Source organism: Leopardus geoffroyi, chromosome C2, assembly GCF_018350155.1.
Source record: "Leopardus geoffroyi isolate Oge1 chromosome C2, O.geoffroyi_Oge1_pat1.0, whole genome shotgun sequence".
Lineage (NCBI taxonomy): Eukaryota > Metazoa > Chordata > Mammalia > Carnivora > Felidae > Leopardus > Leopardus geoffroyi.
In genome coordinates, this window is record NC_059333.1 from 42,975,327 (window position 1) to 43,047,415 (window position 72,089).

Sequence of the window (72,089 nt, forward strand, 5' to 3'; positions counted from 1 at the left end):
ACTCCTCATAGTGTCAGGTTTCTCTATTTGCTTACTGTCCAGAGGAACATTTTAATGAAATTGCTCCTCATACAATTTTGGTTGCTTCAGGAAATCAGATCATGGTCTCAATCTCACAGTGTGGCTTTGACACAAATTTTGGGCTCCTTTCTTGACAGTGCTTCCATGTTGTACAGATAATTGAGAGTTGACTAAAATATGCACATTTTCCTTTAGGGCAATCAATAGAATATGGCTGTAAAGAAAATTAAATTGCTTTTTCCTTGAGGTTTGAAGAAATTGAATTTACAAAACTTTAATATACAGTATCAAATTCTTTGGGAAAAAAATAAGAGCACAACACTGATTACATCATTTCATTTCATTTATTTCTCATTGTATAAAGTCTAAACAACTTAGCTTGGTATTCAAGGCTTCTCAGCCCTAGCCCCAACATTATTGTCAGCTTTAAATCCAACTTCTTACATATGTATGCTATGCAAGGCCAAATTGGACTATAAATTATTTCCTGGACATTCACTATGTCTTCAATTCTTCATCTCTATAGGCATTGTCTGACCACCCTACCAAAAATTATTATTTTTTTTATTTCCTTGCCATCCTTTTCCTTCATGACACTGCTTTCTTTTTTTCCCCTTATAGCACTGACATTATATTACATATTTGCTTATTTCTGTCTTGTTGCACGTATAACATTGCTCAATCAATATTTGTTGAATGAATGAATAATTTCCTAAACCATCAAGTAACTTCAATTCTCCATGTTGACAAAAAAAGAAGGCAACTTACTTTTCAGAAGCTTTAGAGTGGTATGGTGGGTCAGTTTGACTTAGCAGGCTTAACAGTTTAAGCAAAGTTTTTTGTTTTTTGTTTAAATTTTTTATTTAATTTTATGTAGAAATTTCGGTGTTCATTAGGGAAACCTACCACCAGTTTTAACAGATTGACTGTCATCAATTCTAAGAAGTTCTAGTCTCTTGTGCCTAACAACGAATTTTGGTCACTTAACTGCCATGCTCTCAAAGAAAGCCAGATGTGACTTGAATGGAAATGAAACTTTCTTATCTGATATTATTTACATTGTGTTTTTATTTTGCCCATTGGTGGTGACCTGTGATGACCAAGTAGCATTATGTACCAGTGGGAACTTGCAGAAGATCTGTTGACATAGCTGCCAAGAGACATTATTATCTGTTTGGGATTTCAGGGGTTTCCTCAGCCACTGCATTGAGCCGCTTAGAAATGAGCATTATCTTTTCTAAATTAAAAAAAAAAGTTAAATCCTATAAAAAGTTAAAAGAATAGTATAATGGGCACACATATATCTTTCCCTTATAAGTTCTAATTTTTATCATTTTTGTTACATTTGCTTTAAAAATTCTGTCAACATAGGGGAGCCTGGGTGGCTCAGTCTGTTAAGTGTCCGACTTCAGCTCAGGTCACGATCTCACAGTTTGTGAGTTCGAGCCCCACATCGGGCTCTGTGCTGACAGCTCAGAGCCTGGAACCTGCTTCAGATTTAGTATCTCCCTCTCTCTTTGCCCCTCCCCTGTTCACACACTGTCTCTGTTTCTCAAAAAAAAAAAAAAAAAAAAAAGAAAGAAAAAGAAAAAAAATCTATCAATGTATCCATTTTATCTTTGTCTTTTTTGCTGAGATATTTGAAATTAAGTTGCAAACATAATGATGTTTTAGTCTAAATGCTTCAACATGTATTTCATAAGAACAAGGACTTCTTTTTAAAAAAATTTTTTAAATGTTTATTTATTTTTGAGAGAGACAGAGACAGAATGTGAGTGAGTTAGGGGCAGAGAGAGAGGGAGACACAGAACCCAAAGCAGGCTCCAGGCTACGAGCTGTCAGCACAGAGACTGACACAGGGCTCGAACTCATGATCTGTGAGATCACGACCTGAGCCAAAGGCTGGATACTCAACCAACTGAGTCACCCAGGTGCCCTATAAGAACAAGGACTTCTTTTTATATGAACACAATATTATTTTCATATCTAGGACTTTGCATATGAGCACAATAATATCTAATAAACAGTTTCATTAAAATTTCTCCATTTGTCCCATGTGTGTTCCTAATAAGTTGTGTTAATGTGGCTTTTATTATTTATTTATTTATTTATTTATTTATTTATTTATTTATTTATTTCTATTCGAGGATCACAAGTTGCATTAAATTGTCTTGTCTCCTTTAATCTATATCCATTCCTTTGCCTCTTCTTTTCTTTTCTCTGTTTTTATTTTATTTTATTTTATTTATTTTACAAACTTGACAAGTTTGTCAAATCCAAGGCAATTGTTTTGTGCAATATTCTACAGTATGAACTTGTTTTCTCACCACTACTTTCAGGTTAAATTTTTTTTGCACATAGCCATAGGTGGTTTGCATACTTCCCCTTGCATCTTATCAAAAGATACATAATGCTAATTTGAGGCATTACTGGTGATGCTTACTTTGATCCCTTGGTTAAGACACTTTCACTATTGTAAAAATACCTTTATTTGTCCTTTGTATCAATAAATCATATGTTAGGTGAAACTTTGAGAATGTGGCAATCTGTTCACCCTGTGGTTTTTAGCATCATTTGGTGATTCTTGCCTAAATCAATTCCTACACTGTTGTTTGCAAAGTGATGATTTTATTTTTATCATTCCTTCTACACATAATAGCTAACATTCTTTTGTGACAAAGAGTTTTTTTCCTCTCCCTCCCCCATACATTTTTATTGACCCTTTTTTAATGCAATGTTATAATTTATTTCCTTTAAAAAAAATGTTCCAATTGTCCCAAATTTGACCAGTTGGATCTTTGAAGCTAGTTCTTATGTTTTTTTTGTTATGTCCCCAGTAATCATTGAGTACTTTCTTGCTTTCTGACACTGTAAGAACATTTAAATTCACCAGTGGTTTTTCTCGCCATTTTTCCAAGGAACTCTGGTTCCTTTATGTGGAGAATGGTATTTAGAAACCAAGGTCTTTGCACTAGATGAACACAATGTTCGTGTGGACATTGGATATGAGCATTTTCACTTCTATTATATGTAGTTCACTTCCATTCTTCTTACTCTTGTTCCCACTTATGTAATTTTGGATTTCATGCAATAATAGCATTTTCTTCTCTTGCATTTTATTCAGCTAAGTCTTTAATTTCAGCTGCTGCTACCTAAAATTCTACATGATTCCTAAAGATTGGCAGACGATGAGATTCTTTCTGTCTGCATCTGACAGTGTGAAAGTACTAGAAGTCCACAATTCATTCAAGTCTTTCTCAGTCACCTCTGTTTGTCTTTCATCTGATTTACAGATGTGCTAAAGTTCCCAAAATAAATAGGGATATTCAGTGAACCACAATATCTGGAAGATAAAGCAAGTGCTTACCTGTTGGCATTGCCATCTGCTCTGTTTTGGATTGGTAAGTACTTATTCAATCCCCCCAAACAGCATGCATGTCTCAAAAACCCACAGTGACTGGCTTCAGTTCCATCTGGTTGATTCTTGTTATTTCATTACAACTGTTCAGATTTATAAACCCAGCAATTAAAAAAAAAAAAAAAAACTAGACATGTTAATACCTATGTTGCCCTTAACCACCATGCCTCAAAAAAAGTGCAATACTTTTTACAAGACATTGTTTCATTGAAGGCACTATCATTATTTTAATGGAACATGTTATACGCGCATATGATTTTAAATGGTTTCTTTCTTTTTGGATTTGTCAGGCCTTCATTTACAAGTAGAAGATTAACTATACTTTATATTAATTGTTCCAAATGTGATGATGGTGAAAAACAACAATACAAATTCCAGCCTTTTTTCCCTCTACCAATGTTTCTATGCAAAGATTAAGAGTGTCTGTGACTAGTTCTAGAGTGATAATTTCAATTGGCTCAGGTCCATTAACTGCAGGGAAAAACACCTGGCAACGAGGTTGGTAGCAGCCCGTTCTTGTTAACCTTTCAGCCTTCACAATAACTACCAGCAGGCACCAAGTCAGAGCCTCTAATAAACTGGCATTAAAGCTGCTGACAGCTAACAACTTTTTATGGGTTTCCAGAACTAAGTGAAAGAAAATGTTCTGATTAATTAGAATCAACGAATTTTTAAGTTCCTTAATCCTAGAATTGGATAATTTTTAGACATGTAAAATAGAATAAAAATCAATGTGTCCTCTCAGAAGACATTTTCCTATAAATAAAATGGATTTTCTAAGTATATTATTTTAGCTACTTTAATCCAGCTTAATTTTCAGCTACTGTGCTCTTTTATTTTCGTAAAGGGGAAAAGAGCTAAGAAATGGGAAACAGTACCAACTCTAGAGGTAGTTTTAACTAGATTCTTCTCACTTGTATAATTTCTGCTAGTGAGTTATAGAAGCTTTTTAACCCCCAATAAATGTAGGAGGCCTCAGTCCTGCAGAGGAAACACTTTAAGAAGAATATTTACAAGCTTCACAGACACCCTTCTTTCTGCCTCGCCTATAAGAGAATCAAACAATTTGCTGGTGGACTAAATCTATAAAGAGTATCTGTTCACTGCTGGTTATGTGGAAGCTAAGATGGACTTGAGGAGTCACAGGAGCAATCCAGAGTGGGAGACTCAACTATGGTCTTGCAAAAACCTAGTCAGGAAACCATTTTCTTTCTATGTTAGGTAGCCAAGGGTCAGGTGCTGGACGCAGCTCTATTAGAAGGCATGGATCGAGATTGGTGTCGGAAGCCAATTCATGGTACTGACTTTAGGCAAAGACAATTGAGAACCATCATTGCGCTAGAGCATGAAGTTTCTTAGAGGCTAGTCCCAGCTAACCATGGTAACAGGAAGTAGTGAAGTTCTACCTACAACAGTGGCCTGGCTTTTGTGGACGGGGGAGAATAAAATTAAGACTGGAGAGAGTTTGCTGACACAGTGAGTGGAGACCTGTATTAGAAAAACTACCCAGTCCTTCATCTCCTGTGTGCCTTCTTTACACCTCATAACAGCACTTTACCTTACTTTACTTCTGGTCATCAAATGTGTTGGGGGTTTTCCCCACACAAAGCAATTCTGTAACACCAGCTGAGTGTCTAACAATTTAACTTAATTCTGACACTGTCTACCTGGAGATAGCATCAGATCCCACAGGTTAAAGGCTCAGTCTCACAAGATAGCTTCCCACTTCAGATAACAACTTAAGTAGTAGGTCCCCAGGTTATTCACAACTTCTGTCCAACTTGGCTACAAATTGGAAGTTCCCATGAGTCCCTCCCCTTGGATTTGATTATTTTCTAGAGATGCTCACAGAACTCAGGGAAATATGTATTTAGGTTTACCAGTTTATTAAAGGATATGATAAAGGATACAGAAGAAAAGCCAGATGAAGAGATATGTAAGATGAGGTCTGGGAGGGTCCCAAGTACAGGAGTTTCTGTACCCATACGGTTGAGGTGCATCATTCTCTTCATACGTGTTCACTAACCTGAAAGTTCTTTGAACCCTGTACTATTGGGATTTTTATGGAGGCTTCCTCATGTAAGCATGACACATCATTAACTCCATTCCTCTCCCATGTATTGAGAAGTGAGAGTGGTTGTGTGTGTGTGTGTGTGTGTGTGTGTGTGTGTGTGTGAGACGCTACTGAAAATTCCAAAGTTCTAATCATGGCTTCGTCTTTCTGGTGATCAGCTCCCATCCAGGACCCTACTCAGAGTAGACTCATTAAAAACAACAATAACAACAACGATGCACCAAGTGCTATTGTCATTAACGAATTTACAAGAGTCTTAGGAGCCCTGTGCCAGGAACCACGGGTAGAGACCAGTATATATATTTGCTATTATCTCCCAAGACCTTAGTAGAGTGAGGTGAAAACTTCACCCAACTTTCAATCTTATCACCCAATCTTGGACAACCTGGTGAAAATGGTTCCCTTGGCTATTTGTGTGTAGGAGGTAAGATTATGGAGAAACAAATTCAACTAAGCTCCTACCTTCTTAGCATGGAAGGGACTTTGAAATAAAAACAACTTTTTTTTCAAGGATGCAAATATTTACTAGTAGAAAAAAATAAGTAGGATAATACTTTGAGATATTAACTGTAGTTCTTTCTAGTCCATGACCTTTTTTTTTTTTTTCCTATCCTAGAGAAGGCAGCTATAATATCCCACATTAATGTTTCAGGGAATGGGTATGACCAATATCATAAATTAAAAGGGAAAAGCATAAACAACTTCTGAAAGGATCTCTGAAACTCTTTGTTAGGAGAAAGGCCTTTTAGACTTTCCAAAGCAGAAGGTTTTGTTTTTTTAGATTGTTTTTTTTTAATGTTTCTTTATTCTTGAGAAAGAGAGAGTACAGAGCATGAGCAGGGAAGGGGGAGAGAGAGAGAGAGAGAGAGAGAGAGAGATTATCTTAAGTGTGCTTCAGACTCTGAGCTGTCAGCATAGAACCTGATGCGGGGCTTGAACTCACAAACCATGAGATCATGACTTGAGCCAAAGTCGGACACTTAACCGACTGAGCCACTCAGGTGCCCCTCCAAAGCTTAAGGTTTAAAACAAACAAACAAACAAACAAACAAACAAACAAACAAAGGAATTGTAAGAAAACATGATAGCCAGTATCAGTATTTTCCATGTTCATCAATTCAATAAAATCTAACTGGACTGAGAAGGAAGAGATAATCAGAGGATAAGCAAGAACATTTATGTATGGTGGGCCCCTGTGTTCTGTCCCTCTCCCCATGCTTGAAAAATGTGTAGGCATAGATCCAAGATCTGAGAGCGAGGTCCATTTCCTCTTTCTCAGTGAGTACTCAAACAAGTCCCATGATCCAGTCCTCCACATTGTTCCCAGAATCATGTGGAAGCAAAAAAAAAAAAAAAAAAAAAACAGGCTAGAGTGTCAGGTCTAAGATAAGCCTTAGAAGCCACAGAATTTCTCACAACCCATACCAGTGAGGGAGGGCATCTGATGACTTGCTGTGCCTCCTGGAGACTGCATAAGTAATAGAAAGCCAGATCTGGAGAGTTCATAAAGGAGGGAACATGAGAAAATGCAGAGACAACCTGCCTGGGTCAGTGTCTGAGAATTAGATGGGAACATATGGATCTCAGAGGGTGCAGACAGGAAGAGCTCCTGAAGAAGGAGCCCAATCTCATCCCCTCATTCTTGATACCAAGTCATTACATAAGAACCCTAGATTGGGGCACCTGGGTGACTCAGTCAGTTAAGTTACTGACTCTTGGTTTCACCTTAGGTCATGATCTCATAGTTCATGAGTTCGAGCCTCAGCATCCCTGCTTGGGATCCTCTCTCTCCCTCTCTGCCCCTCCCCTGATGGCTCTCTCTCTCTCTCTCTGAAAAAACAAACAAACAAGCAAACTAAAACAAAAATCAAAACAAACAAACCCTAGATTTATGACAAAACCCCTAGAATAAAGGAAATTGTTTTGACCTGATTAAGAATTTATTTTTATCACCTGATCAAATGGGGACCCAAGATACAAAATTAAGTTGAAGTATTGAAAAATAAACAAATTTACATTTCTTGTGCACCTGAATTTTGTGGATTAAGATTCATACTGATTACATTTTATATTTACATTATTTGTGCATTGCCTTTAATGAATTCTATTAGCATGTGAGTTCCCGAAGGATAATGGTTACATCTCATTCATACTTCTGATCTCCAGACAACTTGAAATATTTGTTCAGTAGTATTGAATGCCTTAATCCAAAACATTCTTAGTAGAAAATTTTCTTGGTTAGCTAACTCATTCAGCCACTATTTTCAAGCCTGGTGTTCAGGTATGTTTACTCACTCAGTGGGTCATCAAACATAAACAGCTACAGTTCAACATCACTAATCCAAAGAATGCATCTGGTTAGCACATCTAACCAGAATGTGCTAACAAGTCGAACGCATAGCTCTCCAATCTCAACATCTGATATATCTCTACTTCTTAAAGTACTGTCTTCACTTAGTTCCCAACATATGTGACTTATCTAGCCTTCTTCCTACCTTTTTGTCCATTCCTACTCAATTTCTTTTGCTGGTTTCTCCTCTCTTGATCTTATGCAATCTCCAGGCTATAAATTCTGTGTACTGGTGACTTACACAATTATATAGCTGGCTCACATTTCTTTCCTTAGCTTCAACTGCCCCCTTAACCTTTGCATCTAGATGTCTAAGAGGCTCCTAAAGTTTAACCTGTCTAAAACTGAGCTTCTGATATATGCCCCCAAGCAAGCTCCCCTAGCATTTTGCTGCCATATCGGTAAGTGACAGTTTTCTATTTCCAGCGTCTCAAACCAAAACACCTGGTGCCATGCCTGATCACTCCTGTACTTTTGAATCTCATTCCAAGTCTATAGGGAAATCTATTTGATTCTACCTTTAAATATATCCAGAATCTGATCATTATCATCATATCTATTGCTATCATGTAAGACCAAGGCACCATCTCCTCATGCCTGGATTATGTGTCCAATCTTGTCCTCCTGTAGACTATTTATCAGCACGGTGGCCAGAGTGATCCTATTAAAGTATCATCAGATTAGGTAAACTCTCTGCCCCCAAATTTTCCATGGCTGTCTAATAGAGCAAAACCCAAAAAAGCCTCACTGGCTCCACATGCATGAACTCTCAACCTTCAGTTTTCCCTTTTAGGACTTCAGCAACTATGGCTTCCTTGTTGTTTCTCAAACATATCAGGCATACATTCAAGAAGTCCTCTGACTTTGTACTCTCATATCTTGTAATATCCTTTCTTATTATATTTACATGGTTAGCTCCCTCACTTCCTTCATATTTTTATTCAAAAGTCATCTTTTAATAATACTTTCCTGGACACTTGATCTAAAATTTTAATGCTTAACTTTGCATTTCATAGGGCTTTCCCTGTTTTATAATTCCTTCTTAGAATACATCATTTATTCACATAATATATATTTACTTATTTATCTTGTTTGTTGTCTGCCTCCTGCTTGACAGTGTTTTGTTCACTACATAATATCTGGCCTTACAGTAGTGCTTGGCATATGGCAAGTATGCAATAAATAGTTGTTGAATAATTATTTACTAGATAATGAGTATTTACTAAGCCATCTCCAGATTCTTTTTTAGTTATATTAATTCATGGTCACATTAAAAAAAAACTATTTCACTAACAAAATTTTTCAACATGGGTTTTATTTTACAGTATTAAAAATGCTTCTGTATCACACGTTTGCATACGATAAAGTATTACTTTTCTTCTAGTAAATATACTTCCTAGCACAATGCTATCTGGAAAAAGCTCTGTTAGTAATTAACATGAAGGTTATTTTGCCTCATTATAAATTGGTTCTTTATCCTAGAATGGTTTCTGGACCAAATCATAAAATAAGCATTTTGCTTTTGAATGAAAGCTGTGTCTTTGTAGACAATCTTCTGTCTTCTGTTTGCTTTCTTTCTTTTTTTATTTTGACTTATCTTGTTCTTGTTTGCCAGAATTTTTAAACCTCTTCATTTCTATCCATGGCAACCTACATATTAAGGGTGAAATATTTTTAATACTTCCTAAATTAATTTCCTTATTAATAAACTGATTTTTCTCAGGAGGCTGTCCACTATTTTGGCATCAGGGAAGGGGAGAAGGACAATACTCTTTCTGAAAGAAGAATATGATGTTGGAGATAAAAGTAATGGAATTTTAATCTACCTTCTGATGCTTTGAAGCCCCACGCAGAATAAGGAGAAAGTTTGCTACAAATTTGTTTACAAATGTAAACAGGAAAACTAAGGGCAGAGGAGCTGTAGCCTTACTCAGCACTTAGTACTTCTACAGGAATCTAATGTTCCAGGGCTGTTCTGGAAAACATGTGGTAGCTCAGTACAGTCAGAAGAGTGGGAGGTTCAGTTTGGAGGAGGAAGGATATTGACATACGCATGTTCCCTTCAGTTTCAGAGTGTGTAGACACTGGTATAAAGACTACAAAAGAACCTAGTATGGTGTGAGAGCAATCTGAGTCCAAGAATAATGCAAAGGTGGCTCTGAGGGATTTGCAGAATCAGGGACCAGAGAGGAAGAAGTGCCAGCTCAGTGGGTTAAGAGGTCAAAGCAAACTGAGAAATTTAGGATCAGAAGAGTACAGCTATATAATGAATAGGTAAACTCTTAGTGATCACTAGATAATACACCCAAAGCTTAGCCTGAGGCTTGGAGCCTCCCTGTCCCAGAGCCCAAGGTCACTTAAGCTGTCTCCACTAGTATACAATACATTAGAGGTCAGCAAATTGTAACCCACAGGCCAACATAGCTTGCTGCCTGTTTTTGTATGTCCTATAAGCTGAGAATGATTCTTACCTTTTTAAATAGTTGGAAAAAAACCCAAAATATTTTACAGCAGCACTTGAATAATATATGAAAATCAAATTTCATATAAAGCATTCATAAATAAAGTTTTACTGGAACACAGCCATAGTCATTCATTTATGTCTTGACTATGGTTACTTTCCTCCCGGCAGAGTTGAATAGTTGCAATAGTGACTGTACGGGCAATAAAGCCTCAAATATACTGTCTGGTCATTTACAGATAAAGTTTGCCCACTCTTGCAATATACCATCTTGGAAGGTAGCCAAGGAGAAAGAGAAGAATCTGACAAACTGAGCTATAACCTGAAAGGGACTGAAATAATCATCAAGAGACCATTGAATCGTTGAATCCATTACATTTAATTGAGACAAAAATTAGGATTAGCTAGAAATTCTAGGAGATGCCTTTTTCCACATGTTCCACATGGCTCAGTGGGACATCTTTAGTTATGAGGTATCTCAGAAAGAGAGGGTGGTCTCTTGGCCCTGAACAGACTCAGTGCAGATTTAGTCATACCTCATATGATGGTATCCTACAGCAAGTATGAAACACATAAACATTTTATTAGACTCCAAGCTTATGAAACCTTTGGATGAAACTGTGAAATTGTTTTTGTTTTGTGTTTTCATTATCTTTCCTCCCTTGTAAGTCTGTTGGTAGCCCTATTTCCATGCTTACTAAGGTACCACCTTCACTCAGGCTGTATTCTTGATGTCTTGTGTTATTCCCGGCTCTCCTCTCCTACTCTTCACAAGACAATGGAAGCATCTTGTTTGTTTTTAAGATTTACATTACTCCAATTTTAAGCGGAAGAACTGGAAATGGATAAGAACTGATGTTGATTAAACACACACCTGAATCTATAAGCCAGGTGGAAAGGAATATGGAAGTAATCACCAGTCCTTAAACTTAATCTTGAACTTAACATTACTATTGATTAGGGATCATCATTTCTCTTATTAATTACATTACAGTGATACCATTAATAAACTTTACCTATTTGTTATGTATTTTCAGTGTTAAGTAGAGTCTTTTTATTTTACTTAATCCCTACATTTACACCATTCTCAAGTCTGTGTAACTTCACACCCTATACTTGTAAATTGAGAGTAAGTTAAAACTCCTCACCACTACTTAACCCTGCTTTATATGTTTAAAATGCATTTTTTTTTGTAAATGACTTAGTTCTCTCTCTCTTTCTTTTTAATAATTGTTGTTTTCTGTACATAGATCCTTAAAGGCTTCAGCAGCCTATTTTTTTTTCTCTCTAACCCTCAAGGTTAAATGGCCCAGTTCAGCTATGCCAGCATTCTTCTTGGTAAAAGAGATAACAACTCATTGTTCAGAGTTAACCTTGAAGTTATATGATGTTAAATCAGTTTTACTTAGGGATGTTTTTTCACTCACTGCCCCCCCCCCCGCCCCCCAAGGTCCCTTTTATTCTGTCATACAATTTGCTGTTGAACTAAATGATGCATTTAAATAAAATGACCAAAGATAATGACTGTGACAAGGGAGAGACCAGAACAATTGCTGTTGTAATGTCATTCTGATCTGAATGACCCTGTTAGGTTGGAGTCATGATGCAAAGGGTGTCAAGTCATGGTAACTTGCCACTTTTTCCCAGCCAAATAATGGTAGTTTCTGGTAGGCTGGTAGTTAAAGAAAAGTTGTCCAAGGGGTAAAGTATTTGTTATAAGTCAGGCTCAAAAATGATCACAACACTAATCATCATAAGTAGAATGTAAGAAAAATGTAGTCAATTTGATCGTCAAACTGAATGACATTCAAGTCTGTTTCTTCCTGGAACTTATATAGCATGGTAAAATAATTAGGAAGAACAGTTGTGGTTACTAAATTGGCTTGGCTGTAGTGTATTGTGAAATGGAAAGATAATTGACAAGAAGTCTTTCAAATGCAACTAGGTTTATGAACTTAGGGGATGGATTTTTGTGGTGGAAAAAAGCAATTGCAGAGCTTTCAGACGACATGATAGTCTAACAGAATAATATCTTTTCTTCCCTTCCTCCCTTCTCTTCTTCCCTTCTTTATTTCCTTCTTTCCTCTCCTTTCCCTCCCTCCCTCCTTTCCTTCCTTTCTTCTTTCCTTCTTTCCTCCCCATCTCCCCCCACACCCCCCTCCCGTTCACTAAGGTGAGAATATCCTAGAGGCTATTGTTATTTGGCTAACTGGCATAAAGGGAGATTTTATAATTTTACTTTTACCTTTAAGGTTTTGGTCATATGAATTTAGCACTATGTATACTTGATTTTTCATGCATCACTGACCAGATATTTTTGCTTTATAACACAATAGAAAAAGGCCAGAAAGTTTTGTTTCTTAAAAATTTGTTGAGGGATACTCTATACATTTTCTTAATTTATTTCTAAGCAGAAAGCTTATAATCTTTCTCCTAAAGTTGTCTTTTTATGCCATTTAATATGCAATCTGATCTTAATACATGAATATGGAGTCTATTGAGACTAGAGTTTGATTTGTGATTTTTATATGGCCTTGGAATTTTTTCCCCCAAGAGCAATATCATTGTTTTATAATCAGAAGCCAAATTTAAAGTACATGATCTATCAAAACTCATCAAATAACTAGCTTGCATGCTCTTATGTCAATTATATGCCCTCTTCTCAATAATGGAATATGCAATTTTCTGTTATTTATCTGAACTATAAATCCTACATTCTGTAGGGGAGAAGAAAATAGTTTTCCCTCTACTCTCCGAGGTTCTCAGCTTGGGTCCCAGTAACAAGGCAGATTGACAAGAGAAAACAAACAGGAGTGTATTCACATGTATGCCTCATGTAAAGGAGTAACTCTTAGACGTGGCTTTGAATTTAGACTTCAATACTATCTTCAGCTATATACAAAGGGAGAAGGGTATGAGGAAGGCCCCCTTGCAGGGAGGTAACCGGGAAAAGTATGGTACACAAGAGTAAGGTTTGTTATTCAGATTTAAGTTCATTCCTTCTCCATTAGTAGGAGTTTCTAGTGAGTCATTGTTTCTTTTTGGCACATACACCCTTACAAATGGAGACTTTCTTTATAATTGTAAATTTCTTTTAGGAAAGGGTAACTACTGTATTGTCAGAGCTTCTCTTGTGTCTGGTGTTTCTCAAAATAAGCAGCTCAAAATAATCCTTATGTCAAAGAGGCATATTTTGGGGTGGCATATTCTTGCACCCTTCACTCCTTTTTAGTTTTGGTATTTATGACTCTTATCTTTATAATGAAAGGGAAAAGTTTTGAAGTATTTTCAACGGAAGTTAAAAGCAGTTATAAGAAGAAATATGTAGGACATGTAGGATATCCTACGTCTATGTAGGATATTTGAAAAAGTGGACTTGATTATTTAATAGTAACTAGTGAATTGCAACTAAATGTCAAAAAAAAAAAAAAAGACAAAACAAGAAAACCTCCAACTCTTTCTCTATTTGGTGACTTCTTCCATTGCATTTGAGGGTATTTCCGGTCTTCCTTAAGGTACTAAAGTAAAATTCAGCATAACTCTTCCTCCTAATTTTGGTACTACCGATTGTCTCTACTTTCTGAAATGTTCTCACTTCTTCCTTACAGCACACTGTTCTTGATTCTCATCCCATCTCTAAGTTCTTCTGTGTCTTCATCTTCCCCTTCAATGAGTATTTTTTCAAGTGTGATTCTTCACTCATCTGCATGTATAATAATCATTATAATAGGATTCCTACTAAAAATGCAGATTTTTGATCCTAGTTCTGGCCTCCTAAAGAGAAATCTCCTAGTGATGGAGCCTGAGGCTTATAGTTTCTCTGGGTGTGCCTTAAGCACAATAAAGTTCGAGATCTGCTACCTTAAATGATGGGCTATTTCACAGTTTTTTTTTTACATTTTGCCTCAGTCACACTAGAATTCTCCCTACTGTCCAAAAATGCTCTTAACCTATTCTGACCTCCATGCTGTGTCCATTCCAATCTTACTCCTGAGTCTCGGAATTCTGTCTGTCATTGGAGGGCACATAAAATCCTCGTTTCCCTTGAACTTGGTCTTCATCCTGTATTTCCTTCTTCAGTGATTGGTCACTTATGTCTGGACAGCTGCCAAAGCCAGAAACTGAGAGGTAACTCTAATTTTTGTCTTTTCCCCTCAATTCATTCACTAATAGTCTCCTATTTATTCTGCCTTTTGAATCTTGGTACATTGTATCCAATTATCTCTAGTACCATTTTCACTATCTTTATTGGACCCCATTGTCTCTCATAAAAATGTACGATAGTAATTTTCTGTTTTCCCTACACCCTAATAAAGTTCATGCATTCCCTTAGATTTTATTCTAATTTTGCTACTTTTCTGATTAAAAGCTTTCAATAGCCCCCATTTTTAGTGTAAAATATCACCTCCTTAGTGTGACTTACAATGCCCTTCATGATTTGATCATTGTTTTTCTCCCATTTATTTTCTTATCATTTCTAGCCTTCTGCTTCATAATTTGATCATACAAAATTTCTTACAGTTTCTTCAAGATTCTATGCTCTTTCTTGTCTCTGGGCATTTATAGAGTAGTCCTTCTTCCTGGGTACCTATTCCCCACCCTATTCACTCTGATAGTTTCTACTTAACATTGAGGTCGCAATTCTTTTGGAATGCCTTTCTCTCCACCTTTTGGGTTTTGGTACTGTATCACAACGGTGTCCCAAACAAGAAGGAAGAAGGAGTGGTACCAACCAACACTACCCTAAAATTTTATTTTGCTTGTAGTATTCTACAGAATTGAGTCAAATAGTCACCTGTAGCTGCAAGGGAGTCTACGTATGAAAGTATCTTCCAAGGGAGTGAGATACTAAGATTAGTTCAGACATCATGATTCATCACTCAGATTAGATACATTGCTGTTAGGAACAAGGTTAGGATTCTGTTATCAGGAAAGAAGGTGGAATGCCTAAGGGGAAGAGATCAGGCTTTGTGTTTATCAGGCTTTCCCTTAAAGATTTACACCCTAGGGAACTGCTCAACTGGCATCCTCCTTAATCCAGCCCTAGTTATCTCCACCTTCTCCCCAGAACTTCAGGGCTGTTTCCACAGTAAGAAGCAAACACCTGCAAGGCTCTCCCAGTCAAGGTTAATGTCTAGGCATCTTGTGCTTGCTGCCTCTTAAGGGAGCCTTTTGCTACTTTGCATGCTACTTGTTTCCAGAGCTGAAGGAACACTGCTTAAAAGGATTAATTTGGCTGGTGCTCCAGAGAATTTGGAAGGTAAACAACTGTTTCTTTTTTGTCAATATGGCAATTAAGAACAGAGAGATTAAAGAAAGAAAAGTAAATGCAGCATTTATTTCTACAGTAGAGTGATAGGCTAGTGAGTCACTGAATCGGCAATGAGTACTGGAATAGTTTTGGATTAATAAATTCAGTTCAGGGACAAAGGTTTGTCTCCTTCAACCCTTTCTATCCCCCAAGTACCCAAACACAGCATGGATGGAAGCTTGCCAATTTAGAATTGGGGATTTATGTTCATTTGTGTTTAAATTTTTTTTTTTATGCCAGAGACACATATCTGCATGAACATTCAGTTTCAAGTGAACGCAAATTTTTCCACTGCCAGGAGTGTTATTTTTATTTTGTATAAATATATAGTTATGTTATTAGAGTAAATGATCTGATAGCAGCATTACTAGTTGATATGAGATCATAGTCTCACAACGTGAATACTAGTTCCAGATCTATTACCAATTTTTCTATCAGTGAGCTTGGCAAACCACTTAATCTTTCTGAGGCTGTCCCCTTATATTTTATTTTTAAAATGATTATTTATTTTTATTAATGTATATTTGTTTTTGAGAGAGAGAGAGTGGGGGGGGGAGGGGCAGAGAGAGAGTGAGACACAGAATCCAAAGCAGGCTCCAGGCTCTGAGCTGTCAGCACAGAGCCCAATGCCAGGTTCGAATTCACAAGTGGTGAGATCATGACCTGAGTTGAAGTCAGGTTGCTTAACCAACTGAGCCACCCAGGCACCCCTGTTCCCTTATATTTTAGAGAGTGGCCTCCTTCCCCACCTCCTTCACCTTATTCCTAAATTAGTGCCTGCCGCAGGACAGGTACTGAGTAAATTCTCATTAAAGAGAATATAGATTTAAAAATCAAATGAAGTATGGGGCACCTGAGTGGCTCAGTCAGCTAAGCATCTGACTCTTGGTTTCAGCTCAGGCATTGATCGCATGGTTTCCTGAGTTTGAGCCCCACGTCGGGCTCTGCGCAAGGTGGAGCCTGCTTAGCCTCTGTCTCTCTCTCCCTCTCTCTCTGCCCCTCACCAACTCACATAATCTCTCTATCTCTTTCAAAAATGAATAAACTTAAAAAAATAAAAATAAATAATTAAATGAAGTATGTGTATGGAAGAATTGTGAATGGCTATATAAATGTAACTTTTATTTTCTTCCATGATATGAATACATCTTGTTTCAAATTTTACTGTCAGAAATTAATGGGTAAATGAAAACCACGTTATAGAAACATCACATTTACAATATTTTTAAGATGCCATTTAGCAGTCTATGGAGATCGACCTTATCTATAAACCTTCAGAGTTATTTATAGGAGTGAATTTTATTTATAAACAGTTGGAGTCATTTAAAAGGCAACTTTAAATCTGATGTGTTTTTTTTTTTTTTTAATTCCACTGGGTAAAGAAACAGATGGAATAGCTTTTGATGTCCAGTGGTTTTCCCTGTCAGTCATTAACAACTAAATTAATCAGAAGCCAAACTTGCTAAAGGGTAGCCACGTAGAAGGGAACACACTTATTGGAATATAATTTCAGGAAAAGATCATGATGGGGTTTCCCTTAACTGTTTGAATTCCTGGAAGACTTGAGATAATAATGTAGCTTTGAGACTTGGTGGGGAGTATTGCTGACAGGAAAGCACCATTGCATTTGCTGTCTTTCCCGCTGAGAATTTCAGAACAGCCACCTACAAATACTTATCTAATGCTTCTGTCCCAGTTACTTTACATGGCAAAACCTGTAGGGGGCAGTGAGCCCAATAAGGAAAAAGGGACCTTTTTCAGGGGACATCGTGTTTCAGAAATTCCTCCGAAAAAAAAATCAGGAGTCGGGAGAAAACCTGGTTAAGTTAATTAGACAAGGAGGTCCTTGGGCTGAGGTGGCTTTAATGCCTTAGTTGCTTACATAAGCAAAGCAGGCTCTAAGCTGTCATGCCTCACGGTTTAGAAATCAAAACTTAAGGACAGCCAGTCACAAACAGCCAACTAAGGCAACCCAAATAAAGCAACCGCTTAAGCTGTTGGTCAAATAATTTTTGTTCGTTGGTTTGTTTTTTGCCTTCCTCTTGCTTCTTCTCTATGAAAGTCTTTCATTCGCTCCCGTCGATGGAGCATTCTAACCACTCTGTCTGGCACTGCCTGATTTCAATGAAGTTTTGCCCAAACAAACTCTCAGATTTTAATATGTCTCGGCTTATCTTTTAACAATTTTAAATGCAAGTGTTATTGTCACGGTTACTATTGCTTCTCTCTCTGCTCTTTCACAGTAGCGATAGCCAAATGTAATTGGTGATAGGTATAAATATAATACAACGAGGACTCAAAATTATTATGAAAACGTCTGATCTTAACCAAATAGTGAGCTAATGACCACAAAATAGAGTCGACATTGCCACAAATGTAAACAACGGTAATGTCCCTGTCCAGACACAATAATTCTTATAGAGAAATGAGAATAGACAACACTTTGAAATACCACCCACTTCATTTTCCTTCTCGGTCATGGTCTTTTTACTCTGTAGTCTTCAGGATTAAGTGAGACATGAATGTGAGGGCTGTTGCCCTGGGGGGTGGGGGGAGGGGGAAAGAATAAAAAGGAACTCTGAAAGAGAGTCAAATTCTTGACTTTATGGCTCATAAGTAGGCTTTTGTAATTTTATATTAGATACTAGCATTAAAGCCGAAGAATGTTTGAAAAGCGAAAGCATAGATGCTGTTCAGACAAAAGAGGTTTGTAATGAAATAGCAGAAGTTAGATTTTAACGTGTATCAAGGAGACTGGAACGCTCAAACATGGAACGCTGGCCCAAAACCAAAAGGTTGAGAAGAATGAACAGCGAACCATTTTTCTCTATCATAAAGAAGGTAAAGTACAACTAGCTGAACTGAAGGAGATAATTGAATTGGATGTGAATGGGGTTTAGATACTAATGGGATACTGAAAAGGGGCCATTGCCAAACACCCCTGAGACGATGATGGTAATTCTCATAGACTTGCAAGTCTGAGACGATGATGGTAATTCTCATAGACTTGCAAGTACTGGCTTTGGTTTTTGTTTTTATTATGTGATGCCAAAAAAAAAAAAAAAAAAAAAAATCACCCATAATCCCATCACCCTGATAACCTATATTCCATGCTTCTTCTGTTAGTCATTTTAATCTATGCACATTTATGTAGACTGATGTCTGTATCTATATCTGTACTCGTGCCTGTCCTCGCAACTCTATTTGCATCTCTGTCTACATCTGTAGCCATAGCTGTGCCTACATCTGTTTCTGAAAGTAGAATGCCCTGGGAAATTCTGGGAATGTGGTAACAATTGGAATGGAAATTGAAAAAAAAAACAAAAAAAACTCATAGTCAGTGTTTATAACAAAACTGGGTCACAAGCAATTCCTTTGAACCTCCACATTTAAGCAGCTGGAAACAAATTAACAGCACAAAACCTGCGTGGCTCAATAACGTCTTCCCTGGAAAAAGCTACGTGGCAGCAACAGAGCAGCTGGAAGACCTAAGCATAGGAACCCACAAAGGCGCCAACACTTGGAAAGTTTAAGGAGCTGGAGTTGACTAGTCCCCAACTCTTGACACCGATTATGCAGAATTTCCTTCAGGAAAGGGTCCTATACTAGGGAGAAACTGCCAGTAGTAGAATCAATATTGGTCAGGATGGGGACATTGACAAGAAAGAAAAAAGGATGTCTATGTAAAAGTGAGAGAGGGAAACAGAACTAGAAGATCTCGGAAAGAAAACCACCATTTATTTATTTATTTATTTATTTATTTATTTTTTGTCAACTCTATATGCAAATGCTGGAAGAAGGAGCTTGGTAGGTTAGAAAATGCCATTTAAACCAAGGTCCCTTCTAAGAGTTCAGGAAAATAACTTCACACAAAAATGAGCAACAAGAAAGTGTTGTAGCTAAATCCCATTGCAAATGATGAAGATACAAAGAAAATAAGGATGAAAGCATGCCAGAATGATAGGACTGTTAAAACAGATCGAAGTTATAACATGCTATTTCAAAATAAGTTTGAAGACGTAAGTGTGTGTGAGTGTGTGTGCGTTTTATATTTAAATATAAGCTCCACTGAAAAGCAACATCACCAACCAGCAGCAATGCATATTGCTGGTGACCAAATTATGTTTTATTTTATTTAAAATTTTTTAATGTTTATTTATTTTTGAGAGACAGAGTGTGAGTGGGGGAGGGGCAGAGCGAGAGGGAGACATAAAATCCAAAGCAGGCTCCAGGCCCTGAGCTCCGAGCTGTCAGCACAGAGCCCGACATGGGGCTTGAACTCACGGACCGCGAGATCATGACCTGAGCCAAAGTCCCACGCTCAACCGACTGAGCCACCCAGGGCCCCCCACCTCCCCTTATGATTTTCTTAATAAAATTGTTTTCTTTAGCTTATTTTACTGTAAGAATATGGTATATAACATGCAAAATATGTGTTATAGACTGTTCGTATTTTTAGGGATGCTTTTTGTCAACAACAGTAGCCTATTAGCAGTCAAGTTTTGGAGGAGTCACAATTTATATGCAGATTTTTGACTATGCAGGGGTCAGTACCCCTAGCTGCCACGTTTGTTCAAGGGTCAACTGTACGGGACCATTTGAATTTCAGTAATCCGAAGAAATACATGTATTGAAGTCCATTTGTTTAAATACATAGGTGTGTTAGGGACCGTGTTGTGTAAATGGAGGTCTTGGTCCTTGGATTCCCCATGGGAAGATTTGCAGGGGAATCCATGCTCAGAACAAAGACAGCCAGAAGGAAAGTAGCAAGCACAAAGCAGTTTATTAAAGAGAAAATACATGCTCAAAGTGGGAGAGAGAGCAAATTCCATGAGGTGGAACTGGCCTTAGGTTGGTTTGGCCTTAGGTTTGGGATTGGGTATTAGTGGGTGTCTCTGGGCTGGGAGGAGTGGTGATGAACAGTGAGGTGGTCTCCAATGGAGGCTGCTTCCAATCACTGGGGGTCTCTTCCCACAGGTTGGGAGGGGGAATTTTTGACCCTCTAGAGTTTATACCTACCCTCCTGGTAGCCTTTCTCTAGGCTTCAGGCTATCCCTGCAATGCAAATGTATTATAATGAGTGTAGGGGTCACCCTGGGCAGGGGTAGAATGTTCTGCATCTGTAGCTCTTGGTCTATCAGGTCGAAGATCTTGGAAGCCGCAAGGTCAGGATGTTGAGCTCCTGGGCTTATAATGTGTAGGGTGTTTGTTTATTTTCACTGCCCTTACTTTCAGCCCATGTCTCTATCATTCCCCTTCAAGGACTTGGGACTCTGCCTGGGGCTGTTCCTTCCACTGCTCACATCTAGCTTCTACCTAACAGGTTTATAAGAATATAAATATTAATTAGTTGCTTTTTTTAGAGATGGAAGGGATCAATACTTATCTTGAGAAATGGTATATAAAGAGAAAAGGGTAAGGCATTTATGTTGCTTTCTTATATGAACTGCACCACACTGGCTGACCAAATGGTAGAAAAGTCACTAAGGCCAATCAGCTATTTCAAATTTTTCTATAAATGGAACAAGTACTGTGTTTAACTAAAGCTATGAGGTTAACCAGCAATGCATTCATTTATTATTTATTCTGATGAACTAGTCCAATTAGTTGTTTTTATGTGCTTCTGCTATTAAGAATTAAGAAGCTAAGGAAAAAGCCAGCTTTGGTTTAACATTTTTCCGTATATTACAGAACAAATTTGAGAATAGATGGTAAATTCCTCTCTTTAAGCCACCTTTGACGTATGCTCAAAGTGAGTTTTGTAACCTGCTCTGGGACGAGAGATTTCTAAAATGCAGGCCCTGATATTGAGGTTTTCTATGGCTTGTGGTAGTTCTGGAATTGGACAAACATCCATTTTTCTGGCAGAGATTCAAATGACTCCTTTTTTTAAAAAAAAATGTTTATTTATTTATTTTGAGAGAGAGAGAGAGAGACAGAGAGAGCAAGAGTGGGGGGAGGGCAGAGAGAGAGGGAGAGAGTCTCAAACCAGCTCTGCTCTGTCAGCACACAGCCAGAGGCAGAGCTCCAGGAGAGAAAGAGAGGGAGGAGGGGGGAATGAGAGAGACAGAGAGGGAGAGAGAGAGAGAGGGAGAGAGAGAGAGAATCCCAAGCGGCTCTGCCTTGTCAGGGTGCAGCCGGAGGCAGGGTTCCCCATGGGGCTCCGTCTCACCAACCATGGGATCATGACCTGAGCCCAAATCAAAAGTGACTTCTAAGTACCTGAGCAGTGAATTAATCCAGCCTCTTTGGAATGAGAGAATCTCCCTGAAGGACCTAGCTGTGTGTGTCTATTTTTAAAAAGAATTAAGTGTTAGTTTTTAACAATGGCAGAGCTCTGAAAATCTCATGTTAATATTTGTAGGATATTCCCTAGTAAAAGATTTCAGGTTTTGCCTAACATTTTTCTTAAAGCAACATTGTTTTTGAGAACAATGTCGCTATTCCAATCTGTCACTCCCTGTGACAAAGGAACGTGACTGACTATCCAAGGTTGCATTTCCTGTCTCTTATCATATATCTGGAGACTCTCTCCAATACGGGATTTTGAACTTCATACACCATTTTGCTATGTATGTGAGACCTATAGTTTGTCATGTTGTTCTTCACCTTACTGCTTTCACTCCCTTCATCAATCAGAGCCACCTTTTCTTAAGCAAGTTAACTAGTCAAAAGATATTTCAGGAATATATTGAGTATATATCAAGTTGGTAGGGTGCCTTCTAGATTTCTTCAGCCCCTGCAGTACATAACAGGAAAAAGAAGTGAAACCAGAGAAGTTGCGACTTTCCTAGGTTCACAAAGGAAGTTCACAGCTGATCTTTTTTGTAACTCTATTCAGCATGCGGGTCAATTTACATTGTTACTCATGTAACAACAATGAATAAAACCCTCCCTGGTTTGTTAATGACTTCAAAAAGACTGAGTTACCAATGCGGATCCTCTAAAGTTATATGCAGAAAATATGTATTACTCTTTGTAGAACTGATATTTTCTTCCTGGATACAATACCAAATAAATTGAAACATGTTAATGTTGTTACATTGATACTCGTACTGGGATACATTCAGGTTTGCCTTGCCTTACTGATATTTTGTGGTTCTTTAGAAATACTGGGAAAAACAGATGATGCCAATATATAAGAGAGCTTTCATTACATTGATAGTGAGTGTTTGATTATCAACATTGATTTCAGTCATAATAAAGTAGCATCCTTTCTCCTGACGCCTTGGCAGCTTGCATGCTGACTGATTCTTGGAAAGGCAGACTTGCCTTGGCCCAGTGGCATATTCCAGTCTGGCTTCCCCACATGGCCTGTGGGAACTTCTGCTCTGTCTCTTTCTTCTGTCTCTTAAAATTAGCAATCTCCAAGTTTGTTTCCTTGATTCTTTTACTTTCTATCCCATACTCTTTGTTTCTTCAAATATTTCCACAGCTTCAACCATAATCTCTGCTTACATAATTTATACCACTTTCATTTTTTCCCCAAACTCCTGGAGACTACATTTCTAACTACCTGGTAAATGGGCTCATTTTGACGCTGGCTGGTTTAATATGTCCAAATGGGAAAACTCTTTATCTCCTCACATCCTAAACCAACTTTCCCTTCTTATTTTCCTTTTTCTGTTAATGTCACATCTTTCTCCCAGTTATTCAGGCTCAAAGCCTAGTAATAATTTTTTTCTTGCCATATATTATTCCCTAATCCTAGAAATTCAAGAAGTTGTCAAGAATTGCAATTTGGCTTCTGAAAATTTTCTCATCCATCCTCATTTTTGCATTTCTTTCCTACAATACTAATTCCTCTCTTTTATTAACTCTTTCCAGACCTTTGCAAGAATGGTGGTCTCCCTACTTCTGGAAGTCTTTGTACATTACTCTGCAAACATATATTATGCTAATTTGCCTAAGCTTAGCTGTGGCTCACATGCATGCTCAAAGGCTGCCCATAGTCCCTACTGGCTAATGTTGGTTTTTGTCAAAGCATAATAATTTCTTTAGGAAATGGCTCCAAATTATTTTGCTATTTGTTTTTTTCTTTCACTTAGCTATGGGAGCCTACATTTGCTTCTCAAATTTAATGTGCATACAGATCAAATGCGGTTTATGCCCTCTTCTTGAAAAGGATTATTTGCTTTTTCTGTTGTTGTTGTTCTCTTTGTTCACCATCTGCAATGCCTGTCTCCCCATCTCCCTCTATTATAATCCTGTTTCAACTGCCAAGCACATCCCCAAAGCCAACTGCCCCGTGGCATCTTATTTGCATGTATTTTGTATGTTCTCCTTTCAAATTCTCAAACATTTGTATGTGTATTTTGCATAACACTCAAACTGTATTCACATGATGGTTTCCATTCACATGATGGTTTCTCAGAAAGAATGTAAGAATTTTGAAGACGGACTCTGCTTTATTTTGCTTTAAATCCCCTGTAGGACTTGCACAACACATCACGGGCAGTAGGTGTTCAGTAACTGTTTATAGGTGGAATTATGCTGCATGGTTGAGCCACATTGGTAGAAAAAACCACTCGTAAAGAAACTTGAGTTCATAATTAATGTTTGTGATATTTCCTGTAAACTGAAAAAGCTTAGGTTCCATTTAGCGGTGGCCTTTTCAGAAGTGTTTGTATAGGGGCGCCTGGGTGGCTCAGTCGGTTAAGCGGCCGACTTCGGCCCAGGTCATGATCTCGCGGTCCGTGAGTTCCAGCCCCGTGTCGGGCTCTGTGCTGACGGCTCAGAGCCTGGAGCCTGTTTCAGATTCTGTGTCTCCCTCTCTCTGACCCTCCCCTGTTCATGCTCTGTCTCTCCCTGTCTCAAAAATAAAAAATTAAAAAAAATGTTAAAAAAAATTAAAAAAAAAATAAGTGTTTGTATAAATTCCAAATATCAAACTCTGCCCTATTGTTAAAATAACAGCAGATTTCAAATCAACTTGATGCTTGAGATTAAAAAAAGAAAATGCTAAGTAGTAATGAATGTAAAAAGATTAAAGTTTTTTTTTTCTTTTTTAACAGGAAAACCTGTATTGGTAAAAAATAAGTAGAAATGGGGTGATCCCAGGGCTGAACTGGATTCTTTTACCAAGTTATTCAACATATTGTTTGAGAAATGCTGTGCTTCTCAGTGGTTTTCTTAATTTGTTACCACTCAGGCAGAGGGAGAATTGTGTCTATTGTTAAGTGAGAATTGCTGGAGCATTAGACTTGCAGGAAAAATGCCCCTGGGGTGCTCATTCAGCCATTCACATTTTCTGTGCTGTTGTTATGGGCCAAGCAATGTGTTATAGATGCAGAATTGAAAATCATACTATTCTTTTTTTTTTTTTTCAACATTTATTTATTTTTGGGACAGAGAGAGACAGAGCATGAACGGGGGAGGGGCAGAGAGAGAGGGAGACACAGAATCGGAAACAGGCTCCAGGCTCTGAGCCATCAGCCCAGAGCCTGATGCGGGGCTCGAACTCACGGACCGCAGATCGTGACCTGGCTAAAGCCGAATGCTTAACCGACTGTGCCACCCAGGTGCCCCGAAAATCATACTATTCTTAAAACTTAGTGGGGAGATGGAAAAATAATCACTAATAAAACAACGTGACAAGTTGCTAACTGAGGAAGCTATGGAATCTAAAAGACTAAGTAGGATTTGCTTGATAGATCAGGCAGGGGAGGGTGTCACATTCAGCAAAGTTCCTCAGCCTTTTTTTCCTTATTTTTTCATGATTTCCACCCTCTTCCTCCCCAGCCTTTTTGGCTCTTGGTTCCAAAATGCTAGCCCTGTACCACCATGAAATGTTATACTATAGATATATTGCGTGTCCCGTTATGTCCTGTGACATTCTGGAAAGCCACTAACCATTGTATAGCTAACATTTTATTTGTCCCCATAGAGCCACGTTTCATCACCATAGGGCGATGTCACCCCCACTGAGAACACCTGACATATGGAGAGTCTAAATCCTGATGACTAAATTGAGTGCCCTAGGATCAACTTTGCCAATCTTCTTAGTGTCCTACTGCCCTTGTATGGTTGTCCCAACTTGGCTCTTAGTTGTTTTCAACTGATTAGGGCTTAAATATTACAACCAGCTGGCTTTGGAGGTAACCTCTTTGCATTTAGTAGGTTGAGATTCTGCTTTATGTAACAGAGAAGTAAAAATGAACAGTGGTTTATGCAAGATAGTTTATTTCTCACTTTCCTTCATGTAGAGAAAGGCCAGAGACAGGTGCACCAGGGCTGGTAGTACGACTCTGCTCTACATTGACCTGAAGGATCTACACTGTGGCCTTTGTCCAAGTTGGCTTCCACAACCCAGATGGCAGGATGAAGGAACATAGAAGTTGGGGAAGGCCATGTGACAGATACCTGTTAAGGTAGGATTGAGGAAGCTGCCACATAGCGCTCTGAGGCGTAGCACATTGGCCAGGACTTAGGTTCACCCCCACACCTTGCTACAAAGGAGACAGGGACATGCTGTCTTTATTCAGGTGGCCTTGTGCCTCGCTAAAATTTTCTATGAAAAAGAAGAGGATGGGAAGTGGGGGAATGCTAGGGTTTTTGTCACTCCTTGACAGGAATTTTTGCTTTGAATAAATTATTTTTGCTAGATAAATAAAATTTGTAGTATTGATTGGCTTAAAATATAATGCATTGAAATGGCTTACAGTGAAAGATCTAACCAATCAAACTCTTTTAAATATTTTTTGTCCCATATAGTTCTTATCGAGGCATGATTTTTACATTTGGTAGACAAATGCAGTTATTTAATTTTCATTAGGTGTTATAAATAAGCATTTTTCTATGTTGTTATACAGTCCTCATAATTTTATTTTTTTATTTTTTTTTATTAAAAAAATTTTTTTTTTAACGTTTATTTATTTTTTGAGACAGAGAGAGACAGAGCATGAACAGGGGAGGGGCAGAGAGAGAGGGAGACACAGAATCTGAAACAGGCTCCAGGCTCTGAGCTGTCAGCACAGAGCCCGACACGGGGCTTGAACTTACGGACCGTGAGATCATGACCTGGGCTGAAGTCAGACGCATAACCGACCAAGCCACCCAGGCGCCCCAGTCCTCATAATTTTAACGGCTTTGTTGTTATAATGAATATTTTCATGCATATTACCTTTTCCTCATTTCTTCCCTTACTATTTTCCCCATGTCCTTTATCTTCTCGTCAACAGATAATTGGGTTAAAGGGTACAATTATTTTATGTCTTGGAAAAATCATTTTTCCAGAACAAATCTGCCAATTGGTTATGTTTTATCAGTTATGTATGAGAACACCTGCTTGATTAACAAATTTCCTCATTTTATTGGTTTAAAAAGACACATTACTCTTATTTCTTTGTGTTCTTTTGATAACTAGCAGAATTAAAGATTTTTATATAGATTTTTTACTTTGCTAACTTTGATTCAAATTGTTCGTATTCCTTTTTACATTTTAGCGTTATTTTTCATGCCAATTTACATAAGCCTTTTATATAGTACAGATATTGTTTTTTTATATATAAAATCTGCTGCAAATATTTGTATGGATCTGTTTCCCTTCTTATAAAGTCATTTCTATTATCATTATAAATATATTATATATAATATATATAAATATATACAAATATATATATAATGAGTCTGTCAATCTTTTACAGAGTCCCTTTATCAGCAGTTATCATATATCGTTTTTAATTCATTTTTTATCACATATCATTTTAAAATATCTTCTCCCTTTACATTTATGATGTAACACTTACAATACATAAATATATATGTGCATGCATATATGTATATAAGTGTAACCTTAATTATTATTCTATTTCTGTTTTTGCAGTAATCTCCACTGATTTAATGATGTTTAAAATTATGTTTTTCAATGATGAATAGTGTTAGCTCTTAGTTTACCTATAATATCCTTTTAAATAATGCCCATTTTTAAGGATATTTATTCATTTATTTAAATGTTTATTTATTTGCGGGGGGAGGGGCAGAGAGAGAGGGAGAGAGGATCCAAAGCAGGCTCTGTGCTGAGAGTGGAGAGCCCAATATGGGGCTTGAACTCACGACCTGAGCCAAAGTCGGACACTTAAGCCACTAAGCCACGCCACCCAGGTCCCCCAAAGACATTTATTTTTTAATGGAGTGTCATTAAGGAGAATACAATCCCACTCGTAATCCTGGCTTTGGATACAGAGGCCAAACTTTGAGAGTTGGGAATGAGTACAGGGGAGTAGCCCCCTCTACCACCCTCCACTCCAACGGCAGTACCCGTATAGAACACGCTGAGAATATTTCTGCTCACTGGTGCTGGAGGGACGCTCAGGCTCAAATATGCATTCAGTATTCTGAGGCTAGGTTTTAGGTTACCTGAGTAACTCTCACCAGTCACCTTTTTGGAGAAGTGATACATAAGAAATAAAGTTTTGCTCCAAATTTACTTCTCAAACAAACTTTACCTTCCTTGTGTTGGCACATGACCTGGAAAACACTGGTAACTTTTCAATCCCTGTTTTAGAACCTAAAAGATCAAAGAGTAAGAAAAGAGAGGAGGGATATTTATAGAGAATCTGACCTGGAAAGATGTGTGGCAGAGAGAGGGGAAGGAGAATTAGGAGAAAATTACTGAAATGATTCAGATACATGGGCAGCTCTCTTTTGGTTACTTTCACACTTAAATGCATATGAGCATTTAATGTTTGTTCCTTTGAGTTATGCTAATCTATTTAACATCTCATGGCCTACACCAAATTAAAATACCATCGTCTGACTTAAAATTACAGACCTACTGCTCTGTTTAGAGTCCTGTTACAGGGAAGTTTGCCCTCTTTGTTATAAGAACAAATATAAAACAATAGGCAGGGGCCAATTTATATGAATTTGTTTACTTTAGGCAATCATAGCTTTAGATACATTTCTCTGAAATTGCACATTGAAGTTTTATTCACTAACACACTCAGCTTGCAGCTTACATCAAATAATTCTTGAGTTCCACAATTCTGTTTATAAATATGTAGGCTCAATGGAAGGAATAATGTTGTATTGGTTTTAAACTATTTATCCTGTTTTCTTATATAATTTTTGCAGGAAAATTAAGTAGACGGGAGGGTTGATTACTTTGGCTATTTGATTCCCACGTCTACCCGTGAGGAAGAACAACCAAAGATCTGATTTATTATAAAATTTTTATTTTTTCTTTTCTCATATTCTCTGTCAAAATGAATTCTTTAGAAAAATAAAAATTTTAAAGGATAGTGAAAATGTATGTCAAACATCAATGAAAAGCAAATGTTAGGGTGGACACCTCTTAGCCAAGGAAACATTTGTTTAAATAAGTTTCCCTGTCTGATTAGTTTCCTCTTGAACACCACGAAAATAAACACACACACAAAATCAACCTTCAGGGTTTTCTGTTTGCTGTGATTGTGTGGTTCAGTCCATTAGAAAACTAGCAGTACACAGGGCTTCCCACACTCCACTCGAGGAATCACAATTTCACAGTTTGGTTCCCAGCACTGCCTTGCAGGGCTGCAATCATAATGAGTTTCTGGCTCTGGACACGCAGGCAGAAGTCTCTTATGTTAGCCTCTCAAAGAGGAAGGAGAGAAACACTAGAGGAAACAGCAATGATATCACTGTATAATAACACAAAAGCTATAGAATTTTTCCCAATGCTCTTATGTACGTTACTGATATAATGTGTCCCTTTTCCCCTTCAAATGACAATTTTTTTTTTTCCAGAATAAAAATGGTACAGATTTGTACAAGCTAAACCATAGTAAGAAGCCTGGGCAACTGAGGTATTGTGCCTTATTTATTTAGAACATTATTTAACTGGGGTCTTAAAAAAATAAAAAATAAAAAAAAAAATAAATGACCAAATCCAAGAATTTAATCAGCTATGAAATCTCTGATATAAAAATGTTTTATGGATAGAGTATTTATTTTTTAAAAAAATCTGTCTTACTAAAAATATTATTATGAAAATAAACCAGTTTATAGGACATAATCTCCTCATATGCAGGGCAATAGGGCATATTAAATTTATGTTTTGTGGCACTTTTCTAAAAAAACAAGGCCACTGAACAACCAGAAGAGTCTGAAGTTATTTTAGCATGTGCTACTCCAGTGCTCTGGAGACATATGACATCAGACTCCTCCCTAGCACTCCTTCCTACCCGAGGCCGTGTGACCTATGAGAAATCACACTGGCTCGGAAGTCAGCTCAAGTTGGGGACACATTACAGCCTCTTGTTCCTTCTGTGTCCCTGGATAAGTTTCCTAATCGGTCTCTCCCTATTGTAAACTTTTAAAAAAATGAGACAAATCCTTACCTTGCAAGGTCGTTGTGAAGGTCTGTGATCATGTATTTAAAGAATTCACTGTAGGGGTGCCTGGGTGGCGCAGTCGGTTAAGCGTCCGACTTCAGCCAGGTCACGATCTCGCGGTCCGTGAGTTCGAGCCCCGCGTCGGGCTCTGGGCTGATGGCTCGGAGCCTGGAGCCTGTTTCCGATTCTGTGTCTCCCTCTCTCTGACCCTCCCCCGTTCATGCTCTGTCTCTCTCTGTCCCAAAAAATAAATAAACGTTGAAAAAAAATTTTTTTTAAAGAATTCACTGTAATGACTGTAACATCATGGGGATTTAATACCTAGTGGGCAGTAGCTATTATTCTGCTGCCTTCCTCCTCTGCCCTACGTTGTTTTCCTGGATCCTGTGTGGCAAACAGAAGTCAATTGCTGATACTTGCGTTTCCACCCTTATCCTTTTGCCACACCCTGGAGGACACTGTAGATGGATAATGGCACTGCACGTATTTCACTGTGTTTGGATAGTCCTAGAATCTAATTATCTCACTAATGTGCTGAGGGAGATACTGTTTTGTTGTTGTTGTTGCTGTTGTTGTTGTCTGGTAGGTGTTACAAATTTTAGGACACATTACATGCAAGAAAAGATAGATTTGTTTCATCATTTCTCAGTTTTTCCATTTAAATTGTATTATAGTTTAATTTTGTACAATACTGGAAAAATAAAGTAAGGGGGAATTAATTTTGTCCTACCCATGTTTTGAAGGCTGATACTGAGTAGAATCAGGTTTTATTGTGAGCAGGTACCTAATTCTCACCTGGTTAGTCTCCACTCATTTCATAAAGAGATCTAGAATCCAAAGGGCAGAGTCCCCAATATCTTGTTCTTCCTTTCCTGTGCTGAGAAAGTCCAGAACCAAGTGTGCTTTTGCATATACCTCTTAGGGAATGAGAAGAAATAGTGCCTTAAGCACTAAACCTGTACTGTTTCAAAAGGGGTCAACAGTTAGTGTCAACCCAAAGCAAAAGTTCCTAAGGATAATTTCATTAAGACAGGTGGAAAAGCTGTAACAAAGACTTGCAATAATTGCCTTCATTTTCCTTTTTTATGTATATATATATATATATATATATATATATATATATATACACACACACACACACACACACACACACACATATATATATATATATATATATATATATATATATATATATATATTAGTGTTATTGAGGGCCATGATTTAGATCTCTGTGTAGACTAATGAGACCTCTCTGCAGCTATGCACTTCGCCTAACTCTGAGTTAGGAGGGTCCCAACAGTTTTCAATGGTGTTGCTTTTTCAATGAATATTAAATGTTTAGTTATTTTTATAGATTTTTTTAAGAATGAGAATTACTTCCATAAAAGATATAAAACAATTTATGTATGTATGTCTTTAGACATGAGAACCCACATATTAAGTGAATAGTGAACAAAGCTTCCTTTCAGAAAGAAAAATATTTAAATTTGGGGTGATCTTTTGGTTGATGTGTATTATGCAGGAATCTGAGATGGCCCTCAAATGTCCCCTCTCCTGGAGTAAAAGTCCTGTATTATCCCTTCCTCCTGGACCTGTGAATAGATTGAATGTCACTCCTGTGATTAGGTTACATTATCTGATAAAGGTGAAGGGGCTTTTCAGATGGAATTAAGGCTGCAAATCACATGACTTTGAGTTAATCACAGGGAATTATCCTAAGCGGTCCTGATCTAATCAGGTGAACCATCAAAAGAGACAGGCCCTTCCCAATGTTGGAGAGATCTGAAGTAGCAAATATTCTCTCCTCAGCCTTCAAGAAGCAAATTGCCATCTTATAGAAGGACAACATGAAAGGGACAAGTGGCTTGTTAGACCAACACCTGGCTGATGGCCTGCAATAGAGCAGGGGCCTCAGTCTCACAGCTTCAAGGAACTGAATTCTACTAAGAACCAGTGAGTTCAGAGGAGGACCCTGAACCTCAGATGAGAGCACCAGCCCCAGCTAACAGCTTGATTCTGCTCTGTTTACTCCCTGAGATGATCCAGTTAACCAGTGTCCGGGCTCCTGAAAACTGTGAGATGAGAAATGTGTATAGTTTCAAACTACTGACTTTGTAGTGATTTTTTACATTGCAATAGAAAACTAATACACTGGGCTAAGAAAAAAATGGAATCCATCATTTTCTTCTTTACGTAAAGTTTAAAAAGTCCCCACCCCCTTAAAGTTATTTCACCTTGAGGGTGTTCCGATTCCACCCTGTATCTTCAAAGTCATCGTGTACTCATATCTCTAATGAACATTTAAGGATGTGAGGGCGATCTGGCTACGATATCTGTCACCCCATCGATCGCTAGGGTTGATTCAGCTGATCTGGCTGGTTAGGCGGGTGTCCCCTTCCTCCCTCACCGCTCCAGGTGCGTCCCTCCCGAAGCTGCGCACTCGTCGAAGAGGACGACCTTTCCTGAAAGAGGACGACCGTTCTTCCGTCAAGGGTATACGAGTAGCTGCGCTCTCCCGCTAGAACCTCCAAACAAGCTCTAATGAACATTTAACCATGCTAGGTCTCTCCGTCTTTTAGACAATCTTATATCTATTCCATGTCTCTCTTCAAATATCTCTAAAGCTCATGCTTGCTTTGGCAGCACATATACTAAATATGTCTGAAGCTTTATATAAAAGAGTTGTCTGTAATTGTTTTCTGAAATTTACCTTCTGTCATCTGTTGCAAACTAGCTTGCCCCCATTAATCCACAGATACATTATTGCCAGGTTTGTTCATAATTCTTGGTAATGAGTCTTGCTACCTTCTTTTATCAGCCTAAATGGTATCCCTGAACAATCTCATCTATGCCCTTTATTTCAATTGCTATATATATGCTGATAATGAGTCTCTAGACCAGACCTTTCTTCTTTGCTTCAAACCTGTGTGTCCAGTTGTCTACAGGATGCCTCCATTTGGATGGCTTAGGTATCTTTAGTGCAATATACATAAAGTTCAGTTCATAGCTCATGTCCCAGACTTGGTCTTTTCCTACTGATCCTATTTTAGTGAATAACATTTCCCTGGTTACTCAATTTAAGGGACTTGTTATTATCTTGGATCTGTGGTTAGGCTTTTCCCTTTCCCTTATCTCCACATTTATTCATTTACCACATTTTACTAGTCTTACTATATCTTACTTATATTCACTTCTAATCGTTTATAAGACATCAGTATCTCTTTTCATATTCTGCAACACCCTCGAGGTGAATCTCTCTTTTCAATCTGATTGATCTCTTTCTCTGCATTGCACCTGATGTAATCTTACAATGCACACATGTGACTGTGTCGCCTCCATGCTTAGAACTTGAATGACCTCTTTTCCTCTGGGCAAAATCCCAAACTCTTTAGCAGAGCACCCAATCCTTTCATCATCCTTCTATCCTTATTTCACAACTCCCTCCCTCACTGCTGTCTCAATCTTTTCTGCTGTCCAGTTCCTTGCCTCCAGGTCTTCTCACTGCCATCTCCTCTGCTGAGAAACTCTTCCAAGTTCTCCTCACTTCTTTAAGTTGGTCCATTAACTCCTTACTATCAGGTTGAAGAAGTCTTCCCTGATCTGTCATACCTGCATTAGGCTCTTGTCGTTTGTATATCATAGCACTGTGTCCTGAGATTTCAAACTCTGTTACAGTTGAATGCCTTTTCTACTCTTTCAGACTATAACTTCCTCCTTTCTTTAGGATAGGCTTGCTTCCTTATCATGGTTAATTCTAACATGGTGCCTAACACAGTATAAGTATTTTAGGAAAAGGCTATTGATCATCCAAACTATAGCAAACGTTTATCATATCATTAAAATGTACAGTATTGCCTAGATCAGTGAATTTCTTGTTTCAATAATAAATAGCCCATATATAAACTATATTACAAATTTTTACTTATATAATGTTTTCTAAAGATGTAATTACATAAGCAAATTTAGATAAAAGAACTTTTTGAGGAAGGTTTCCTTTATAGTCTGTTTATATATCAACTCAGTTCCTATGTCTTTTGTCTTGTTAAAGCAAGGTTAGTACTTTTATTCAACATAGTACTGGAAATCCTGGCCATAGCAATCAGACAAGAAAAAGAAATGAGTCATCTATATTGGTAAAGAAGAAGTTATATTATCACTGTTTGTAGGTGACTTGATGCTATACATAGAAAATCCTAAAGATTCCACCAAAAAACTACTAGAACTGATAAATGAATTTGGTAGAGTTGCAGGATACAAAGTTAATACCCAGAAATTGTAGTGTTTCTATATAGCAAAAACTAAGTAGCAGAAAGAGAAATTAAGAAAATAACACCATTTATAATTGCGGCAAAAGGAGTAAAATACCTAGGAATAAACTTAACCAAAGAGGAGAAAGACATATGCTCTGAAGACTATAAAATACTGATGAAAGAAATTGAAGATGATGCAAACATATGGAAAGATATTACATGCTTATGAATTAGAAGAATTAATATTGTTAAAATGTTTGTAATACCTAAAGGGATCTACAGATTAATGCAATCTCTATCAAAATACCAACAACATTTTTTACAGAACTAAAACAAATAATACTAAAATATTTATGGAATCACAAAAGACCTCAAAAAGCCAAAGCAATCTTGAGAAAGAAAAACAAAGCTGGAAGTATCATAATTCCAGATTTCAGGATATACTGCAATACTGTAGTAATCAAAACATTATAATACTAGCACAAAAATAGAGATATAGATTGATGGAACAGAATAGGGAGTCCAGAAATAAGCCTATACTTATATGGTCAATTAATCTATGACAAAGGAAACAAGAATGTACAATGAAGATAAGATAGTCTCTTTAATAAATGGTGTTGGGAAAACTGGACAGCTACAAGTAGAAGAATGGAAATGGATCACCTTTTAACACCACACACAAACCAAAAAAACTAAATAAAAAATTTCAAAATGAAGTAAAGACCTTAATGTGAAATTTGAAAGTATAAAAATCCTAGAATAGAACACAGTAAATTCTCTGATGTGAGCCATTGTAACATTTTTCTAGACAAGGGAAAGGAAAGTAAAAATAAACTATTGGGATTACATCAAAATAAAATCTTTTGCATAGCAAAGGAAACCTTCAGCAAAACAAAAAGGCATCCTACTGGATGGGAGAAGGCATCTCAAATTATATATCCAATACAGGGTTAATATAAAAAAAAATATATATATTTATATATAAATATTTATATATATGTTTATATATATAAATATTTATATATATATATATATATTTTTTTTTTACTTTCACAACTTTCACAACTCATCACCAAAAAGCCCAAACAATTCAATTAAAAAATTGGCAGAGGATCTGAATAGATATTTTTCCAAAAATCTTTTCCAAAAAAGATATACATATGCCAACAGACACATGAAAAGATGCTTAGCATCACTAATCATCAGGGAAATGCAAATCAAAACCACAATGAGATATTACCTTATACCTGTTAGAAAGGCTAAAATCAAAAAGACAAGAAATGACAAGTGTTGGAGAAGATGTAGAGAGAAAGAAACCCTCGTATGCTGTTGGTAGGAATGTAAATTGCTTCAGCCACTGTGAGAAACAGTATGGAGGTTTTTCAAAATATTAAAAATGGAAATACCATATGATCCAATTATTCCACTACTGGGTGTTTACCCAAATAAAGTGTATACACTAATTTGAAAGGATATATGCACTGCTATGTTTATTGCCAGCATTATTTATGCCAGCTAAGATATGGAAGCAACCTAAGTGTCCACTGATACATGAATGGATAAGGAAGATGTGATATACATATATCTATAGTAATATCACTATATATTACTAATATATCTATATATCACTATGTTATCACTATATCACTATATATAATATATTATGTGATTTATAGTGATATAGTGATTTTACTCAACCATAAAGAAGAATGAGAACATGCCATTTGAGACAGCATGAATGAAAGTGGAGGATATAATTCTAAGTGAATTAAGTCCATCAGAGAAAGACAAATATCATATGATTTCACTCACATGTGGAATCTAAAAAAAATGAATAAACAAAAAGCAGACTCAGACCTATAAATACAGAGAAAAAAATGTTGGTTGCCGGGGGAGAGGGTTGGGGGGTTGGGCAAAATGGGTGAAGGGTAGTGGGAAATACAAGCCTCCAGTTATGGAATGAGTAAGTCAGGGGAATGAATGACACAGCATAAGGAATATGGTCAATGATATTGTAATAGTGATATATGGTGACAGATGTATTGTACTGAACATAGTATAATGTATAAACTTGTGGATCAATATGTTGTATACTTGACATTAATGAAACATTGTCAACTATACTCAAATAAAAAAAGTAAATAAAAGAAGCAAGGTTAGTGAAGTAAATCTAATAGCATGCACATTTGTTTATTTTTATTTTTTATTTATTTTTAAATTCTTTTTAATATTTATTTATTTTTGAAAGAGAGAGAGAGAGTCAGAATGTGAGTGGGGGAGGGGCATTGAGCTAGGTAAGATACAGAATCCAGAGCAGGCTCCAGGTTCTGAACTGTCAGCCTAGAGCCTGATGTGGGGCTCGAACTCATGTACCGCAAGATCATGACCTGAACCAAAGTCAGTCAGTTAACCAACTGAGCCACCCAGGCCCCCTGCGCATTTCTTTATTTTGTTGTAATATTTATGATTTAAAAATATAAACCAATGATTTTAATAAAACAATAAATATAGAAATAACTTCTGTTATGATATTGCTTGTTTTTCAATTTATTTATGTGCTTCATAATGTAATCCATCCATATTATCTTAAAAAGACTACATATATACTAGTAGATAGGAGATATTTGAAATAATTATCTAGATTTTTTTTTTTAAGTTTGTTTGTTTGTTTATGTAATCTCACACCCAACGTGGGGCTCCAACTCATAACCCGAAGGTCAAGACTTTCATGCTCTTCCAACTGAGCCAGCCAGGCATCCCTAGATTGTTAGAGTAAAACAAGTAACAATCTGAGGCAAATCTTTTAAAATTTGAATTAAAATAGCAAAATTTCTATTTATACTTTTTACTTTTCAATTTTACATATGTTTTTGGAAAAACTAGTTTGGAAATATTTTCTTAGTTATTTAATCTTGAAACTAGTTATGTAATCTTGAAAACCTAAGCCAGTTTTAGTTCCCTCTCCTATACCTCCTGCTTATCTCTGTACCTAAATTTATATCCAACCCATTACCGAGTTCAATAGTTTCCATCTCCTCAATATCTACTGATGTGATCCCTCCTTGGTTTTCTCTTCCTCTGTCTTAATAGAGCTCTTTCATAGTAGCTTCCTAATTACTCTTCTCCTCACTCAAATGCATCATATAGAAAGACTAGTTATGCCATTTATTTAATATAATGCAAATATTTTCCATTGTTGAATCAGGGAAAATTTTCTCAAGCTTGCTAGCCAAGTGCCTGTATGACATGGCACCATACTATTTCATTAGCTAGCCCTCCCCTTCTTTCTTATACAAACCCAACAGGAAACCACACTCGCATAGTCCAGCCAAAAACATATCCTATGCCTTCCAACCTTTATATTTTTGTTCTAGTGTCTGGTAATTGTTCTCAATTTTCTTGTTAGTCTTTCTAAAATCTTACACAACTGTCTTATGAAAATGCATCTACTCCACAAAGCAGTCCTTGATTTCCCAACCTGATGACATCAGTCCTTTGAACCACACTAATGTTCTCTATCCTCTAACATCACTTACGTCCTGAGTATTAATATAGGTATTTGTAGTGTTATTTTATTAACCTCTTTCTCTACACACCCCAGGGACTAGATCACAATCATCCTGAGAGTACACCTTTCTTTTTATAATTTCATCCCCCACAGAGCCTAATTTGGCATCTTATAACTATGTTTACTATTTCTGTTTTTGTGGAAAAAGAATTGAATTTTCATTTGTTGACATGCATTAAAAGAAAGCATTCCATGTATAAAATGAAGTAGAATGTTGAAATAAGGAGGCAAAGTAAAGAGCTGTCTAGTTAGGATCAAGTATAGTAAGAAAATTTAGTGCTCAACCTTTTAATTTACAGTAGTTCTATTTTAGTTAGCTTCATTTTTCTCTTTTAACCTTTCTTCATTTTTGCTATATATGTCTTCATGTAGATATAGCAATAACTATGTCTCTTCCCTGATGTCAAAGAATTCTTCCTCTATTTGATTTTCCCTAGGGTTAGGCAGAGCGATTTAGAATAAACTAAATTTGACTTGAATCCTTACACAGTTCTGAAAATGTCAAAGTTGTAAATTGCGTACCTTTGTGCAGGATTTGTGAAATCTTGACTCACTTCCAGATTCTGCTTTGAGCAACAAAACACACCATGCTTAAAATCGAGCCATTTGAAGAATACGGAAAGTAATGTCTAAAAGAAATATTACTCAACGTATCACTTCCTCTTAGAAATATCTTAATATGCTCAATATAACCATCTAAGCTGAGGGAATGAATGGAATTGATATTAGTGAGTTCGCTAAGCGGAGAAGGGTGGCAGGTCTGAATGGAGGGTAAATGCTATATTATCTCTACATGTTTGTGCGGGACTTTCAGCAGCTGCACTTTCAGAAAGCCATTTCATTAATAGCTTTTTTTTTGGGTGGGGGGAAAGATATTTCCATAAAACACTAACCTGGATACATTTAATCTTTACATTTTTAGGAGGAAGCTGCTTACTCTGGAGCATGTTCACTTCTGTTGAAATGTTGCTGTTGAAAGCTGCATGTAGGTCTTTTGAGAGGCCACACGCTTCAGTCTCTATTTTTAAATTTTCATGACAGCTTTTACACTCTCCTGAGCATGCAGGATCTAAGTTTCTACTGAAGCGTGTAATTACCAGCAATGACTTAGCACCCGCCATGTGGTGCCAAGTGATGGCAAATGGAAGCAATGTCAGTAAGAGAAAATTGGCAAGCTGGAGATAGCCACGTGAGAAAACTCACAGACTCACATGCTCTGGCAAACTTTCCCCCTATCGCTAGTAGCACGAAAGAACCTTATTCACAAGGAATTTTATGTCATCTCCATGGTGCGCACGTCCGAGAAAATAAAAGGGCGGCTTTATTTTTTAGAATGAAGACATGGCTTCATTGATGAATATGTCCTGCTCTTCCAAAACTATTTCTCACCTAACCTGTCATTTTATCTGCTGCTTCCAGTATTTGATTTGCTCTTTTGGATTACGGCAGTAACGGTAGAAAGCAACTCTTAATACATTTAGCTATGACACAGAAGCCCTAGGAATGGGATTGAAGATGAACCTGCCATTTAGCCCTGGAGGTGTACAGGATTTATCTGCGGAGGTTATTAAAACTGCAGATTTCTGGACTTATTCCTCAAAGATTCCGATTCAGTAGGTCTGGAATTAAGCCCATAAATCTGCATTTTTCTGAAACACGAAGTCCATGGACTAGATAGAAAGGACGCTGCTCTAACTTGAAACAAAACAAAACAAAACAAAACAAAACAAAACAAAGCAAAACAAAACAAAGCAAAACAAAACAAAACAACTATCAGCTTCTTTCTACTCAATGCGATTTGTGGACCAGCAGGAACATCACCCAGGAGCATGGGAGAACTGCAAAATCACCGGCCCCACCTCACTTGTTGAATCAGCATTTCCATTTTGACAAGATGCCCAGGTGATCCACATACACATTAGAGTGTGAGAAGCACACTTTTGCTTTAGGAAACACGTTGGGTTTAGTTACAGGTGCTTAGTTAATTAGATTAGCTATCATTCTGAAGGAGAGTAGGACCCAGAGAGGAACATTTGGATGGAAGGGTGGGCTACGGTAATTGGGCCGTTGTATGGGAAGATGGCGGTGGAAGGCTTGAGGCATCTTGGGAACAAGCCGGCGATAGAACTAGTTCCGAAAGTAAGTACAACAGATTTCATAATGATTCCGGGGGCCCTTCTGTCCAATATTAAACTAATTGCTAAACTGTATTGCTGCTTCTTTGGTTAAAAATATCCTATCTATGTAATTCATTTGTACTTTGGATTTTGCATGAAGCCATTGTGATAAATTATTATAGTCTATTCATTATGCCTTAATGCTTGAGGCTAGCACAGATAGACACTTTCTGAGCCTTCCCTATTCTGAAGTTTGTGCAGATTGACACAGTCATAGTTGTTGAATAATTCAAGGTGGAAATATCTGATATTCTTTAGGTAACCGTGATCTTTAGGCCTGGGTACAGATGCATTTTGCCTGAGCCAAATGATCTCAATTAAGATTAAAGTTTCAAGCAAATCATAGAAGCTATATTCTGTGAATGAGTCCTGAATCTGGTGAAATGAATTCAGCTATTTTAAGCATCTATAAAGCGGAATAAATTATATGATAATAAATTAAATCACATAACCTAATGAATGTACTTCTTGTCACTTAGCAGGATAACTATCACAAGCTAATACTAAAAAGCTGTGTATTTAATTGATGAAAGCACATCTACTGCATTAGAAATACACAAAGTTACCCTGTAATGTCACTACCACACAGAGTTCTGTCTTATTAATTCCAAAGAGACACTGCACAAGTTTTATGGTAATTTTGATACATTAAATTTCTTGGTATTTTAATTTGGATTTTGTAATCTTTTTTGCCAAATAATTATTTGACCTTGCAAATGCTAGCTTTGTAATAATTAATTGGTATTTAATTATCATATAACCAGTGAAGTTATAATCTCTAAATGAAGTTTTATTTCATTTAAAATAACTGTTCATTTTAATTTAACAAATTTTTTTCAGAGTAGTAGTGGGAGTTTTTATGCATGGTATAATGAACGTGGTCATTCTTCCTAACTAAGCAAGCAGGTAATCTCCTTTCAAGATTAGCAAGGAATTTAGGCTTCATTCTTGATGAAAAAATACTCTGAAGTTTTATTTTCCTTCCAAAAAGTAATTCCAAATCACATAATTTCATCCTTTGGGAATCTAAATAGAATAATTATTGGGTTTATGACATTATAATTAATGAGTAAAAAGATAAAAATATATAAAAACTGAGAGGTGTAATTCTATTTTCAGTGCACTGATCTAGACAGCATTCTTATCACCCAATGAAAATTAGCAAGAGTCATACATATTTATTTATTTTTGATGTATCACTCTTTCCTAAATTTCTGTAATGAGAAGAATCACCTGGGGCACTTGTTTAGAAATACCACTTCCTGGGAGATTCTGATTTACTGAGACTGGGATAGGGCCTTGGAATTTGTATTTGTAATTTGTATTTGACCTAAATAATTTAAATCACCAGGGAAGGCTGGGAAACACAATTTTCATACCAAGATCCAGAAAAAAGGAAACTCAGAATTGCTTGTTCCAAAACAAGAGTATAGATCAGTGCTCTGAAACTTGGCTGCACATGAGAAACGCTCTCTGTGCCAAGGCACATTCAGACCAATTAAATCATAATCTCTAAAATGGGAACCAAGAGTCAAAGTGAGAAATTTGGGAACTACCTCGTAAAGGGTATAAAAACCATACCAAGTGGATAATTTTCGAGGTGCTAAAGTTATAGGTCACTGTTCACTGAGAGAACATAATAAAAAAAGATATTAGGAGTCTAAGGTGGTGGTTTTAAGATTTGAGCGTCTATCAGAATCACGTGGAAGGCTAGATAAAATAGAGTGATTAGCTCCACCACAGAGTTTCTAATTAGTAAGTCTGGGGTGGAGCCCAAGATCTTGTATTTCTAGTAAGTTCTAGGTAAAGCTGATGCTGTTGACCCAGGGAACACATTTGAGAACTAAGGTTCTAAGGGAAGGATGAGTGATGTCAAATGGGAGCATGGTGGGACCAACTCAGATGGAGAACAATCCTGGGTAAAATGTTAGTCTGCTAGAATCCCATGCTACTGCATGGGATTTTAATAGAAATAGCTTACTGTTACAGAGTACCTACTATGTGCCGGATGTTGTTCCAAACATTATATCATTATATGTATACATATATACATATGTATATATATAGCATACATATATACATACATGTAGTCATTTACTTCAAATATATTAACATATTAATTAAGCATATTAATTATATAATATTTAATATATTATATTAAACACATTAATATATTATTATATCAATCAGTTACATTACTTAATGTAATAATATATTATATATTAATAAATAATATATAATAATATAATATATATTAATAAATAATATATAATAATATAATATATATTAATAAATAATATATATATATATTATAGTCATCTACTTAAAAAAATCCTACATGGGGGGCGCCTGGGTGGCGCAGTCGGTTAAGCGTCCGACTTCAGCCAGGTCACGATCTCGCGGTCCGTGAGTTCGAGCCCCGCATCAGGCTCTGGGCTGATGGCTCAGAGCCTGGAGCCTGTTTCCGATTCTGTGTCTCCCTCTCTCTCTGCCCCTCCCCCGTTCATGCTCTGTCTCTCTCTGTCCCAAAAATAAATAAACGTTGGTTTAAAAAAAAAAAAAAAATCCTACATGACAGATGTGCTGTAATGGTTTCTACTTTACAGTTGTGGTAAGTTGAGATACAGGGGGGTTAAGTAACTTGTTCAAGTTAATGCAGTTAGTAAACTGTAGAGTTGGAATTGGAATCCAGATGGTCTGACTCCAGGGTTCATGCAGTTAACTACCATTGCACTGAGGGAGGTAAAGATGGACAGGATTTGTTCAAACAATAGATGTTTATAGCCAACTTACATCTCACTAGTTTTATTTATTTCGCCCTCCCCAATGGGAAATTCTAGAGAAATATTTTAGAAAACTAAATATCTGGACGAGAAAGCCAAGTAAAAGGAAAGAAGGTAGCCAGATTCAGAAATAACTTTACATATATACGAGTAAGAAGAGGACCAACATAAGAAGGGGTTTAAAATATTATAGCTGAGCTGTGCCTTTCTGAAAGAGTATGGGAATAGTATAAAAGGTAAATAAGCCACAATATCCTACCACTACAGAAAAAGATGTGACATAAATAAATGCTATTCGAAGGGCACCTGAGTGGCTCAGTTGGTGAAGCATCTGACTCTTGATTTCAGTTCAGGTCATGATCTCATGGTTCCTGAGATCTGCACTGACAGTGCAGAGTCTGCTTGGGATTTTCTCTCTCTCCCTCTCTCTCTGTCCCTCCCTCTCCTCTCAAAATAAATAAATAAACTTAAAAAAAAGATGCTATTGAGGACTGAAACATGCATACACTGAGGAATAACTGTATCTGCAGAGTTTTTGGCTTTCATTAGGCCAGCAAGAGTACAGGCTTTGGCAACACCAATTTCAGTGTCACTTTATGAATCTGTAAGGGTGATTTTAAGTTAGAAAAATCCCAGCATGATTTTTTTTATTCAACTATCAAATATTTACTATATGCTCAGCATCTAGGCACTCAGGATTCAACGGTGAACAAACAAGAACACGTTCCTGTCGGGACGATGCTTATATTTTAGTAAGGGGAGTGGTAACTTATTTAGTAAATAAAATACATGTAATAATTGAGATATTCATAAAAGTTTTTAAAGAGAAAACAGGATGATGGGGATAGAGTATGCTGGGATGATATCAGTATGTATGGTAGACGATAATGACATTTGCTCATATAGTCAGGGAAGTCTCTGATAAGTTGACAATTGAACAAAAATCTAAAAGAAAGGAAATGTGAGGGAAAAGGATAAATTGGGCCTTGAGTCTTAGAACTAGCTGCCTGGTTTCACAAAATGAAACACAGGTGCCCATGTTATGCAGGGTTGGGCCAATGACAATGCATTCCCTTTTCAACCTGAAGGAGTCAATGTCCACAGGAAAGAAATCACCCAAACATGACTGTAGCCAGAATTTCCTGAGGACAAGGCTTACTTTTTCTACATCTGGCAAGTGGACTGCATGGGTTTCTTGCCAGTGTAAATTCCAATGGGCTACAAATGGGTGCTAAACTGGAATTGAGATTATCTATATCTATATATATTGATACAAGTATAGATTGATATAGATATTACAGGCTTTGCTGATCGTGGAAGAGAAGGAACTGTAGAGAATGCAGTTAAAAGTTTTGGACAGAAAATTCTCTATCAATTCGAACAGAAAATTCTCTGTCACTTTGACCTACCAAGATATGTTTCTTTTGAACAGAAACATTTTACTGCTAATGTACACGAAAGAGCAAGAAAATATAACATTATATGAACATATTACATTCTTTGACTCACTGAGCTGTGTTCTCACTGAAAATTGGAATGGGAAATTAAAACATTTCATATTTAAAATAGGTGTCGGTGGGATTTGAAAGGCTGGTTTAGTCAATTAAATACATTGAATATGAGAGGGTAAAGTGGGAAATGCACATAGATTTCTTTTGTTTTGTCTGATTTCGTTATCCTGGGACCAGGATCAAATTTGCACGTGCCAGGAGAGGAAGATATTGCATAAGACATGCTATCCCATCCATTAACTTTGGGCGTATTCCTAAAGTACTTTGGGAGTAGGTAATAGTTTTATGCAATAAAACCAAATTAGGGCTAAGTGGGAATGGAATCCCGTTGGCAAACTGTAAAGATAGTCTGTGATTTTTTACCTGAAGAATTCTATGATACTTCCTGGAAATGGGGCCTAGGAGAGACATTAGCATGTCTGCTGTTATTGTTTGCTTTATGGGTAAGCATTAGATTTCAACCAGAGAACCATTCCATGGCAGGGAGATTATGGCTGAAAACGGGTACTAAATGGAAAGGTGGAGAGAGATAAATGGGAAGGGTACCCAAGAAGGGATGCAGTTATACTATTCCCAAGAGAGAGTCAGAGCAAGAAAATATTGCTCTTCGCTAGCTTTCTCAGATCTCGTGATGAATAGTGGCTGATGCTGGGAAGAGCCACTTGAATTGTTTGTGCAGAGAAGAGAAACCGACACCTAGTGAGTTAAGGGTTCTTCCTAAAAATGCTTCTTTAGAATGAAATTTTGTCTGTCAAGTCATCCTGGAAGCTAGCTGGGGCTGCAGTTTGGCTCACAAATTGTAGCCCTTTATTTGCCATTTTGGGTTTTCTTGGGTTTCCTAAGATAAACATGACCATGAATTGAAAGGAGAATGTTATCCAAGTCTAAATGTATTTATGCAGACTAAACTCTCGTACTGCAATGTAATTAAATTGGAAATGTAAAAATGAAATAATTGGGAAACCCCCATGTATCTGGAAATGAAAAAATCTAATGTCAACAGTATGTGTGATGGCTTGATCATTACTGGCAGCCATGTGCCAGGGTTCTAATGATTTTAGGAGGAGTCAATAATTAGGACAGGCTGGAATAATGGAGGCTCATCATCGTGATTAAAACAGCCTTCTAACTTCTATTTCTGGCCAAATTTGAGTAACTATACCTACCATACTTCCCTTCTACTATAAAACATGTAGAAAAACAGACAAAATACATGAAACTGATGTTTTCAGACATTGGACAAGAGGTAGGACAGTACTGTGATGAAAAAAAAAAAAAGAAGGAAAATAAGCAAGGTGAATTCTATGAATGCCCTATCTGTCTGCCTAGATGCTCCCCTTCAAATTGCCCAATATATGTATGTGTGTGGGAGAGAGGGGTATTGGGACCTGAGATGAATACCATGGTCTTGCTGAGCTAAGAAGCCAGAGATTGGAATTCAGGAAGACTGAGTGCCTAAAATGTTCAGTGTAGAGTACTGGGGAGGAATACAGAGAAGATTCTCTTTGAATCTGTTGCAGAATACCAATCTGGGCCTAAGTGAAAGTACATGAGGCCAAGCAAAAACTCTTAGAGGGTTGTAATTTGAATAACTTGCAGAACATATACAACGCTAAAAAAATGTTTCAGTTCTGACTGGTTAGAGACACCTAAGAATATCTGGCGTGTTTAATAAAGATCCTAGAAGAGGGAAGCTTCACTCACAGACCTAGAATAAAGAATACAGCTGACTAGTCCTGATGAAGCTTAAAGACAAACCTCAAAAGGATAAAGCTGATCCACATGTTCTTTACCCCCAAAATGTTTAACACTCTTTACAGAAAGAAAAACCCAGAATAAAGAATCAGAAACAGTCAAGCCAGAAATGAGTGGAAGAAGGTTTTTAAAGTATTGGTTACATAGAACAAAACAAAACACATTGTTAACCTATAAATCTCTATCCACTGAAAACATCCTCAGTAAATGAAGGCAAAATGAAAATATTTTCAGATCAGCAAAAGGTTAGAGATTTTATTGCCAGAAGACCTGAATAAGAAATGTTAAAGGAAATTCCTCAGGCAGAAGAAAATGATGCCAGGTGTATACTCAGATTTATAAAAAAGACTGAAGAGTGACATAAATTATAAATATGTGGGTAAATTAAAAAAATTTTTTTTCTACATTAAAATTCTTTAGGGGCGCCTGGGTGGCGCAGTCGGTTGAGCGTCCGACTTCAGCCAGGTCACGATCTCGCGGTCCGTGAGTTCGAGCCCCGCGTCAGGCTCTGGACTGATGGCTCGGAGCCTGGAGCCTGTTTCCGATTCTGTGTCTCCCTCTCTCTCTGCCCCTCCCCCGTTCATGCTCTGTCTCTCTCTGTCCCAAAAATAAATAAAAAAACGTTGAAAAAAAAAAATTAAAAAAAAAAATTCTTTAAAGTATAATTCACTTAAAACATTTTTTATCTTTATTTTTGAGAGAGAGAGAGAGAGAGAGAGAGAGAGAGAGAGACAAATAATGAGTGGGGGAGGGGTAGAGAGAAAAGGGGACACAGAATCTGAAGCAGGCTCCAGGCTCTGAGCTGTCAGTACAGAGCCCGACGCAGGGCTCGAACTCACAAACCGCGAGATCATGACCTGAGCCAAAGTCAACCGCTTAACCAACTGAGCCACCAAGGCACACCTAAAATTTACTTTTTAATGAAGTAATAGCAATCAATGAAAGCAACCATAGAGTTGGAGAAAATATTTGCTATACCCCAAGGAAATTCTAGGGTACTTTAGGACACTTTGATTTCTTTGTCACTGTACAGTTTGAACTATAATTTTGCTACAGGTTTACGGTCATAGGGAGGAATCAAATGTGGCAATCTCTGTGTTATTGGCATTTTTATTATTTGAGTATCTTTAAGTATTTGTTTAGTCCAGACTGGCTTTTTTTTTCTGTAACTAGCCAGATAAAAGTATTTTAGGTTTTGAGCACCATGCATTTTTGGTTATGACTTTTCAAATCTGTCATATTTGCAGACTATGTAAATGAACAGGCACAGCAAAATTTGGCCTATGGCTATTGTTTGCCAAACCTTGGATTTCATTGTTTCTCCTGTGATGAATTTTATTAGTCAAAAGAGTTGTATATAGTGGAGCTGAGAAATCAAAGAGGGGGTTATTTTCTTTAAAGACTACATAAATAGTTATTTTATATTCTATATATTAAATTTACAGCTTCTGAAGTCACTGAGGAATCTAAAGCTGTAGTTTTTTATTGTTTCAACTGACCTCCACTCATGGTAGCTTCTTTCATTGTTTATTTGGTACGTTTTGATTGTGATTGTGAACTGTCTTCGTTTGTAGGAATTTGGGGCCTGGATTGAAGGAACATTTCCAGAGGATTTGCACTTAATTCTGCTGGGCACCAAGGTATGTGAAGGATCAAGGTCCATTTAAATATTTTAGTGAGGTTTACCCAAATGTGGTATTGGCGAACCCCAGGGTAAGAGTAGATTTATGAGGGTAAGTATCCAGGGGAGGAGTCTTATTAGCGATGTTTTTATGGTCATTGTCGTGGTCATAATCGTCGTCATCGTCATCGTCAAACTTTTCCATCCAGAGCCCTAACAAATACTGGTAAGTTACCTATCTTTTCTCTGTACTGCCTGATGGAGTTTTTCTTGCCACTCCTTCTCTAAGTGGACTCAAGTTCAGGGGCTCCGTTTTGTACTACCTCAAGCCTAGTCCCCTGATCCTCGTGCAGCTCCCAATCTCCACATTCCCCAACGTTATCAGTAATTAGTTGGGAATGTCCACCTACCTGATTCCATGTCTGTCTCTCATTTGCTTCATAACTTAGATATGGAATATCAGTGTAGTTTATTACACCTCCCAAAAGTCCAATGCTATTAAAATTATGAACCCCTTCACAATAAAAATAGTCATATGTCACATGTACGTATAAAAATATGTGTAAAATGGCAGAGGGTGCACAAAACCACTGGAGACAATCCCTGCACTCCTTAGGGTCAAACTTTAAGGATTTCTGTTAGTTATTAAATTATTTAAAGTTTGAATGAGCCGTTTTGATTAAAATGAAATTCAAGGGGTGCCTGGGTAGCTCAGTTGGTTGAATGTCCAACTCTTGATCTTGGCTCAGGTCATGATCTCACAGTTCGTGGGATCTAGTCCTGCATTGGGCTCTTCACTGGGCGTGGAACCTGCTTAGGGTTCTCTCTCTCTCTCTCTCTCTCTCTCTCTCTCTCTCTGTCTCTCTGTCTCTCTCTCTCTCTCCCTTTCTTTCTCTCTTTCTCTCTTTTTCTCTTCTTCCCTCTGCCCTTCCGCCACTCATGCTCTCTCTCTCTCTGTCTCAAAAAATAAATAAATAAACAAAACCAAATTCAAGGGGCCCCTGGGTGGCTCAGTTGGTTAAGTGTCTGACTTTGGCTCAGGCCATGATCTCACAGCTCTTGAGTTCCAGCCCCAAGTCAGGCTCTGTGCAGACAGCTCAGAGCCTGGAGCCTGCTTCAGATTCTATTTCCGTCTTTCTCTGACACTGCCCTGCTCACAAACTCTCTCTCTCTCTCTCTCTCTCTCTCAAATATAAATAAACATTATAAACATTTTTAAAAAGTATAAATATTAAAAAAGTCAAATTCAAAATTAAGTTTCAGCACAGTAATTCCTGAGTGTTGTATAGAAGACTTGTTATATAAATGGGATCTTGTGGGTATATTGGGGTAGGAGAGATAGGAATGGTGATTAGCGGGTTTCCACTTCTTATAAATGGAAGTGGCATTATTGGCAATAAGCAAAATACTCTGGTTGCCTGGATAATTATGTGGTCTTATTTCCTGCTCTAGATAAGTTGATGGTTTGTAAGAACGATGATCAAGGAAAGCTTTATGCAATATGGTTCCTTTATCCATTTTTTGTTTATTGATATATGTGAATTTTTAGCTTTAAAATTCTATTCTTGGGAATATACAAAAATGAAGTATGCATTTTCACAAACATACTAAGTCAAAAGAGAAATATTTCCACTGAGTAATCAGTTAGGTTCAATAGAATATTTAGGATTGTGTATTATATATTTAAACTATCTGCAAGTATTTTCTCTATTAAGCATTCTCTCAAGGCATATATCAATATATATTTTTTAAGTGACATTAATTAGAGTAGCATTTCAAAATGTCTGGATAATAGATTCTTAAAGAACAGTATTATGGTTAAATGAATTGGCAATGGCCTGGGTTAGACTTAGCGAAACAGGTTTCTTTACAGAATAATTTTTCAGAAACTTTAAAATGCAAAGATAGTATTGTGAATCTCTAAAACGAGATACAACAAGCTGCATTTTGTAGTCTCATTGAAATATGAAATCCTTTTCTCTTGGTGCTTCTGGGACAATAGGTTTAAAACATATCTGTGTCCTTTTATACTACTTTTCTTTCTAGTTAACTATAAGAGAAAATTTATACACATTTATGTCATGGATATCCTTTTTTAATTAAAATATAAAAATTTAAATAATTAGTGCGAAAAATAGGAACTCTGTATATAGAACATAAGAAGCGTACATTGGCTTTTAATAGAAATCTAAATTATAAAGATGATTCATTTAATGCTCAGAATTTGTCCTATCGGATCTGCTCATTCCTGGTCATCTTAAGTCTCTCAAAACTGTGTGTGGCAGGCAGCAGGACCAAAATGCTCATTTCCAAATCCCCGAATGCCTAGAACTGTTTTTGCCGAAAACCTACATGTTAAGAGTGAACAACACGTTTTCCTCTGTGGGTTGGACCGAACAGGTGAAAACTGAAGTTTCGGATGCTCATTACATATGTCAATACCATGTGTCCTGCAGTAACAATGTGTCATTTATTCTCTATGAAGAAACTCATAATTAGGCTTAATAAAACTCAATAATTAAAAATTAAATAAGATCTTAAATATTTTAAACCACATTACTAAAGTCTTTGGAAACACCGTATCTTTTATGCTGACTGTCATGCAGCCACCCGGTTGTAGCCTGTATGAGCATCTCAATTTGTTTTGTTTGTGGTGTTACGTACATCAATAGCTGGGAAATTTCAACCACCTTCCTCCATTGAGAATGTTTATCTAACATTTTACACAAGGGACTATGTTTTATCCCCCCATCATGTTGCATCTTGTAAATGATAAATTTAGTTTTGAAAACAAAAATAACACATTTGGTTAGTGACTGGTATAGGGGCTGATGTTCTTTCCCATGTCTTTGTAGCCTGGCTGAAGAGGGAGCTGGTCTCCTGGTTCACACCCTTCTGCAATTCTTTCCTTCCTCAAAACCTCATTGAGCCTCCAGTGGTCTTTCTATGTCATACTCTTTTATTTGAGACTTAAGGATGTTCTCCAGCGTGGCCCTTGCTATTTGCTTGCGTCCCTTATTTCCTAGGAAACTGGACCGCACACATAGAAGGCTTTGTAGCTTTAATGGAGGGGAAATGAAAAAAAAATCTGAGGACATCCTTCTTTGCAGAATTTTGGCTTTACTTCATTTTTGGCTTTACTTTGGTTTCCTCCAGGCTGCTGTCTATGGCTTTTTGCTAGGAAGAGACTAACTTGTGTCCCTACCCCTGGCAGAGTAGCAGTCAACCAACAGTCTTCAGAACCCTGATGTAAGGCTTATGCCCTACAGTCAGCAGCTCGTCCCAGTGACAGCAGCTGAGGCTAAAACTGTTCAGTTTGCTAATTTGGTTCTACCTTGAATATGTTCTAGAATACACATATGCATGTCCAATGCATCTATGTAGTTTGACCTTAAACTTTTATATATTATCTAATGAGTGACTTGTGTAAACTCATAAAAGTTAGGACTCCAAGGTAGGCAATGGCCTGGAAATCCTATTGAAAAGTATTTTAACATATATATTTAATAAATATATAAATACAATGTATAATCATGTCCCATAAAATTTTCTCATATTTTTTGTAGCATCCAGATGCATAGAGATGAGTGGAGTATGGGTTTAAAAAATAATCATATGTTTATCTAGAATATTTAGTTAAAAATTCAAATTTGTAACCAAAAGAGCTTAAAAAGGCTATTATACTTTTTCTGTTAGTTTTTTTTTTTTACTTTATTAAGAATAAGACCAGAACACTTGTTTTTAGTTGTTGTTCTTTTTCTTATGCAATGGTAACCCCTGAATCTATGCATAGCATACTTAGAAAGATGTTTTACCTTCCAGTAACTTCACATTAATAGCTAACAAAATTATCATTGAATTTTCTGTCACAGTGAGAACAACATATACAAGTGCAAAAGCAAATATTTTCTTATGGTAATTTACTATATGTATCTTTTGAAAGTGTTCTATGTCTAGATATGAGTTATAAAGAATTATGAAAATAAGTTATATGACTATTGTAGCAATAATAAAAAATGCATTGTTTGTAGACAATTATCATTAAATTAAGTTCTGACCAGTGTTTTAAATAAATTTCATTTAACTAAAACTCCACCCCACCAACCAAAATCACATCAGTGATAATGGAAAGGAAGAGTGGCAAACTACATTATCAGCGTCAACTCTAGGAAGGTCAAGATACCAACCTTGGATTAATACGAGGAGGCCTTCATAACTTAAGAGACTCGAAAACACGCAAGTTGCCTGACGGTCCTAACTGTGATGAAAATCATCCACTGAAGTGGGTATTATTGTAAATCTTTGTCTACATGACAGATTTACATCTCCTTACCTCCATAAAATTCACCGTTAATGGCACAACACCTATTAAGCTGAGATATTTCTAGGTGTAGTACGTCATGGTATTTTCCTGTATAGTTTACATTATTCTTGGCATTTCACTGCCTGTCTCTTGAGATGGCTGAGAAGGAAAATATAGTAACTTGCACTCACTTCTCAAGGACAAAATGCCACATCTTACCAGAGGAAACATTCAGAAAGTAAAAAAAACAAATATTGAGAATAATAAGGTTAAAAAATGTGGCACATGAGAAATCTGGAGACTTTAGGGGGCAAACATTTTGTTTTGTGGAATACAATTTTAATACGAAAACCAAAATCCCAGTTTTTAGGGTTTTTCAAAAAGGGGCAAATAAACATTGGCAAAAGCTCATTCTTGGAGCTGAGTATATACAAGAGAGAAAATATGACTTTTGACATAAACCCAGCCTTAGAGCTTAAGCCTCCACCAGTATTTGTATAGGGAAACCCTGGGGCCTCAAAAACATTTGGGTAAAACTCCTGTCGCACTTTCTTACAATACAAGCTAGGCAGGCTTTGTGAAACAGAAGCAATTAAAATGTCCAGGCTCTCCCTTGAGATATGTCAGCACATTGAGAACCTGGGATTCTGAATAACTTAATTCTTATTCACATACAGCCTGAGAGGAAAATAATGTCAACTCTTACCATACATAGTCTTCCTATTTTCTCTCTAAGGTGAAACAATTAAACAGTTACAAGCATGTAATACACTTTTGACACATTGTTGTGAAGGCTCTGGTCATAATGTAGGGTAGAAAGTTCTATAAGCTAACGTTACTGCATTTTATGTGGACTAAAAAGGAATTTTTAAAACCAGATTGTAATATTGCACAACTGAAAGAGATTGGTGATATTTTCTCATGCTAAAACCTAGTTTTATATATGAGAGAAGTACAAAATGATCAGCCCAAGTTCATATTGTTACCTAATGGTAGCACCAGGACTGAAGAAATAGGTGTTCTTAAGAGAAACTTCTCTTGAACTCAGCTAAAGGGCAACCGAATGGTTCTTCTCACGGAGCTAGCTCTAGGGAATGTTGTATAGCAGAAAATACTTTCCTTAGCCTTTTGCCTTTTCACTATGGAAAGGGGAAACAGAGGTGAGATTATTGAAATTTTAAGCAAGTTTTTAGAAGGAGAACTTGTAATTCTCTTGTATGTCGTGTATATTGCTGCCTGATCCATTTCCTTTGCAGCAACATCATTTTCATTTTATATTTGTAATAATAAAGGGCACAGTGGAAAAGCCTCATGTGCAACAATGTAGTCATTACACAAAACTTTGGATATATGGTGTTTATTGGTACTACAAACCATCGGAAATAGCCATATAGATCTTGTGGAAGAACCCTTTTATAATGGCTGGTAATGGTTGCACATAATAGGGGCTCAGAAAATATTTACTTGACTTGCTTCTTTTGTAGGTATGTTTGGTTGAACCTATGTTTAAGTCTGGAACGTGAGTGGCCTGAAAAAATTAGCATACTGAAATGTTCAACACGTGTCATGTGTTCATAGGTTTTTACATAAAAGGATTTTCTGGAGACTGCTGCACAATTTTACTATCTCCACAAAACAGGGTGGGAAAGGTCCCATAATCCTAAGTATTCACAAGTAGCCTGTGCTTCCTTTTGACTTACAGAGAAAGAGCTTTCAGGTTAAACAATTGTCCATTAGACGACTTCCCAGCTGCGAATTAAGTCATAGGAAACCTAGTGTACAGAGATCCTTTGGCTCTGGTGGGTAGAATATTACTGCTATGGACTAACAGTAATTGTGCCTCCCACCCCGCAAATCCGTATGTCGAAGTCCCAACTCCCAATGTGACTGTGTTTGGAAGTGGAGCCTTTATGGAAGTAATTAAAGTTAAATGAGGCCATAAGAAAAGACATTAGAGAGCTCTCCACCTTGTGAGGGCACAGTAAGAAGATGGTCATCTATAAGGCAGGCAGAGAAACCTCACCAGAAACTCGCCCTGCCAGACCTTGATGTTAACTTCCAGGACCGTAAAACATACATTTCTGTCTTTACGCCCACCCAGTCTGTGGTATTTCATATGGCAGCCAGAGTGACTAATACAACTGCCATTTAAAACAAAAACAGGAGGGATAAACAAATAGTATTTGAAAAGTGGACTGTTGTTTTTCTCTCCCCTTCATCTCTTACGGCCCTTTACTTAGCCACCTCTTAGATCAGTAAGAGAACAAACTATTGTTGGGAAATTAAAAAACAACACTCACAGACTTATAAAAACAAATTTTCCACCAGCCCAATTCCTTTGTAGACAAATTAAAAAAGAAATGAGAAACTTTAAATGAAGTTCAGTTATTTAAGGACCTGCTGTGTCATGTGAGTTCTATTATCTTCACTCAGATTTGTTTTTGTTCTGCCCTTTGGACCAAGCACATCATCCCCAAAGGCTTCATGAATAGCTATTACTTCCGTGAGAGCTGTTTGGAGTCAGAAGTGCTGAGTGTCTCCAAGATGAGAAATTATGTTTGCATAGCAAAAAACACAAATTTAAGTTAGAAATATGTTGGAAAATGTCATTTCCTTTGCAACCCAAACAAATTAAGAGGAAGAGAAATATCACTTAGTAGAATTCAGAGCTTGTTATGATATTTTGAAAGACTTACAGAAATTTGGCAAAATGTAAAATATTGCTTGGCATTTATGCCCTGGGATGAGTATTTTAGGAGATCAAATTAAACTTGCTGACAGATATATACTGAGAACATGTTAACATATTGTTCTGTTTCTTACTATAATTATTGTCCTATGAACTAAGGAGTTGTCCCACATAACCTATTGGTCCTATATAACCTATTCAAGTTACTATGTGTAATGACTGTTAAAAAATGATATTTGCTACATATTTTTTTTAATTTAAAAAATCTTATTTGTTTTTTACTACATATTTTTTTATTTTTTATAAATGTTGGTTTACTTTTGAGAGACAGAGCACAAGTTGGGGAGGGGCACAGAGAGAGGGAGACACAGAATCTGAAGCAGGCCCCAGGCTCTGAGCTGTCAGCACAGAGCCCTACACGGGGCTCAAACTCAAAAGCCCTGAGATCATGACCTGAGCCGAAGTCAGATAGATGCTTAAATGACTGAGCCACCCAGGAGCCCCTTACTAGATATTTTAAAGCCATGGTTGTATCCCCCTGGGATAGAGCATTCCCAAATGCTTATAAAGCTAAGCATAGAAAACCCAAAATATCAGACTTTAAGATTACCACTGTGTTCTATACCATCTACTGATTGAAGAGAAAATGGCAGATGCATGGTAGTTAAAATTAAAGGAGGCTACTAAAAAGCTCTAACTGCTTTCTTTCTGTATATGATACGTGCATTAAGTGCTGTATATGGTTACTGTGAGCCACTATTCTATTTAGTTTTATATGCCCATTTTGGACCACTGCACTGTGCTAGTCTCTCAATATTTGCTTGTAGTATTGGAGAAATTAACTCACAGCTCAGGGAAAATGGAATACCAAGATGCATGACAGTCTTTGGAGGGTATGCTACAGAGGTAGAGATAGATCATTACTGCTGAGGTGATAGAAGCCTGCCTTTTGAGATGAAAGTTCTTCATTTTAAACTTGTTTTTCTGGGGCGCCTGGGTGGCGCAGTCGGTTAAGCGTCCGACTTCAGCCAGGTCACGATCTCGCGGTCCGTGAGTTCGAGCCCCGCGTCGGGCTCTGGGCTGATGGCTCAGAGCCTGGAGCCTGTTTCCGATTCTGTGTCTCCCTCTCTCTCTGCCCCTCCCCCGTTCATGCTCTGTCTCTCTCTGTCCCAAAAATAAATAAACGTTGAAAAAAAAAATTAAAAAAAAAAGAAACTTGTTTTTCAAAATCCTGGCATTTTGAATTCTAATCCTATAGAATACTCTTTTTTTTCTTTTAATTTTTTAACGTTTACTTATTTTTGAGAGACAGAGAGAGACAGAGCGTGGGCAGGAGAGGGGCAGAGCGAGAGGGAGACACAGAATCAGAAGCAGGCTCCAGGCTTCGAGCTGTCAGCACAGAGCCCGACGCGGGGCTCGAACCCACCAACTGTGAGATCATGACCTGAGCCGAAGTCAGATGCTTAACTGACTAAGCCACCCAGGTGCCCCGTAATCCTATAGAATACTCTTAAATGAATACAATTTCTGGAGATTTTCCCCCTATATATTTGCTAAGTAAAACACGTACAACATCTAGTATAGTACTTGCATAAATGTTATTTCCTTTCTTTCTCCTTCTTAACAGAGGACCAAGGGTAAAGGAAGTTAATACTTTGACCTGCTTTGGCCACAGAGTGGATATTGCTCACCTTTCTAATTTGGTGGTTATAAAGAGAACAGTGAAGGAGGTGGGCTAGTGGTCTAGGAGAAAGAGCATCTGATTTCAGAATCTTTGAAGAATGTGGTGGTAATTTTGTGCATCAACTTGACTGGGCTAACAGATGCCAGATAGTTGATAAAATATTACTTCTGCTTATGTCTGTGAGGATATTTCAGGAAGAGATCAGTATTTGATTCAGTAGACTATGTAGAGATCCGCCTTTATCAATGTAGGTGGGCACCATCTAATCCTTTCAGGACCTGAATGGAAAAAAAAAGGTGAAGGAAGGGTGAATGTTCTCTTTCTCTTCTTGAACTGGAACATCCATCTTTTCCTGCTTTTGGACATTGGAGCTTTTGGTTCTTGGGCTTTTGCATTCTGGAACTTACACCGGTGACCTCGTGCTTCACAAACATTTGGCCTTGGACTGAATTACACCACTGGCTTTCCTGGTTGCAGATGGCAGATAATGGGGCTTCTCAGCCTCCACAATTGGTTTGATTGCTCTGGAGAACCTAATACAGAGAATAAAGATGTTGAAATGAAGACAACTTCTAGCATACATCAGGAAATCAAAAAATGTTTGTTGAATGGACAAACTGATACATGTATAAAGATCATAAATGCCAACATGTGTGCAAGTGATGAGTGAATAAGCCAGAAACAGAAGATTGCAAGTGTACTAGTCTGTTCAGTTTGCCATAACAAAATACCACAGACTGAGGGGTTTAACCTATGGAAATTTATTTTCTCACAGTCCTGGAGGCTAGAAGTCCAAGATCAACGTGCTGTCACGGTTGTTTCTAATGAAGCCTCCCTTCCTGGTTTGCAAATGGCTGCCTTCTCAAGGCAGAGAGATCTCTGATGTCTCTTACTCTTCTTATTAGAGACACCTGTCCTGAGACTTTATTTAGTTTAGGGCTTAGAGGCCCTAACTCCAAGTACAGTCACATTAGGAGTTAAGGCTGCAACATATGAGTTTAGGGCAAGGGTGGGGGATAGAATTCATCTCATAACATTGAGGAACGCTGAAATTATAAGAAATGTGAACTATATACTTTCGGGAGCTGTCATCTAGTAAGTGCTTTACCTATACATCTTTCACCTTAAGGACTCGTTTTAGAACTGTGCAGTCTATCCTAATCTAGCATTTGCAGAATGGAGATGCAAGGAATTTCAAGTAGTTCAGTGTACTTACAATATGTTCAAACCTTCCAAATTTGAGATGCCAGTATAAATTCTCTTGAGCATGGCCTGCAGATTTTGGGTTAGTCAGATTCCTTCACAATATCCCCCAAACAACAACAATGAAGAAGCCAAAAAAACACACTTGACAAAAATAAGTGTTTAGTTCAATAGAACACATGTCATAGTTTATTTGGACTGCACTGGAATGGGGTTGATTGAAAGGAGAACTGAGTGGCAATGAATTTTATACCCCTAGCTATTTAGCTACATTTATTGAACAATAATTAATAGATTATATAATTTAATAACAAATGTTCATTTCAATGTGAGCTACCCAGCAAAATTAGAAGACGTCATATGATGTGTTTGCTATAGCATATATAGTATTATTATACAGTATATATAGTATAATTCTCACTGTAATCTCCACTTTTATTTTTAAATTAATAAAAAACATGGCTGCGAGGGTTTACACTCTATTCTAGCAGATTTACTGGGTCACTTAGCCCTCTTATGACTCACTAAACATATATGGTTGTTTTAAAATAAAAAGATCGGGGCACCTGGGTGGCTCAGTCAATTAAGCCTTTTATTTATTTATTTACTATTTTTTTAAATTTTTTTTATTAAAAATTTTTTTTTAACATTTATTTATTTTTGAGACAGAGAGACAGAGCATGAACAGGGGAGGGGCACAGAGAGAGGGAGACACAGAATCTGAAACAGGCTCCAGGCTCTGAGCTGTCAGCACAGAGCCCGACGCAGGGCTCGAACTCACGGACCGTGAGATCATGACCTGAGCTGAAGTCGGACGCCCAACTGACCAAGCCACCCAGGCACCCCCAATTAAGCCTTTTAGATAAGGTCATGATCTCACGGTTCCTGAGATCAAGCCCCATGTTGGGATCTGTGCTGACAGTGTGGAGCCTGCTTGGGATTCTCTGTCTCCCTCTCTCTGCCCCTCTCCTGCTTGCGCTGTCTCTCTCAAAATAAACATTCAAAAAAGTATCTCTACGCATTGCCAAATGTCTTCTGAGGGACAAAAATCACCCACTGAACCGCTGAAATAAGGGGAGACTGGGATGCAACCCAAGAGTTATCAAATGTCCAAAACCACTACTGTATATTCATCAGAGGAGACGAGTTACAGTCACTGGCCCTGAAGTCAAATTCTTTGTGTTTATATTTTGACTTAAAACTTTCTAATTTGGGCAATGGACTTACCTCTGTGAGCCCGTTTTCTTTTCACCTAACCAACATAACGATAGGAACAATCTCATAAGGTTGTTGTGAGCATTCAGTGAGATTTTTAGCACAGTGCCTTCACATAATAAGAGAAGTTTCCACTAATGTTGGCTATTATCATTATCATCTGGCAAAGGTGGAATATTAAGTTGCACCCACTTCTTGACTCACTTTCCAGGCAATGGGATGAGTTTCTTGATCAAATATTTAGTTGTCCTTATTCTGCCCACAGGAAAAAGTCCATTGTCCAAGATTCTTTTTTTTTTTTTTTTTTTTTTTTTAACATTTGTTTATTTTTGAGACAGAGAGAGCATGAACAGGGGAGGGTCAGAGAGAGAGGGAGACACAGAATCCGAAGCAGGCTCCAGGCTCTGAGCTGTCAGCACAGAGCCCGACGTGGGGCTCGAACACACGGACCGCGAGATCATGACCTGAGCTGAAGCCGGGACACTTAACCGACTGAGCCACCCAGGCGCCCCATGTCCAAGATTCTTTATAGACCTATCTAAAGTGCTATTAATGAGGCTTCACCAGTTTCAGAATGTTCTACTTCTAGAGAATAATTCTGTCATGACCACGTGGGTTGCCTCTGCCATTAAGTATTCAGGCTTCACTGTTAACCAAGCTTGGGGGTTTTCTTTCCCTAAGTATCTTCCTTTCTCCTGCCCTCCCTCCCTTCATCAATGCCTTCCTCTCTTCATCTTCTTCTCTTCCCTCCCTCTCCTCCCCCTCTTTTTTCTTCCCTGCTTTCTCTCTCCCCGCACCCCTCTCATATAGTTGCCTACAAATTTCATTTGATGGCAGTGCTTCAGCAGTACATGAAATTAGAAATTGTGACATCAGGAACTCTGTGTCTGGACCTCTGCTTTGCAGTTCCTGTGTTTTTTAGCAACTGGTCTTGTGCCGTCTCCATTTCTCTCGTCTCAGCTCAGTGTCTTTGGCTTCAGCCACTGTCTGAGGATAAAGCAATAGGCTGGAGGGGTAAGACAGAACAGAGCTTCCCCTGTGCTCAGAAACCTGCATCTCCTTGGATGCTACTTTTAGGGAAAAGTTAATACCTCTGCCAAGTAGGGAGTTCAGAACAAGAGACGTTTGAGAGTAGCCTGAATAGGACATTCTGTGTTCTTTCTGTTCCAGTCTTAGCTGCCGTGGCATTTCTTCCTTCCTAAACTCTGCAAGCACACATTTTAATATAAAGCAGAACATTCAACTGTTGCGATTCTGTAGGATGCATTAGATATGAGTTTTCGAAATTACAGCTTAATGGTCATGGGCAGAAAACGTATCTCTTTAAAAAAGTTGTTTATACTAGCAGTGGTCTTTCTATTTCCAGATGGAGAAGCTCATTTTAAAGCTTGTCTCTCACATGTAGAACCTTACTGAGCCCTGGGAAAGGAAGCCATCATTCCAATGTTCTAATATTTTTCTACCATTGAAGACTGAGTTTAGGCAGGCACATATTTGAGACAAATTGCTTAATGAGCTGCTTCACTGGTTTAGAGCAGTTATTTATCCCATCCTGGGACAGAAGTGTATCCACTGTCTCCTAGTCCAACTTGAATAGCCTCTTCTACATTTTTGGCTTATAACTTTTCTCCTCTTTTGGTATAATTTTATTTATTTATTGAAATTATTTATTTGCCAGTGACAAAAACCTAATTCAAGTAATTTCAGCAAAAATAGATGCTTGTGTGTACGTGTATGTGTGTGTGTGTGTGTGTGTGTGTGTGTGTGTGTATAATTATTTTGAGAAATGACTGCTTGGATAGCTACAGGAGGCAGAAAAAAGCTCAGTATATCAGAGGCAGAAATCAAACTTGATTTGTTTATTTCACAAACTTTAATTGAGAAACTACTATGTGCCAAACCCTGAGATCAAAGTGGAACAAAACCAGGTACTTTCTGATTTCCTAAAGTTTTAAAATCTATTTCAGTGAGATCATCTGTCTAATTCTTATTACAGCTTCTCTATTGATTATTATATTCATTCTCTCAGATTCCTTTATGTGGTAGTATACACAACCCCTAGCATCTCCTGGTTTATAACTTTTCAAATTCTTAACTTGAAAGGATGATTTTTCTCTGATAGTTCTATTGAAGAACATCTTGGATTTTATTCAATCAGTGTAACTGAATCAGTTACACTGGGGTGTAGGAGTGATATACTATCTATCAGTGGCCAGGTTTGGGTCTGTCTGGATCCACCTCCCGACCAAAGAAAACTCCCATTTTTTACTAGGATTGGGAGGGAACAATAGTCTATTTTTATTCTCTGCTGTAGGTCCGGAAGATAACCAGTGCCTCTACTTTCTAAGACTTGATCTCCCACTGAGGCTTAGTTTTTAGCTGTTTCAAATTGTTTCCTAGCTCTCCAAATATTGTTGCTGTTGTGTCCCATTATATTTGTCCTTGGATGTTTATTATTCACTCATTCATTCATTCATTTATTAAAAGTAGTTTTCTCTCATTTTACTGCAGACTCAGAGAGAGGATGTGTAAACTATACGTGATCTGTTGAATTTCATGTAGGTATACTCTATATGAAATTTCATTTGACCATTGGTCTTTAGAAGTGCCTGCAACCAGGGGCACCTGGGTGGCTCAGGTTGAGCATCCAGCTCTTGATTTCGTACCTGCAACTGGTGCAGTCCCATTCCAAATTTGTGCAATTGCTTTGATGAAACTCTGCTTGAAAAATTACATTTTATCAGTGTGGATCAAAAGCTATATAGTTCATTTTCAGAAAAATTGGCATAATGACCACATTCAGAGAAAAGACAGTCATTTGCTTTTAAGTTCTTAATTTTCTGAGAAATCTGCTGATTCTTTCATGTCATCGTCTCTTTATCATGATATGAATACCTTGACCACTGCTTTTAATACCTTCTCTGCTTTGTTTGTGCCCTCAGCTTTGGAGGAGGGAAGTCTTTTCACTGAGAGAACTATCTTGGTTTCCACAATAAAGTATTATATCTTTAGAAAAAATTTTAACGTTTGTTTATTTAGAGAGACAGAGAGAGAGAGAGAGCACGCATGAGCAGGGGAGGGGCAGAGAGAGAGGGAGACACAGATTCTGAAGCAGGCTCCAGGCTCTGGGTTGGCAGTACAGAGCCCGACGCGGGGCTCGAACTCACAGACTGTGAGATCATGACCTGAGCTGATGTCAGACACTGAACAGACTGAACCACCCAGGTGCCCCAGCATTATATCTTTAATATTGAAGAACGTCTCAAGATTTTGACAGTGCTAACAAAGGGTTTAGTGAGAGGAAGGAGAAGATCTTTGTAATTCGTGTTGCTGCACAGCAACCAAAATTCTCATCTATGTGTGTGTTTTTCCCATTGCAAATATTGGCATATACTGACAAATTGCCTGTGGCTTCTGACTACGATATGATATATCTAATAAACTATACTAACAAATAATAAAATATTAGATGATATATTTTTTAAACTGTCTAATTCCTTATTCCTGATACTGCTTACTTGGCTTTTCATTATACCTATATCTCAGTGTTTGCATATTTGAATTACCTGTGGGCCTCTTAAGAAATATTGGGGCTCTGGCCCCAACCCAGACTAATTAAATTTGAATTTCTGAGGATGGCGTCTGGACAGCAGGACTATGTTAAGCTCTACAGGTGATTATAGGATGCAGGCAGAGTTGAAAGCTACTGATCTCTGTCCTATAGAAACATGCAAATGAATATGTTTTTGCTCTTTTGAGGGTGTATCTGGCTTCAATTTCCTGCTGCATTCTTACCTCAGGATCTAAGAGATCCCTGGGTTCTGAATATTAATCATTATTTTATTTAGAGACCTAATGTCAGTGAGTCCTAACATTTAAGCCTATAAAGTCCTGAAATATGAAGGGAATTTAAGAAACCGTTGCTGTAGCGCAGCACTTAAAATCTAAAAGCTGTTGTGGACTTTCTGTGTAACCTACCCAAAAGAGTGCCTGGAGACTTAGTTACTCAAAGCTGACGTATCTTAATTTACTTGAGTTCACATTTAATTACTTGAATATACTTTGTTAATTTACGATGATTCTTTCCTGCCACTGGTGAGTGCTTTGCAATACTATATATCATATCTTATAACTTTTATTTTCCTCTATGTAGAGATACTGGTTTGGGCTCCCCAGATGAGAAACAAATTTTTCCTTATCCAACATATGCCATAGATTACTTGAGAGTATCAGGGTATTAAAAGTGCTATCGTGGGGGCACCTCGGTGGCTCTGTTGGTAAAGCGTCCGACTTTGGCTCAGGTCAGGATCTCACGGTTCATGGGTTTGAGCCCTGCGTCAGACTCTGTGCTGACAGCTTGTAGCCTGGAGCCTGCTTCAGATTTTGTGTCTTCCTCTCTCTTTGTCCCTCCCTTGCTTGTGCTCTGTCTCTCCCTCTCAAAAATAAAATAAACATTAAAAAACGTGCTATTGTGGATACTATGAAATCACGAAAAGTTGAAGGTTTTGGAATCTGGATTGCCTTTGGGGAGTATCAAACATTAATAATGGGATGTCAAAAACAAAGGTGAAGATTCCTAAAAGAAGGGCTTTCTTGCTAAAAGTTGTTTTAGGGAATGTTGGTTGGTATGGTGATAGAAGAAACAGAAGTCATTTATAAAATATTCAGTTATTTATTAAAATATTTATTTGTGCCTATTGTGTGGCAGGTGATGTGCTAGACATTTTAAATAGGAAGCAGGTAGAAGGAGATGGTGTACATTAGATGGAAATATGTATGCATTAATTCGTATGTCAAAAACATTTGAATTATGCTTAAGAAGAGATATGGCCCTATGTAATGATATTTCCTTAAAAGATGGCAAAAAAAGTCTCCTAGGATTCTTTAAGGCAGACTGCTTTCTCTCTTTTTAATGTTACCTAGGTTCCTAAGCCAATACACAAAATGAGCAGAGAGAGGATGGCCCTATTACTTAGTGCTTGACTCCCTGAGAGTCCCTCTTCCTTCTAACTTCTGCTTTTAATTCTTGATTTGAAACCTCTATTTACCACTACTTTTAATTGCTCATAAATCCTAAACTTTGCCTTGTTTATTCCCTCATCGTTGATCACATTTCTTGGATGATTCAGGCTACTTTGTGTGTGTGCGTGCGCGCGCGCGCGCGTGCGCGTAGGCGTGTTATGGAGCTCCTAAATCCGTGACCCCAAGTGGTATATTCATATGTTATAATCAATTTTGGAATTACCGTGAATTGATTTATCTCTATTTGTCCCCCGATTCTTACCACCCTTAAGCCATTTCCCTAATTTATACAGATTTTGAAGTTGTTTCATAATTTAACCTTGGAAGCAGCTTGCTCAGTTTTTACTCATTACTTATGCGTTGAAAACTAATAATTGGAATTTAATTGTTATATAATATTGTTAAACTGTAGATTGATCGTAAAATTATTTATTAAGACAGTGGTTCTGGGCCAGGGTCGCTTTTGTCCCTCAGGGGATATTTGACAATGATTGGAGACATTTTTTGATTGTCATGACAAGGAGGTGCTACTGGCATCTAGTGATCGAGGCCAGGGATGCTGCCACAAACCCCACAATGCTCAGCACAGACCCAATGACCAAGGCTCATCCAACCCAAGATATCAATAGTGCTGTGGTTGAGAAAACCTGTCTTAAAATAATCCTAAGAAAAAGAATATATTGTTGAATTTTTAATGTGTGCTTAAAAGCCATGGTACTATAATTTTTATCTAAGGAAAAGATAATTTAAAAGCATTTATGCTTTGGTCTTCTTTCTTTTACACATTAATGTATTCCTTCTAAAGCTCTAAATTGAGTAGATTAAATGATTTCCCTTCTAAAATGTTCAACTACCTATAACCACGAGTGCTTCCCTTAAGTGCAAGTGCAAGCTGTCTTCTCAGCAAGTTATGCCAGATTCAGTTATTAAGAAAATGAATACCCTGTAGATAAAATATGTTCCCATTTCAAAATAAATTACACATTTAAATGATGCTGCAGCAATTATCCAAATATATTTCTTCTGTACAAATCAAAATTCGACTTCTGTGTTCACCGTATAGTTTCACTCCTGATACCCAAGTTTGATTTCTAAATGTATAAGGGGATGCAAATGAATGCAAAGACTCATGCTCTCTAGGGGTGCTAAATGTATGAGTTACCTATATGTATGTCTCTGTGTTTGTGCATATTTTATGCACGTATCACTTCTGACCTTCACTGGTGCCTAACATAGTGCCTTTCAAGGAATGTTGTGATATTGTGAAAGATACTGAGTCATAGCTATACTTTTTGTAAGGAAAACATTTTATTACTGGGTGTGTGTGTGTGTGTGTGTGTGTGTAATGATAATGTGTTATATGGCTTTAATTTCTGTATACGAAATTAATAAAGGAGAGTGAAACCATCTCTCGTAGAGGATTTCCCTCCCTTATGTTGGAGCATTCTCACAGCACTCCAGGTATGCCACTATTAATCCATTTAGCAGATTATTTCAAAATGTTTGTTTGTATGCTGTCTCCCACAAGTAACTGTCAATTTTTCTTTATACCCAGTTCTGTCACAATGCCTAGCATAAAGTAAAACCTCAGTGTTGTTGGCTTATACAGTGATAGTTTCTAAAACAGAATCTCCATGCTAATGGCAAGCCCTGTTTCTTTTTATTTGTTGTTTTAAGTCAGTCTTATTCCAGAGCTACATAAGCATTTTCATCATTTGAGTTAGAGATGTATATCTTCTATGTTCTAAAAGAATCCCATTTTGGGGGCACCTGGGTGGATCAGTTGGTTTAACATCCGACTCTTGATTTCGGCTCAGGTCATGATCTCAGGGTTTGTAAGATTGATCAATCCCCACATCAGGCTCCCTGCTGACAGCACAGAGCCTGGTTGGCATTTTCTCTCTCTGCCCCTCCCTTGCTCACACATGCACGCTCTCTCTCTTAAAATAAATAAACTTAAAAAAAAAAATAAAAGAATCCCATTTTTGTTCCGATAGCCATCCTGAAGCCCATATAACCCAAGTGAAATGGCTACATTTACAGCTGCCTGACCGTGCAATGGTTAGTCTAGCAGGACACTCTTAGAAAACCCATTCTTTTTTTCTAGGGAATGGTTTGAGAATCCATAATTAAACTCCAAGCACTCAGGCCTTTTTTTTTGGGGGGGGGGATTTTTAATTCAGGGGATTCAGCATAATCAGCTGGGAAGAAAGGATATTTCTCCGATTGTTGGAAGATAGGCTTTTCTTCTCTCCCTCACTGTACATGAACAAGGCAGCATGCAGCCACAGGTGCTACAGACAGTCATCTTGCTATCGTGGAGAAAGAGTTTCTAATAATACAATTGACACATAGAAGAAGCGAGAGCTGAGGTAATAGTGCAGAAACAGAGTTGGACCTGTGAATGAGCTACTCCCGGAGCCTATCCCGCTTTTTGACCTTCGTTACATGAGTCAGTGTCTTTCTCTATTTTTAAAGCCTATTCGAGGAGTGCTATTATTTGTAGCCTAAGTGACAGAATGTTAAAAATTCTCAATCTTCCCCTTTTTTTTAATCATTCATATCTGTTGATGCTTTTGCCTGTAATTCAGGCCATAATCACCCCTAACACACTCAGCTATTCTCTTTCCCTCTGTTCACTTATGCTACCTCACAATTTCTCTCCATGTCTTTTTTTCTTAGCTTGAGGGCTACTGACAGTTGTCTTTGGGTTTCAACTTTCCCCAAGTGACTAAGAGTCCTTTAGAACCTATGAATTCCCTCTCTAAGAGAAATTCCAGGACCAGTTGTTTAGACCGTACAGTTTTCACATGTCCTCAGTCTTCCCATTCATCACTGAGGATGCAAAAGATTCTAGGATCCGAAAGGCAATGTAACATAGTAGTTAGGAGCTCAGATTTGTAGTTAGTCTATTTTTTAAATGTTGGTCTCACTACTTAGTGATGTTGGGTGAGTTCTATAACCTTGCGAAACCTCAATCTCATCATCTGGAACGTGGTAGGCAAACAATGGCCTACAAAATCCAACCCGTCCCCTGCTTTTTTTTTTTTATAAATAAAGTTTTACTGGAATACAGTTACACTTCTTTGGTTATGTATTGTCTGCTTTTGCACCACACTAGCAGTTGAATAGCTGTGACAGACTCTAAGGCTGGCTAAGCTTAAAATATTTACTATCCGGCTCTTTACCAAAAATGTTGGCTAACTCTTGATCTGGAAAATTATAGGGCTAATAAAAGCCTCCAGCTCACAGGATTGCTGTGAGGTTTAAATGAAATAATCCACGTAAATACTTAGCAGGGCAGCTGGCACATATAAACATCAGTAGGTATTAGCTGTCGTTGTTGTTAATAATAGTAATGTTCAGGAGAAGGTCAGTGCCTGTAGATCAAAAGTTATTTGAACCAGTAACCTCAGCACTTTTTGCAGTTGAGGGAAACGGCTGCCATGAGGACACATGATGTAATTTCACCAAACAATATTTATTAGTGGGGTAAAGAAAACAGTATTTCTGAGTCGGTCCCCCAGGTGAGGTATAAATATAATTACAAGGCTGCATGAATATATTTACACCACCCCAGTGAGAGTGTCATACTTTACATCTTATTTTTCATTCAGAAGAAATAAATGTTATTTTAAAAAATCATAATTCATTGCTATTGTTAATTCAATAGTAACAATTGTGTAAGGCGCTACATTAGAGGAGAGTATATCACTAGTGTTTGGCCAGACAGTGGAACAATTAATAGAATCCCCATTTCCCCTAAGAGGTTTATTTGTCATGTCAAAGTTACTCTGGCCTGGTGTAACACAGATGGTGTTGTGACAGCACAAAATGATGAGTGCCACATTGTTCCTTCTAATGATCTTCCGCTCAATTCATCTTGTTTTGCAGCCTTGGATCTCTGCTACATGAGTGTTTTGAAAATAGGAGGAATCAAGTAGGGAAAGTCGAAGTAGGTGCTGAATCCTTTTTTTGTTTTTCTGATCGGTGTGTGGGTCCAGAAAATATTAAAATATAAATTGGATGAGAGTATGAAAAACATACACACACCAGTTTTGTCCTATAAATGAAAAATCAACTTTTCTCCAAAACAGTAGAAGGTGTCATAGTGTTATACAAAATTCTAAACGAGTTCGATCATCTCTGTGGCGTAGGGCTGGATATGGTAGATAAAGGAAAAGTGTTCTATGTATTCAACAAAAGATACATGGTTAAGTCGTGATTCTCTTTAGTAACTGTAGGAAAGACATAGAGAATCAATGGAAGGATCAATAAAAATAGTGAAAATGTCGAAAGGAAGGCAGTTCCAATAATGAGTAATACTGAATTAAAAAAACTGACATTATGTTAATGTATGGTTAACATCTACATTGATTAAAATTGACGGTGTTGACAGAATAAGAATAAAATAGTTACATTCAAATGTACACTTTTCTGAAGTTCATTGTATAGGTTTCCACTTTTTCACACTAAATGTCTCCTTATTTAGCTGTTGAATTAAATGCCAAGTGGAAGTTTTATTCATCCTGTAAATAAATCTTCCCTGAATAATGAGAAAAGTTTAGGACTATTTTTTCTCAACTAAAGCTCATAAGATCATTCAGCATACTTGTAAACCATCAAGTTTAGATTAATTACAAACTTTAACATTTAAAAAATAATATTTAACAAAACATAAGACTTTTTTTTAAAGAGACTCTTAAATATAGAGAACAAACAGAGGGTTACTGGAGGGGTTGTGAGAGGGGGCTGGGCTCAGTGGGTAAGGGGCATTAAGGAATCTACTTCTGAAATCATTGTTGCCCTGTATGCTAACTTGGATATAAATTAAACAATAAATAAATTAATTAATTAAAGAAAATTTCTGGATCTGTAGCACCCAGCATGTAGCATGATGGAAAACAGGTGTTTGATAAACCTTTGATGAACAAATTAAAAAAAATATTTAAAATTGGTAATTATACCAACTCTGTATTTGTTAGAAAGGTTGTGTGCAACCTTTCACCAAGATAAATATATTTGATAATTTTTAACTGAAACCATACATTAGATTCATCATCCAGTCAGTGTTTACGACCTTTTATCTTGTAACTAAAGTAGAAAATTTTATCTTACGATATGGGCATTATGCATGGCTCTAATTGTTAGATCATTCTGGATATTCAAATCAAATTTCCTTTTAAGTCAATGAAGCTTTTCCATTCAGAAGCCAAATCCATTAATCCTTGATCTATATTCTTTGTTTACTTTCAACTCTGGAGAGTCTGTTCTGTTGTTGTTTTGGGATGTTTATAAATGTGCCCAATAATGTTTTTAAATCTATTTCTTCAATCAGTGAAAACAAACAAACAAATGCTAGGAAAGTGTGAAACTCACTGATTTCTTGGAACTTGCTTATGGTTTTTGTCTTCAAAAGTCAAATTGCAGTATTTTGATGCCCAAATGATTGCTTTAGGCTCTTTAAACTATTCAGCATATCATTGAGATGTGCCAATAAAACAAGTCATATGTAATCATGTAGATGGTTTTGCCAGGCATTATTGTCATGAAGTACTATTTTTCATCTCATACCCTATTTTGAATTTGGTGAATGTGTTTTCCCTTGACTGCTATTATACTTCAATGAGGAAAATTAGTCCTATATTTATTGCCAATTTCTTCACATAATATGCTGAAAATCATATGTTCTCAGTAGATGAAATGCGATGATAATACAAGTTTTGACTATTTTTTTCTCTGTGGGTTTGACAATGTCCTGGAGTGACATTCAGGTATGACCTTTTTCCCCCCCCTTAATTGTCGAGTGGTGCTTTTCCGTGTAAGACACAGAAACACTGCTCTGTTAAAATTAATCCCAGCACCTATTTTCTAGTGTATACTACAAAGGAAAATATTACTCCCTGTAGCACATTTTCTAGTAATAAACCATACAAAGAGACATCAGGCACTTCTCCCTTATACTGCACATAGCAAAAAGCTTATTCACGAGCCCTGCATATACATGGTCTTGCCTACTGCAAAGGGAAATAGTCACATCATGTTTTAAGTAATTGCCTTTTCACATTATATACCATGGTTTTGTGTGTATGACTTTTAGGTTGTGTCTTAAAAGGTTAAGTACTCTCTTCTCTTGGTCTGGGCACAGGTAAACATTATAATAGACTCCTGGAACCCAGTGATGGAATGGTGTGTTGAGAGGGTAGACGGCCCCCTTCTAGCTCTGGTTTCTGTGTGACTGAGAAATAAACTTTGATCTTGTTAATCAGTTTTATTTATGCTCTTACAGTTGCTAAGCTGTGCTCTAATTAATATAAACAACAAATCTCCTAACTGGGGAAAAATGACATCAATAGAAATAACTCTAACTGTATTTATACCCATAATCATTAGAGAAAACTTCATATCACTGATCCTCAGCTTTTTAATCTGTAAAATATGGATTCTAACACCTTCCTCACATGGTTATTGAGAAAACTAAATGATATCAAATACATAAAATGCTGTAGCATAGTTTCTAGTGCTGTGAATAAGTACTTAATAAACCTTAACTGATATCTATTGAATTTGGTATTTATGTACCTTGGAACATCACCAAATTATCCACTTATTATTCTTGTAAATAGAGATTATGTTTAATTAAGTTTCAGATAACTTTCTTGTTGTGTAAATCACTTAATGCTGGTATATACATTGGCCTAGTTCTTGACCTATCCAAAAGCTGCATTTCCAATCAGCCAACTCATTTCTCAACCAGTGATCATGGGCCACTCAAGTATTTTAGTTGAGTTCTGGTTTCTTTGTGTTTTATGCATTAAATTCACTAGTGGTTGTAAGCTGCCTGGCATACAGTTAGTACTCAATAACTGGAGATTATTATTGTTTTGATTTTTTTGGCATTTATTATTTACCCCTCAATTTAGCGGTAAGGAAAGAAAGATTCAAGGTGACTTAATCAATGTTTCTTCTCTCTTAGATCCATTTTTCTCCTTGGTGAAAGTAGGGCAAATTAAATTACTTTAAGCAATAAGAGGAATTTGTTGAAAGGATTCTGTGGTGCCTAATGGAGTCAGTGACAGAGCTAAGCACTCAAGTCTTAGGAAGGTTAGAAACTTGAGACAGTCTTGGGACTTGATGGCTAGTAACAAAGACCCAATACCATTAATACTCTGTATCTCCCTTTTTCCAAAAAAAAAAAAAAAAAAGTATATATGTGTGTTTGTGTGTGTGCGTATATACACACACACATATATACATATATATCCTCATATACGTATATATACACACACATGTATATACACATATATATGTGTATATATTCCTAGAGTTGCCAAATAAGCCATTTTCTCAATATTAAAGAGTGCTTGCATGCTTTGGGAAAACTCCAATCATTCAGATATTTAGTTTATACACACAAGTTATATTTTATAATTATTATTATATATTGGTGTAGCTTGATGTATTGTAATAGTCTCACTAGTCTTCTTACTTTATTTTATCCTGCTAAATGAATTCGTTGGAGGACAGAATATGAAATGACAATATAAGTCTTACTGTATATAAGCTAGATCCAACGTTTACCACAGCACAGAGAACCAGTCACATTACTGTAAAATTTTTAATCATCTACTAATTACAAAAACTGTGTATACTTCTTGGCACCTGCAGATCAAGTTCAGAGTTTTTAAAGCAATTAACTTTATCCATATTTCATTTTTTAAGATATTTTGTCATACTGTTTTAAGAGATGGACTTTGGGGCGGTTTTCTATTAAAGACTTGCTGTAATTAATTACAATAAAAATTAATATGGATTTTAAATTCCTCAGGGTGGGCTTTGATCAACACTTTCATATAAAAATGTTATTCATCATTTACATTAAAATATGCATAGTGGTTAGGAGCTGGACTCTAGAACTAGATGCCAGAGTTTGAATCTGATTTTGCTACACACGATTTGTGACCATGGGAAAATTACTTAAATTCTTTGAGCCAGTTTCTAACTGCAAATCAGAATGATAAGAATAGCTACCTTGTAGGGTTGTGAGCATTGAGTTAATATATGTAAAGTCTATAGAATAGAGATCACTATTATAATCATTATTATTATGGAAGTACAATTTAAAAAATAATTTTCTGAATACAAGACACTTTAAGTATCAAGAAAACGAATTTAATAGTAATTCTTGAATGTGAGGCTTAATATCTGCAATTTTGGAAAAAATTTGGTCCAGTCTTTCAAATATAGCTCTTTGGATTCTAACCACACATGTTAGAAATTTTCACCATATTTCATATTTCTTTTATGATCTTTTTGCACATTCCTTCTTTTTCTCTTTATGCATCAGTGTAGATATTT